Here is a 72089-nt window from a genome sequence, read left to right as displayed (position 1 = left end):
TTGATCGAAAATTTCATTTGGCCGAACGGATAATATGATCGGAAATATTGTTTGGTCGATCAAATAATATGACCAAGAAAGACATTTGGTTCAAAAAATCATTTTGTCGATATGGTTCATCTATATATATAAAACTCAATGTTTGTATGTTTGTATGTATGTATGTTCCAGCATAACTTCTGAACGCATTGACCGATTTTAACCATATTTGGAACACACATTCTTAATCTTAAGGAGACGACGATAGGGGGGCTATGCATGCTGTTTGGAAAAGGGGGAGGGTGTGGAGGGAGGGGTATTGCTTAGTCATCCATCAACTCAGTGTACCTTCTGAACCCCTTGGCCGGTCTCAACCAAATTTTGGACACACATTCTTTACCTTAAGGAGACGACGATAGGGGGATTATGGATGCTGTTCGGAAAAGGGGGAGGGTGTGGGGGGAGGGGTATTGCTTAGTCATTGATCAACTCAGTGTACCTTTTGAGCCCATTGGCCGATCTCAACCAAATTTGGAACACACATTCTTTATATTAAGGAGACGACGATAGGGGGGTTATGCATGCTGTTTGGAAAAGGGGGAGGGTATGGAGGGAGGGGTATTGCTTAGTCATCCATCAACTCAGTATACTTTCTGAACCCCTTGGCCGATCTCAACCAAATTTGGGACACACATTCTTTATCTTAAGGAGACAACGATAGGGGGTTATGGATGCTGTTTGGGAAAGGGGGAGGGTTTGGGGGGAGGGGTATTGCTTAGTCATCGATCAACTCAGTGCACCTTCTGAACCCCTTGGCCGATCTCAACCAAATTTGGAACACACATTCTTTATATTAAGGAGAGGACAATAGGGGGTTATGCATGCTGTTTGGAAAAGGGGGAAGGTATGGGGGGAGGGGTGTTTCTTAGTCATCCATCAACTCAGTATACTTTCTGAACCCCTTGGTCGATCTCAACCAAATTTGGGACACACTTTCTTTATCTTAAGGAGACGACGATAGGGGGGTTACGGATGCTGTTTGGGAAAGGCATCGATCAACTCAGTGTACCTTCTGAACCCCTTGGCCGATCTCAACCAAATTTGGAACACACATTCTTTATATTAAGGAGACGACGATAGGGGGTTATGGATGCTGTTCGGAAAAGGGGGAGGGTGTGGGGGAGGGGTATTGCTTAGCCATCGATCAACTCAGTGTACCTTCTGAATCCCTTGGCCGATATCAACCAAATTTGGAACACACATTCTTTATCTTAAGGAGACGACGATAGGGGTGTTATTTATGCTGTTCGGAAAAGGGGGAGGGTGTAGAGGGAGGGGTATTGCTTAGTCGTCGATCAACTCAGTGTACCTTCTGAATCCCTTGGTCGATCTCAACCAAATTTGGAACAAACATTCTTTATCTTAAGGAGACGACGATAGGGAGGTTAAGCATGCTCTTTGGAAATAAGAGATGGTATGTGGGGAGGGGTATTGTTCAGCAATCGATCAACTCAATGTAAGTCTTGAGCTCCATGACCGATTTGAACCAAATTTGTATCAAATATTGTCTGTCGTAAGGAAACGATTTTAGTGGATATTGGTAGGTCCTTTTAAAATGGGGAGGTTATGAGAGAGGGGTATTGTTTAGTTAGCGATCAATTCAGCATAACTTCTGAACCCATTTACCGATGTCCACCAAATTTGGAACCCATATTATCTGTCTAGGACTGTCATAGCTGAACGAGAGAGGGTATATTTATTAAACGAACAATTTAATATACCTTTTTATCGCATGGGTGAATTCAAACCAAATATTTAGACATGTATTGTTAGCCCAAAGGAAACTATTTTAGAGAGGCTGGGAGGAGTTTTTGAAATGCGGGAGGATGTTGGGGTTGGGTATTGTTTAGAAAACGAACTAATTTAAAATCCCTCTTATTTAGTTCATCCGAGTTTTTTTTTGACATTGTACAATGATCCGAAAACAATTCCTCAAAAATAGCAAATCCTCGACAATAACATTTCCCTGAAAATGACATATCCCTGAATGAAGCAGGCCATTAACATAACACTATTTGGCCTAAGGTCATTCAACATGAAGTGAATTTGGGATAATGCTGAACAGCATCAGAAAAATCTTTCATAGAAAGCATGCATTTGCTGGGTATAAAGCAATGATATGTGTTACCCTTCATCGGAATCATAGTTTGCCCAGTGAAAAGCAATGAATAATGTGTTTCCTTCTGGATGGTGGATGTGATTGCTCCTTTAAAAGTAGGCATTTTCCCGGAATAAGGCGATCGTGGGTGTGATCCCTTCTTTAAAAATATGCGTTTGCCCGGAATAAGACATCGGTGGATGTTTTCCCTTCTTTAGAAATAGACGTTTTCCCGGAATAAGGCTATTCAAACCCACAATCCCTGGTTTTATTATTTTTGGTTTTGTTATTTTCCGATTGTGAAAAAAAACTGCGAACCAAACTGGCAACTCCGAGCAAGGCCGGGTACATAAAGCTAGTACCAAATAAAAACAACCTTATTACAAAATAAATTATAAAAAAATCACAAAGAGTAAATCCTAATACAAAGATTCAAACGTCTTCTTGAAGTGAAGCGAGAGTGATAAATAATTAGAAGTGTGAAGTGATTAGAGAGAAGAGAGTCACTGCTTTCTTCTCATTTCTCACTTCTCACGTATCATTACTTAACACTTTTCACAGAGAGAATGAGAAGTGAAAATCGAGGAACGTGTTTTATTTGGGCTAGACCTAATCTCCTGAATTATATTTTTCTCCAAACAACATGTTCCGCTTAATCTGAAATGGCTTATTTTGTCAAATGGCCTGTGTACTTGAATGTTCGTTTAAATGTTTTAAAGTTTTCGGCCTCTTCAGCAAAATGATATATTCGGCCTGACTTCACTCTTTGTCAAATAGCTATCGGCCTAGCTCACTCCTGGCAGATGGCCTTCAGCTGATGGAATTTCGGTCAAGTGAAATCCGACATTCAACAATGTGGTTGGCTACATTAAAAGTCATTCCCATCCATGGCAAATTTTGCCCCGAGGTTTCAATCCGAGATAGATGCTTTCTAACCCCGGTAATTATTACAAGCAGCCCAACATTAATATAGGGAAACACGATTCTTTTGTGGAATAGTGGTGTTCCGATCAACACCACTGGGCTGACCACAACATCCCTGCAGAAGTGTGTGACGTTGGTTCGAGAGACTGCGAATTTGATAACTCCAAACAATGAAGAGGCAAGATATATTTGCAGACCCAAAGCAAAACAAAGCATAGATAGGCATTCAAGGAACGTGGAAGTGTGTCGCAAAATTAAAATACGTCGAAAAGTTAAATTATATCCGATATTTAATACTACTTTATTAAGAATTTATTATATTCGTTACTATACAAGTAAGTTGCATTGAATTTGATAAAGATTTCTACTTAAAACTAACTAAATTGTGAAAAATAGGTACGACTCGAAATTCAGGTTAGGCTATATGCAAAGTACACAGCATTGGTCTGAGGATTGCTATAGTGAATTCATAGTAAGTTACTCTCAAAATATCCTTATTCCTACGCCTATATACAATAAGTGGAAACTATTTATAATTTCAATAACTTATTACCTATGAACAATTAATTTCGAATTATGTAAAATAGGTATTTGCATATTGCCAGTATCGACCTAGCGAGACCCGTCCGCAAGAGGATAACGGATAGGAAACTAAATTGTGAGTAGCAAACCTTCAATTGACATTTGAACTATTGGTAATAAATACTCATTTTAGCTTTGATCAGCTGTAAACGTAGACGGTGATTCCGAAGACAATTTCCTAAAATTATTCCGAACATTAAATCAAAGAATTTAACCTCAAAGGATGGACTCGACTGTGGGTGACTGCATGAAGTGCCGTAAGTCAAACAAAATATGCGACATGGTGCAGTGTGACACTTGCCAGTCATGGGCGCATTTCTCGTGTGTCGGAGTTACGGCAGCAATCAAAGATTCGGATTGGAGCTGTAACAAGTGCAGCGACGAACTGCAAGTCCAAAAGCTAACAAAGAGGCGTTCAAGCAAGAAGGGGAGCTCGAAGTCCAAGAGTGAAAGAGGATCGATCCAACCCTCCATCCCTGAGGGAACAGAAGGTCTGAACGAAGAACTGCGTAAGTTAGAAGCCGAACAACGTGCTATGGAAAAAGCCTTAGAGGAGGAGATGATCATTCGAGAAAAGCGTCAGACCGCATCGTGCTTTCGTGCTGTGCGGTTCTTTCTCTCTTTGCGGAAGGAAGTTTTTAATACTACCCGAAGCTATTTTAATTTCAACAGTGCTTCTCAGCGCTATTTGTACCCACTGATCCTGTTACGATCTTTGCAAGGACCCGTGCCTTCGTTTTACGTTGGACCCGTTTGCGGAAGTAAAATTCCGACAAGCGGTGGTAATCCTGCAGGGACACCGTTCTGGGAAAAAACCTCTTAGAAGGTCACGTCTCCACGCTCAGCAATGAGTATTAACAAAAACAAGAGGAAGGGGGAGTCTTTGAATTCTCCACTTCCTTCTAAGAAACAAGGTTTCAAGACCGTCCTGCCAAAGCGCGGAAAAAATAGAAGGAAGCTGGAGAATTCAGATATTCCTTCAAACTCTAATGTCGGAAATAATGTTTCTCCTATCGAACTGAGCAATCAGTTCTTCCGATTTTGATTTTTTAACTGAACAATTGCATCACATGATTGATGCAATGTTCAAAGCAAATACCATTCCTGAAGCTGTTCAGGTTGGTATAAAGTACACACAAACAATTGTTATCGGACTCCGTTTCAATGGATCCAAATAATTGTGTGAAAGTTCTAAATTGGAATGCCCGCTCTCTAAAGGGTAAGGAAGATGAATTATTCAACTTCCTTTCAGTTCATAATGTGCATATTGCCATTATAACTGAAACGTATTTAAAACCAGGACTCTCCATTAAAAGAGATCCAAACTATTTTATCTACAGAAATGATCGTCTTGACAGCGCCTGTGGTGGGGTCGCCATTGTCATTAATAGACGTATCAAACATAAATTATTTTCTTCATTTGAAACCAAAGTTTTTGAAACCTTGGGAGTTTCTGTTGAAACAAATTTTGGACAATTTTCCTTCATTGCAGCCTACTTGCCTTTTCAATGCAATGGGCAGCAAAAGAATTTGTTGAAAGCTGATCTTCAAATTCTGACTCGCAACAAATCAAAATTCTTCGTAATTGGTGACTTCAATGCCAAACACCGTTCATGGAATAATGCTCAAAGCAATTCCAACGGCAACATTTTATTTGAAGATTGTTCTGCGGGATATTATACTATTCAATATCCCAATGGACCAACTTGTTTTTCTTCCAGTCGAAATCCTTCGACAATTGATTTGGTTTTAACGGATTCAAGTCAGCTGTGTGGCCAATTGGTAACTCATGCTGACTTTGACTCTGATCATCTTCCTGTGACATTTGAAATCTCACAAGAAGCCATTTATAATCCAATCAGCTCTACTTTTAATTATCATAGAGCTGATTGGGATTTATATAAAACGTATGTCGATAGGAATTTTGATGTTGATATTCCTCTCGATACCAAAAGTGATATTGATAATGCTCTCGTATCTTTGACAAATTTAATTGTCGAAGCCAGAGGCATTGCAATTCCTAAATGTGAAACTAAATTCAACTCCATTATTATTGACGACGATCTTCAGCTACTGATCCGTCTTAAAAATGTGAGAAGAAGGCAATACCAAAGAACTCGCGATCCCGCGTTGAAAGTTATTTGGCGGGATTTGCAAAATGAAATTAAAAAACGTTTCGCTATTCTGAGAAATACCAACTTTGAGAATAATGTCTCGAAGTTGGATCCCAGTTCGAAACCCTTTTGGAAATTAACAAAAATTCTTAAAAAACCTCAAAAGCCAATTCCAGCGCTTAAAGAGGGAAATAAAATTTTATTAACAAATGGCGAAAAGGCTCAAAAACTTGCTCAGCAGTTTGAGAGTGCCCATAATTTTAGTCTAGGTCTCACTAGTCCAATTGAGGATCAGGTTACACGGAGCTTCGAAGACATTCTCAATCAAGAGAATATTTTTGACCCTTCGTTGGGAACTAATTGGGATGAAGTAAGATATATTATTAGAAACTTAAAAAATAAGAAAGCCCTGGGTGATGATGGTATTTTCTACATACTTATCAAAAACTTCCTGAGAGCTCTTTATCCTTTTTGGTTAATTTATTTAACAAATGTTTTCAATTGGCATACTTCCCAGATTAATGGAAAAACGCCAAAGTTGTTCCTATTTTGAAGCCTGACAAAAATCCAGCTGAGGCTTCTAGTTTGAAAAGATTATTTTAAATAGAATGATGGTTCATATTAATGACAATTCTATTTTTGCTGATGAACAATTTGGTTTTCGCCATGGGCATTCAACCACCCATCAGTTATTAAGAGTAACGAATTTAATTCGGCTCAACAAATCTGAAGGATATTCGACTGGAGTTGCTCTTCTTGATATAGAGAAAGCATTTGACAGTGTTTGGCATGAAGGTTTGATTGTAAAATTGATGAATTTTAATTTTCCTCTGTACATCATTAAACTGATCCAAAATTATTTATCAGATCGCTCACTGCAGGTAAACTATCAGAATACTAAATCTGATAGATTACCTGTAAGGGCTAGTGTCCCCAAGGCAGCATACTGGGGCCCATATTGTATAACATTTTTACTTCTGACTTACCTGATTTACCACCAGGGTGTCAAAATCTTTGTTTGCAGATGACACAGGTCTCTCAGCCAAAGGGCGAAGCCTTCGTGTCATTTGTAGTAGATTGCAAAAAGTTTGGATATTTTCTCCACTTACTTGCAAAAATGGAAAATTTCCTGAATGCTTCCAAAACTCAGCTTATAATTTTCCCACATAAGCCGAGAGCTTCTTATTTGAAACCTTCTAGCAGACATATTGTCACTATGAATGGGGTTCCAATTAATTGGTCTAGCGAAGCTAAATATTTAGGACTTCTGCTAGATCAAAAATCAACTTTTAAAAATCACATTGAAGGCCTTCAAGCCAAATGTAACAAATATATTAAGTGTCTATATCCACTTATAAACAGAAAATCAAAACTTTGTCTTAAGAACAAACTTTTGATTTACAAACAAATTTTTAGACCTGCCATGTTGTATGCTGTGCCAATATGGACTAGTTGCTGCAATACCGGAAAGAAGGCACTCCAGAGGATTCAAAATAAAATTTTGAAAATGATTCTGAAGTTGCTTCCGTGGTATAGTACCAATGAACTTCATAGAATTTCTAATATTGAGACATTGCAACAAATGTCCAACAAAATAATTTCCAATTTTAGACAAAAATCGTTGCAATCTTCTATTGCAACGATTAACTCCTTGTACCCTTAGTATAAAATAGGTTAAGTTTAGTTTAAGTAGAAAACATTGTAATTCCTACATGGTTCAATTCAACCAGAGGAAAACTGCTAGAGGCAATTGAAATGTATTAATAATAACTAAAAAAGTAACATAGCAAATAAGGATGATAGTGTTAAGAAAACACGGAACACCTAGTCTAAGATATGAATGCATGTATTAGATAATTAGCAAATAAAATTAGTTAAAAAAAAAAAAAAAAAAAAAAAAAAATCGAGAAAAGCGTCTCGATATGGAGCGTGTCCTTCAAGAAAAACGTTGTCGAAAGGAGAAAGAATTTCATGAAAAGCAGATGCAGCAAGATAGAGATCTAAAGGAGCGCCAATTGAGGGAGGAACGGGAGATGTTGGAAAGGCAGTTGAAAGAAGAAGCTAGATTTGCTAGCGAACGTAAGAAGCTGCACGAGCATTTTCAAGATGCGAAGAAAGCAATTGCGAAGAGTATTTCCGAAGAAACAGAAGGTGCTGTTGGAGGGGAGAAGCTGAAGAACGACAACGAATTATCGTTCGATAAGAAGGTCCAGTTCTGGCTGAAGCAGCAGGATCAAGGTAGAAATGGAGCGAAATCCAAACTATCCTGCTCAATAGCGGATAGTGAAGACTACGGTGAAATCGAAGAGGATGATGCACCTGAGGAAAAAGGTAATTCAGAATACCCCGCAGGAGAAGATTTCGGATGTACTTCCGAAGACCGCGAACTACTCGGAAGAATCGTGCGGAATGGGAGGATGAATGGGCCGGGGGAAATTATACCACCACCGCAAGATCGGCCACAACGGCATACAGTGAAATTATCCCAGGAACAATTGGCAGCTCGCCAAGCCGTATCGAAAAACCTACCTGTCTTCAAGGGTGAGGCAGAGAAGTGGCCAATGTTCATAAGTTGCTTTGAATATACCACTAAGGCCTGCGGTTTCTCTAACTTAGATAATCTGAAACGACTCCAAGATTGTCTTCAAGGAGATGCTCTCGAAGCTGTCCGGAGCCGGTTAGTCCTTCCGGAGTCGGTACCGGATGTCATCAACGACCTTCGTCGTATATTTGGCAGACCAGAGAAACTGCTGAAGACCCTTCTCACGAAAGTGCGGAATGCACAAGCGCCAAGGGCCGATCGCTTGGAAACCTTCATGCAATTTGGAATAACAGTGAAGCAGTTGTGCGATCACTTGGAGGCGGCTAAGCTAGCGGATCACCTTAATAACCCAATGCTTGTCCAGGAATTGGTGGAGAAACTACCGTCAAATTACAAAATGGACTGGGTCCGTTTCAAAAGGAGCAGGATAGGATCTCCTTTGAGAATATTCACCGATTTTATGAACGACATCGTAGCAGATGCATCCGAAGTATCAGAGTTCTCGACACTCTTTTTGAGTGACACCCGAGAAGCATCGCACTGCGGGAAAGGGAAACCAAAACGAAAGGAGTATATAAACATTCACCATTCTTCTTCTGGCCTACCGGCAGTTCCACCCCCCTCGAAGGAAACCAAGCCCTGTCTCGTCTGTAAAAGGTCGGATCACAAACTACGCTTCTGCGACGATTTTAAAAAGTTCAGTTTTGCGAACAGATTAAAGGTCGTGGAGCAACACAAGCTCTGTGCCCTGTGTTTGAACAACCACGGGAAGAGTCGTTGTACCTTCAGGATTCGCTGCAATATCAATGGATGTCAAGGTGGTCATCACCCTCTATTGCATCATGCTGAGGGATCCATGCAGCTTATGGACATTGCGTGCAACGCGCACGGCGCACTGAGCCGCGGAGTGATCTTCCGGATGGTGCCCGTAACTCTATATTTCGGAGACCATGCACTGGATATTCTGGAATTCATGGATGAAGGTTTGTCATCCACTCTGGTTGAAGATGCCGTAGCTAGAGAGTTGGATGCCCGAGGGCTCGCGGAACGGTTGGTAGTTACATGGCCATGCAATGTGAAGGGATTCGAAACTACGTCCAAAAGAGTCAACCTTATGATTTCAGCGCGTGAATCGGATGAAAAGTTGCCGTTGAAAGACGTTCGCACTGTTGCTGAACTAAAACTCCCAAAACAGAGTCTCCAGTATACAAAATTAGCTGACCGATACCCACATCTCGACAATATTCCCGTAGCGAGCTACGAGATTGAAGAGCCTAGAATCATCCTTGGACTGGATAACCTAAATGTGTTTGCTCCACTCGAATCACGAGTTGGATCACCTGGCGAGCCGATCGGTGTTAAATCCAAGCTAGGGTGGACGGTTTACGGCCCGCAACCGAGCGGAACCGTAGTATCAGAAGTAAGAGTCAACCTTCACTCGTTGGAACCAATGACCAACCAGGAGCTACACGACGCCATGCGTTCTCAGTTTTTGTTGGACGATCCCTCGGTAGCCTCTGTGGCAGAATCAAACGAAGATGCGCGGGCTCGGAACATAATGCAGACAACAACAAAGCGAATTGGAGACCGGTACGAAACCGGATTACTGTGGCGACGAGATGAGCAGAGATTCCCAGATAGCTACCCAATGGCTGTCTCACGATTGAAAGCGTTAGAGAGAAAGCTGGAGCGAGATCCGGAACTTGGTTCGAAGGTTCATCAGTTAATAGCTGAGTACCTGATAAAAGGCTATGCGCATAAAGCTACCGTCGACGAACTGGCAGATATGGCGAAGGGAAATGTCTGGTATATTCCTCTGAACGTTGTTATCAACCCTCGAAAACCAGGGAAGATTCGTCTCGTGTGGGACGCGAGAGCATCTGTCAATGGGATATCACTAAACTCGGAGCTCTTAACCGGCCCTGATCAGCTAGTGCCTTTGCAGACCGTAATCAGCAAGTTTCGGGAAAGACGCGTGGCGTTTGGCGGGGACATCCAGGAGATGTACCACCAGTTCCGTATAAGAAGGGCAGACAGACAGTTCCAAATCTTCCTCTTCCGACGAGATCCGGCCAGCTCTCCTGAAACCTATGTGATGGACGTCGGAACATTTGGGGCGACGTGTTCTCCATGCTCTGCCCAATTTATAAAAAACTTGAATGCGGCGCAATTCGAGCAACAATTTCCGGAAGCATCAGCAGCAATAATCAACAAACACTATGTTGATGATTATTATGATAGTGTAGATACCGTTGACGAAGCCATCAAGATAGCTACCGATGTGAAATTGATCCATTCTCGTGGAGGATTTCACATCAGAAATTGGGTGTCGAATACTCCAAATTTCCTGGAAGCGATGGGAGAACAGCCGATAAACTCTACTGTGCGCTTTCATCAAGACAAGGAAACGTTGACTGAACGCGTCCTTGGAATAGTCTGGAACCCAGTGGATGATGTTCTTTCTTTCTCCACGGCTACACGTCCTGAATATCATTTAATGCTTCATGGGGATTCTGTTCCTTCCAAAAGGATCGTTTTGAGCTCAGTAATGTCAATGTTTGACCCCCTTGGGCTATTATCACCATTCACGGTGTATGGACGAATATTGATACAAGACTTGTGGAGAACTGGCTGCAGCTGGGACGAGCCCATCGATGGTCAGTCGTTCAAAAAATGTACTCTATGGACGAAAGTACTTCCGAGTATCGAGGCCATTCGCATACCCCGGAGCTACTTCGGGCAAGCAAGTTCGGCGGACATTCAAGACCTTCAACTCCACATCATTACTGATGCCAGTAAAGGTGCATACGGATGCTCGGCATATTTTCGGGCAGTTGTTAACGGAAGGATACAGTGTGTGTTGGTATCGAGCCGTGTCAAAGTAGCACCGTTGAAACCAATGTCTGTGCCACGGTTGGAACTGCAGGCAGCAGTATTAGGAGCAAGGTTAGTGGTAGCAGTACGAATTAATCACACGTTCAACATAGCGCAACAGGTTTTCTGGACCGACTCTACAACCGTATTGTCCTGGATTACCTCCGACGTACGAAGATACAAGGAGTTCGTTGGATTACGGATCGGCGAGATCCTGACGCTTTCCAAGCTTTGCGAATGGCGTTGGGTTCCTACCAGGCTGAACGTGGCGGACCAACTAACAAAGTGGACCCGCGATCCAAATTTAAATTCAGACAGCGAGTGGTTCATAGGGCCTAAATTTCTCTATCGAGAGGAGGAAGACTGGCCAAAACAGAAAAGGTATGAATCCACGCAGGAAGAAGCAAAAGTACATCTACTTGCTCATGATATTCAGCTACTCGCACCGATCATCGATGTTCATCGATTTTCGAAATGGACCGTTTTGGTACGAACTATGGCTACTGTATTTAGATTTGTATCCAACTGTCGTAGAAAGATAAACGGATTGTCGATCGAAGTGCTAAAAGCTACAGATAGGCAAGCGAAAGCAATCAAGAAAAACTATTCGATAGAACATTACCCTTTAAAGCAATTGGAATACGAGAAGGCGGAACGGATTCTGATAAAAGTAGCACAAGCTGAATCGTTTGGTAACGAGGTGAAGGTATTGATGAGGAACGCAAATGTGTCCGTAGCGGATAGGCAGCAGATCGAGAAGTCAAGCTTCCTTTACAAACTGACGCCCCTTATTGATGGCGACGGAATTCTACGGATGGAAAGTCGCGTGGAACGTGCAGAGTTCCTATCGTTTGACCTTCGTTTTCCCATAGTTTTGCCAAAAGAGCACGAGGTTACAATGAAGATTGTTCAACACTACCACGAACGATTTGGTCATGTAGGGAGACAGTGAAGAATGAATTACGGCAACGATTATTCGTACAAGCGGTGGGTGCAGTGATCACCAGGGTCATGAAAGATTGTAAGTGGTGCAGGATTAACAAAACTCGTCCACGGATACCTAGAATGGCAGCATTGCCGGTACAGAGATTGACTCCATTTCTGAGGCCCTTCAATTTTGTAGGCGTGGATTATCTGGGCCCATTCGTAGTCACGGTAGGCCGTCGCAGTGAGAAGAGATGGATAGTTCTATTCACGTGTTTAGTCGTCAGATCAGTTCATCTCGAAGTAGCGCATTCACTTACTACCCAATCCTGTTTAATGACAATCCGCCGTTTTATATGCCGACGTGGTACACCAACAGAAATCTTCTCGGACAACGGGACCAATCTGCGGGGTGCGAGTAAAGAAATGATTGACAAGGTTCGCTGTATTGGGATGGAATGCGCCGATGAATTCACGTCAGCTCGAACAAAATGGACTTTCAATCCTCCGGCCTCTCCCGACATGGGGGGAGTTTGGGAGAGACTTGTGAGGTCAGTGAAGGAGGTACTGGCAGCAATTGACGATGGAAAACGCTTGACCGAAGAAATTCTCCTAACATCGATTGCCGAAGCTGAAGACATTATAAATTCTCGCCCACTCGTGTATGTCAGCCAGAAACCTGACAACGCTAAAGCACTCAGCCCAAACCATTTTCTACGTGGCAGCTCGCCAAATGAACCACTGGTTGTAGCACCGCCGGTACCTTCTGCAGAAGCTCTGAGAAATTCGTTCAAACGCTCACAGGAGTTGGCCGAAAATATGTGGAACAGGTGGATCAAGGAATACATTCCAGCGATCAGTTAACGGAAGAAGTGGTTCAGATAGATAAACAATTTGAAGGCTGGTGATATGGTTTACATTGTCGACGGTGAGAAGCGGAAGTGCTGGGTACGTGGTGTTGTAGAGGAACCTAGCGTTTCTGAAGATGGGAGAGTACGACAAGCATTCGTTCGAACCAACAGTGAAGTACTCAAGCGGGCCGTTGCGAAGCTCGCTCCGTTGGAGATTAGTGATGGGGCCGTGTTTCCTGTTAGCTCCTCCGGACCAAGTTCACGGGCCGGGGTATGTTCCGATCAACACCACTGGGCTGACCACAACATCCCTGCAGAAGTGTGTGACGTTGGTTCGAGAGACTGCGAATTTGATAACTCCAAACAATGAAGAGGCAAGATATATTTGCAGACCCAAAGCAAAACAAAGCATAGATAGGCATTCAAGGAACGTGGAAGTGTGTCGCAAAATTAAAATACGTCGAAAAGTTAAATTATATCCGATATTTAATACTACTTTATTAAGAATTTATTATATTCGTTACTATACAAGTAAGTTGCATTGAATTTGATAAAGATTTCTACTTAAAACTAACTAAATTGTGAAAAATAGGTACGACTCGAAATTCAGGTTAGGCTATATGCAAAGTACACAGCATTGGTCTGAGGATTGCTATAGTGAATTCATAGTAAGTTACTCTCAAAATATCCTTATTCCTACGCCTATATACAATAAGTGGAAACTATTTATAATTTCAATAACTTATTACCTATGAACAATTAATTTCGAATTATGTAAAATAGGTATTTGCATATTGCCAGTATCGACCTAGCGAGACCCGTCCGCAAGAGGATAACGGATAGGAAACTAAATTGTGAGTAGCAAACCTTCAATTGACATTTGAACTATTGATAATAAATACTCATTTTAGCTTTGATCAGCTGTAAACGTAGACGGTGATTCCGAAGACAATTTCCTAAAATTATTCCGAACAAGTGGAATTCAATGAAAAGTACTAAACTCGTCTTAGACAGTCAAATTTTAGGCTACCGAACCATTTTAGTACAATTACAATTACATCAAAAACAAGATATGACATTTGTTTTGCTGTCGTTTTTCATAGCAACGAGTTTTTTTTCGATCTAGTACCTACCCAATTGAATATTTACTTCTTCTTTTTGATCTTTTCTTTCCTCGATGGACCCTGATATGTGGAGTGTCGCCTGTAAAATATATTTTTTTAAATTTTTCGTTCATTTGGAACAATACAATTCTTGATTCTCGGGAACCGAAAGACTCGCGGTGTGGTCGAGGTTACTTACTTGATACTTGATAGGCTACAGCTTTTCGATGAACCTACGCCGAATGGAGTATCCTTCTCCACTGGACTCGACCTTGGGCCTATCGCTTCCAGTCGCCCTGAACATTGAGCGCCCTCAGGTCCTCTTCAACTGCAAAAAGCCATCTTGTACGCTGCCTTCCACGAAGCCTGCGGCCTCTTCCGTGTTCTCTACTTAATATTGGTCGAGGTTAGGGAATACAATAATACAGTAGGAAAGGAAGGGAATTTAGGGTGCTTAAGTAATTATGATGCTGATGTTCACATAGTTGATATTCTTGGCGATGTTTCACCTCTGTAAAGTGACAAAAAAAATTCTTGGGAGACAACAATAAGAGGAAGATATACGGAAGGGATTAACGACATACGTTGAAATGTACCTACAACAAGAGAAAGACATTCGTAATGGGGTACGACAGACAAGAAGATGAGCAGACTATGATTACAGTCTTAGATCAGCAACTTTCAAAAATTGGTGAACCAGGGACATGTACTCGAGATCAAGGCGCGACAACACTTCCCTAATAGGCGTTGGTTGTTTTCCTCGGACCCGGGATGTTCAGTGCTGTAAAATATTGTAAGAAATAAAATTAGTATTCTATAGGCATGTTTGTATTTGTATGTATGTATGGATTTGTGTATGTTTATGTGTGTGTACGTAAGTACAAGTTTAAAGTGTATATTTTTTTCAATACCATTCAAATCTTCGGTTTCCATGATTTTACAGAAATATTAATAACCTACACAATTATCAAACGATTTCAACCATTAAGGCAAATTTTCTTCAGTTTTAAAAAGTCATTGGCTTCTACATTGGAAACGACCATCAACTCATTGAGTTAAAAAATTATGTGAACTAGTGTAATCTATATAGGTAGTAGTTACAATCTCTGGTTAACACCAAGGAAAAAGATGTACACTTCCGATTATGATGTAATAGATAACTATAAAACTAAACAGATTAAATTTGTTTTTGTTTTGCCAAAGCATTTACATAGGCCCGTCGACATTGTGTGCTTCCGACTATACTATTACGATGTGCAAACAATGTTACGAAACACGGCCTAATTTCGCAGCTGCCAGTTCTGTCTTGAAATACGCATTGTCGTCACCATGTGATCGAATCAATTCGTCCTTATACGAGATTCTAGTCGTATAGCCAGCACACTTGATGTCTCCGTTGGCTTGGCACTCGCTCGTATAGAATTGGAAGGAGTGCGTCCGCAGCAGCAACCTGCCCATTGAACAACGGATGACGTAACGTGTGTATGGTGATAATTACCATCTATATTTATTCTTACATTTTCCGTGGCATTCCTGCCATGAACCTGTTCCAATCAACTCTCGCTTTTTGCGGTAATTTATGCAGTAAGTAGGAGCATTATCAACTGTTGTCGTTTATTTTCGAAACAAAGGCATTTAAAAGAATATTGGATTATGCGATCGTCAGATTATCCTACAGTCCTACAATATCGCTAATTAACATTGGTAGCATATGGAAGTAAATATATAATAGGTTGTTTGACATCTTGCACGCACTTTACAAATTAATGTAAACCTCGAAAATCTGCATCGACAATCGATGACGATTATTCTGGTTAGCAAAACTATAGTTTAATAGAAAATTGTTTGATTTTGGATGTACAATAACAATTATGACTACGAGTCAGCTTTTCATAAACATTGGTCCTTGACGTTGATTGAATGGAAATAAATCACAATGACAATTTTTCAATAATACGTGTTTTGCATTTTATCGTGACCCGCCATCGTATACGATTTTCGTTGCAATCTAATCATTCATTACATAAGCGATAAAATATATTAAAAACAAAAAACACTCTTTTGCAAAACTCAGTTCCCACTAAGTACTAATAACGAATCTATTTCTAACTAAACTCATATACTTCCTCTAAATTTAGGCGATTTCACGTGCTCTTGCCACGTGCCCTGATTTGGATTTATCAGCTAATCAGCCAAGTCTATTGAGCAGTCAATGTGAAGTAGATCACAACTGGGAACGAAGAGTTAAATAGGTCATCATCATTATCAGCCATTTGTTTTGCTCCTTTTAGTCCGATTTCTTCGTAGATATTGTGCAACTGATATTAATTCAATCATAACCAACAGAGCCGGATGAAAAGGATGCTTTTAAGCATCTATTATAAAAATAGATTCGTATGCTTTTATTCGACTTGAACAGTAATGATAAGCTTGTTTTCCTTGATTTATCTCCATATATGAATTACCCAGCAGTGTAAAGATAGTCCCGGCCCTGCCGTTCACTATAAAGCGTCTCTCAGAGCATCCATCAGATATCTAATTCTGTTAGCGTTGCATGCGCTTCACCTAAATAACACTCAATCAGCACCGAAAACGAGGCGAGGAAATTTCAAAACCGCGTTGATATTGAGCTAAATTTCAAATCACCTCACATTCTATGCAAGCTGAGCCGAGATTTTTTTTTCTGCTTCTCGTGATCACCGCCAACCGGGAACAGAAGACCGTTGGCTGTTGCATCGTGCCAGACTAAGTGGTACGATGAATTAACGTTAGTCGGAACGGCTCACGCTTACATAATAACTGTTTCAGTCGTATAAAAACATCGATGCTTCGCCAGAGCGAGCGTAACCTGCAAACTATGAGGAAAACCAAATTTCTAGGCTAAAGCGGCAGTACCGCTCGGCGATCAGAAAAGTGTGACTCTCCTATAAATGCCTGCCTGCCGGTGGTGTACCCACCCGCCTGTCTGCGCGCTGCTGATGCTGTGCGGTGTTCTGATCATATGGAGTGGCGCAATTGTGGAAAAGCAAGTATGTGACGGTATTATTTAAAGATTTGGGAGATTAACATATTGTAATAAATGTATTTCAAATTATTTTTTTCTAGATTTCTAAGGGAAGTTCTTTTTTATTTCTAAAGAAAATTATTTTGTTTCAATGAAAATCTTCTTTCTATATAATAAAAATGAAATGGTCTGTGTTCGTATCCGCATAACTCGAAAACGGCAGCATGGATTTTCTTCATTCCTTCAGCAGATATGTTTGTTACAGTTTCCGACGGGTGATATTTTCTTAGTCGAAAATCATAAGTAAAGTTGGGTAAATCGTGAAAAACTAAAATAAAGATCCGTATGGGAAATTTGCATGGGCAGTTCGCAACGCGCATTTTCGCCTACTATGCAAGACAACGTCTGCCGGGTCAACTAGTCTTCTATATTTCTCAGGGAAGTTCTGTTTAATTTCCAAAAGAAGTTCATCTAAATTTGATACAGAATTGCTAAGGAAAGCTCTTCTGCATTTCCTAAAAAGTCTTTTGAAATTCGGACGGAAAATCTTCCCAATTTCGGACGGAGATTCTTCTGAATCTTTTGAATTCTTCTTTTGAATCTCCGCGGAAAATGGAATTTTTTAAGAGTTTCCAATGAAAATTTCTTCTTAATTTTCAATGAAAATTATTTTAATATTTTTGATGGAAAATCTTCTGTCGGAAATATGTCTCAATTTACAACAGAAATTCTTTGAAAATTCTACTCCGGGGTGACCCGGATGGAACTGCCTGATGATTTCCCTTTCGAAGTGGTGAGGAACTACCTCAAGTCGTGTAGCATCACGCAGCTACCGATGATGCTAAACGAGTCCCGCCGATTATAGTATGGCAACTAATTTGGGTTTGTGATCCACATCAAATCACGTGGACAGCCTTCCTCGATCCATTTGGCCACCGGTTGCAGAACGATGTTCTCTATTGACGATTGCAGAACGATATTCTGCATCGTCGCATGTTGTAGATATGTTAATGACCTTCCAGTGTTTGTCTGAAACTCACCATGAATGAAGGAAGGAAATCGTTAATGTCCTTTATGATACTCGCCATGATTGTACAACAATTCTGTTTCCAGAGAAGAGCCAGAACCTAGGGCTACAAATCTGTATAAAAAAAAGATAAAAAAAACAATTCTCCGAAACCAATATCCCAACTGCAATGCCTCGAATAATAATTCCCGGGACATAACATTTCCCCAAATGTATTCCTCTTATACTAAGTTTAAACAAGGCAAGTGGATTGAACAAGTCGCCTGAATTGAACGTGTAAACATCTTCATTCAATTCACTTGAACGGAAAAAAAGTTTAACATGCTCAACTTTTGGCAAGTCAATTGAATTCAACTGAGTTTCACTTGCCCTGTCAAAACGTAGCATTAGTTGGCCTTGCGAGCAAAGGTATAGGATTACCAATCCGGTGGTGATTCGCGGTCCTTTGGGAACTATGGTCGTATGCTGACAGGGAAGGGGGGGTTTGCTCCTCTCCGGAGGTGCAAATCTTATTGAGCGTCTGTTCTCCATGTCAGGATCGGCTCACAACAGCGTCTGTTCTCCATGTTAGGGGCGGCTGATCATCGTCCGAGTGCCAGCGAGGGACTCTAAGTGAAACTGTGCACCATAGTCCACCGGAAATAAGGAGGAATGGCCCTCGGAAATTTAGGGGGTTTGGTGTCAGGCCCTGCAAGCCAGCCAGAAAAAACTCACGCAACGAACAATCAATAAGAGAGTACGGACCGGAACCATCGGCGAAGACCACTGCGACAAAAAGGGACTAGCGATTGGAAACTCGGTTCGTGGAACTGCAAATCTATCAACTTCATCGGGAGCACACGCATACTCGCCGATGTGCTCAAGGATTCGGCATCGTAGTGCTGCAGGAGGTTTGTTGGAAGGGATCAATGGTGCGAACGTTTAGAGGTAATCTACCAGAGCTGCGGCAACACACGAGCTGGGAACAGCTTTCATAGTGATGGGCGATATGCAGAGGCGCGTGATCGGGTGGTGGGCGATCAATGAAAGAATGTGCAGGTTGAGGATCAAAGGCCGGTTCTTCAACTTCAGCATAATCAACGTCCATAGCCCACACTCCGGAAGCACTGATGATGATAAGGACTCATTCTACGCGCAGCTGGAACGTGAGTACGACAGCTGCCCAAGCCACGACGTCAAAATCATCATAGGAGATTTGAACGCTCAGGTTGGCCAAGAGGAGGAGTTTAGACCGACTATTGGAAAGTTCAGCGCTCATCGGCTGACGAACGAAAACGGGCTACGACTAATTGATTTCGCCGCCTCCAAGAATATGGCCATTCGCAGCACCTACTTCCAACACAGCCTCCCGTATCGGTACACCTGGAGATCACCACTGCAGACAGAATCACAAATCGTTCTGATTGATGGACGGCACTTCTCCGACATTATCGACGTCAGGACATATCGTTGCGCTAACATCGACTCTGACCACTATCTGGTGATGGTTAAACTGCGCCCAAAACTATCCGCCATCAACAATGTTCGGTACCGACGACCGCCGCGGTACGACCTACAGCGACTGAAGCAACCTGATGTCGCCACTGCATACGCGCAGCATCTCGAGGCAGCGTTGCCGGAAGAGGGTGAGCTCGATGGGGCCCCTCTTGAGGACTGCTGGAATACAGTCAAAGCAGCCATTAACGACGCAGCGGAGAACAACGTCGGGTATATGGGTCGAAGTCGACGGAACGATTGGTTCGACGAAAAGTGCAGACAGATTCTGGAGGAGAAGGAAGCAGCGCGGGCGGTCGCGCTGCAGCAAGGTACCCGGCAGAACGTGGAACGTTATAGACGGAAGCGGAGACAGCAGACCCGCCTTTTTCAGGAGAAGAAACGCCGCCTGGAAGAAGCAGAGTGCGAGGAGATGGAACAGCTGTGCCGTTTTCAAAATACAAGCAAGTTCTATCAGAAGCTCAACGCATCCCGCAAAGGCTTCCTGCCGCGAGCCGAAATGACCCGGGATAAGGATGGGAGCATCTTGTCGGACGAACGTGTGGTGATCGAAAGGTGGAAGCAGCACTACGAGGAACATCTAAATGGCGCTGAGAGTACAGGCAGTGAAAGTCAAGGCAGCGGAGGAGATGACTACGTCAGTTCAGCGGACGATGGAAGCCAACCAGCCCTTACCTTGAGGGAAATTAAGGATGCCATTCAACAGTTAAAGACCAATAAAGCAGCTGGTAAGGATGGTATCGGAGCTGAGCTCATCAAGATGGCCCCGGAAAAGCACAAATTGATAGTCAGAATCTTGGAAACCGAACAGCTACCGGAGGAGTGGAAGGAAGGGGTTATATGCCCCATCTACAAGAAAGGCGGCAAGCTGGAGTGTGAGAACTTTCGAGCGATCACCATCCTTAATGCCGCCTACAAAGTGATATCCCAGATCATTTTCCGTCGTCTGTCACCATTAGTGAACGAGTTCGTGGAAAGTTATCAAGCCGGCTTCGTTGACGGCCGCTCGACAACGGACCAGATCTTTACTGTACGGCAAATCCTTCAAAAATGCCGTGAATACCAGGTCCCAACGCACCATCTGTTCGTTGATTTCAAAGCGGCATACGACAGTACAGACCGCGTAGAGCTGTGTAAAATTATGGACGAGAACAGCTTCCCTGGGAAGCTTACCAGACTGATCAAAGCAACGGTGTGAAGATTTCTGGCGAACACTCCAGTTCGTTCAAATCGCACCGGGGACTAAGACAAGGTGATGGACTTTCGTGTCTGTTATTCAACATTGCGCTAGAAGGTGTCATGCGGAGAGCCGGGTGTAACAGCCGGGGTACGATTTTCAACAGATCCAGTCAATTTATTCGCGGATGACATGGACATTGTCGGCCGAACATTTGCAAAGGTGGCAGAACTGTACACCCGCCTGAAACGTGAAGCAACAAAAGTTGGACTGGTGGTGAATGCGTCAAAGACAAAGTACATGCTTGTGGGCGGAACCGAGCGCGACAGGGCCCGCCTGGGGAAGCAGTGTTACGATAGACGGGGATACCTTCGAGGTGGTCGAGGAATTCGTCTACCTCGGATCCTTGCTAACGGCTGATAACAACGTCAGTCGAGAAATACGAAGGCGCATCATCTGTGGAAGTCGGGCCTACTACGGGCTCCAGAAGAAACTGCGGTCAAAAAGATTCGCCACCGCACCAAATGTGTCATGTACAAGACGCTTATAAGATCGGTTGTCCTCTACGGACATGAAACATGGACAATGCTCGAGGAGGACTTGCAAGCACTCGGAGTATTCGAGAGACGGGTGCTTAGGACCATCTTTGGCGGTGTGCAAGAAGACGGTGTGTGGCGGCGAAGAATGAACCATGAGCTCGCCCAACTCTACGGCGAACCCAGTATCCAGAAGGTAGCTAAAGCCGGAAGGGTACGATGGGCAGGACATGTTGCAAGAATGCCGGACAGCAACAGCAACCCTGCAAAGATGGTGTTCGCTTCCGATCAGGCAGGTACGAGACGGCGTGGAGCGCAGCGAGCGAGAGGGGCAGACCAGGTGCAAAACGACTTGGCGAGCGTGGGGCGTATCGGAGGATGGAGAGATGCGGCCTCGCACCGTGTATTGTGGCGTCAAATTGTTGATTCAGTGTTATCTGTTTAGATGTAAACTAAATAAATGAAATGAAACTTTAAAGGTAGTGTTCCAATTGGAATGTAGTCAAAAATGTCGAGTTCGATCATTTAGTAGTTTGTCAATAACTCATTCCAAAAGTTGAATTTCAAAATGTGTTGTACGGTGAACTTCTAGTGCAAAGGTTTTCCTCAGAGTGTAAAATAATCGAAAATTTTTGGTGAAGTCCATTTTTCTTCATTTGTCAGTTCATTTCCGACACATTCACAGTCAATATTCAGTTGAATATTAGTCATTGAATATTTATGCACATTTTACAAATTGATAAATTATCTGAAATCTGAATACGTTTCAATTTTTCATCCGAGTGGCACTTTCAACGGTAAACATCAACATAAACAATGCTAATTATGTTTTTTTCTGCACATAGTAAACCCACTCAGTGACAGTCGAATGAATGAGTTCGTGGAGTAGTCGTCTGGCTATGTCATTCTATGTTTTGAATATTCATGCGATGTTTGTCAAAATTCGGACCGAACTTGCTTCATGAAGATGAATACTTTAAGCTCTGGTTCTGATAAAGGCTTGTTGCGAGGTGCGTTTATCAGTAACAAACTCGGTTGATGACAAAGGGTATATTAGAATCTTTGCCATTTTTAAAATATGATCCTGTTGATGTTAAAAGAGTTGTTAAATAAAAATTAATTAAAATTTCTGAAAATGTGGAAAACGAAAATAAAAATTTCTCACTATTACAATTGCTTTGGTAAGGGAAGAAGAGTCCATAAAATTCCATCTAGGATCAAAGAAAAGAGCAGCTTTGGCAGCTTTATTGGACAAAAATTTGTGCAATTTTTGCAGGAAGATTTTGATAAGTCGAAACATGACTCCAACGATTAGGCTCTGCTTCTGTAACTCTTTCGTTAAAATGTTTGCTGGTTCAAATGCTTCAAGAAACTGTTTCATTAAGATCCATTCTTCCTCGGTAATGTTGATATTCTCATAGAATGTTTCATGTTTCATTACATTCTCGAGCCAGTGGCGTGGCCACGGGGGTGGTTTTGGACATAAAACAACATTTTTAGAAGAATTTTTTTTTTCAAATAATCTTTTTTCCAAAGACCCCCCCCCCCAGACCAATTTTCTGGCTACGCCACTGTCTCGAACATACTACATGTTGGAGCTCCAACATGTAGCTACATTGATTTTCGGTCAGGGTTTGCAGAAATGGCTCTCAATAGATAACGAACAACGATAAAAGAGAGGCAAAACTGTTCCGAATCATAACAAGCCATGATAACAAACTTATCAAACTTGTATACAAGTGCGAAAAAACAGAATCGGATAGAAAAATGGTGATTTTTGCTTTGTTTTTGTTTCTTTCGTGTTGGTTACTGCACAGCTGTGTAAAACAAGTTGGAATGCATCATCAGAGCCAGTGCTCCCCGCATTTGGAGCTTTCTAAAAGAAATTTATTATTAATATTATTATTGATACATTCATCGGACAATTTTGCCTACATGAACACTTATTTGCTAAAAAAATAGTAGAATTAAATTAAACATTCGACAGTCGGTCTCGAAAAACTCTAGCACTAACATTGAAATCAAATAAATAATAATATGAATTGAACAAAGAACACATAGCTCTTATTGGTTCGTTCTGTGCATAATCTGTCCTGTGTTGTTGAAGCCTCAAAAATCTTCGGTGTCGTAGTGGACGAGGGACAATATTCATGCCAATTTGAGCGAGGATCCATGGGGCATTTAGCTCACCTAGAAGTGTTTTGGCAACAAATGTGGCTCTCATATCGTTCCGTCTCTTCTGAAGTGTATCCATACCTAGCAAACGGCAACGGCTCTCATAAGATGGCAGATCATTGGGTCTTTGCCAAGGAAGAAATCTAAGCGCGTATTTTATGAACTTAGATTGGATTCTCTCAATTCTTTCGATCCAAACGCTGTGAACAGGACTCCACACAACAACTGCTGTTTCCAATATAGACCGAACTAAGCTAAAGTATAGTGACCTCAGACAGTATGGATCACGGAACTCGGAAGAAATCCGGAAGATGAACCCTAAATTCCGATTGGCTTTATTGATGACGTGGCTGTAATGTTCCCGAAAATTTAATTCAGAATCTAGCATAACGCCGAGATCCTTCACAACGTGACTCCTTTCTACTGATTCGTTTCCGATGTGATAGTCCCAGATAATGGGAGATTTTTTCCTGGCAAACGATATTATGGTGCACTTTTTCACACTGATGATCAAGAAATTACGTCTACACCAGTCCACAAATTTGTCGACGAACATTTGCAGCAATTGGCAGTCATCTGGTGACTTAACGAGCCAATATATTTTGAAATCGTCGGCATAGACAATTTTACAATTTTGGGGCATGACAAAACATACGTCGTTGAAGAACAAGGAGAAAAGCAGAGGCCCTAGATTGCTTCCTTGTGGCACGCCGGAGTTGTTGCTGAAAGGTTTAGACTCAGTAGTTCCCAGTTTCACGCTCAGCTGTCGGCCGATAAGGTATGACTCCATCCACCTTACTAAGTTTGTCGCTACTCCTAAGCGTTCTAATTTAGCCAGAAGAATACGATGATTTACTCTATCGAAAGCTGATTTAAGATCCGTGTAGATTGAATCTACCTGAATTCCGAGCTCCATAGATTTCAAGCACAGTGAAGTGAATTGCACTAGGTTTGTTGCTATTGATCTGCCAGGAAAGAATCCATGTTGGTCTGGCGAGATATACATCTTTGCCGATCGAAATAACTCACTGCTCACCAAAATTTCGAGGACTTTGGATCCTGCGCTCAGTGATGTCACTCCACGGTAGTTCGATATGTTACGCTTGTTCCCTTTTTTAAATGCTGGAAATATGATGGATTTTTTCCAACATATTGGAAATACTGCCTGAGCCGTGGATTTATTGTAAATTGCTCTCAAAGGCCCACAGAGAGCGGCATGACACTTAGTCAACACAATGGGGGGAATCCCATCAGGCCCTGGGGCAAACGAAGGTTTCAGTTTCCTAATAGCTCTCAAGACATCTTCATCATCAAACTCACGAATGACTGTATGCAGTGCATTTAACGGAACATCCGTTATAGCGCCATCAATTTCATCTTGACTACTCTCACTATCATCGAAAGTACTAGCAAACTGTTTGGCAAACAAATTGCAAATGCCCTCTTCATTAGTGGATGTTTCGTTCTCTAAAAACATGCTTGACGGTAAGCCAGTTTCCTTCCGTTACTCGTTGACAGAAGACCAGAAGCGCTTAGGATCTTTTCTAAGGTCACCCTGTTTTCGAACCACTTATCGACCATAAAGCACCCGATTATAGTTTTTATATTTCGAACTCGCAATGTTAAGCATTCTTTTAGTGAATGGGTTCCGATTGCTGGAGAAAATCCTCAAGGTACTTGCACGTTGCCGTTTTTAAAATTGAAGGCGATGATTGGACCAAGGTGGTTTGCGGCGACCGCGTGGGGCAGGCACAAACTCTGGAAATAGTAGCGTTAACGTAGTAGTGAAGAACCGGACTGCTTCATTTACGTCGTGCGTTAAGTACAGGGGAGACCAGTCAACAGAGAGAAGAGCCTGGTTCAGTTATTCGAAGTTAGTTCTAGAGAAATCCAGCATTCCATCATCTACGGCCTCATGGGGTATATCCTCCCGAATCAGTTCTCTATCATGACAGCTTGCGAAAAAAGTCTCTAGCGGTATGCTACATATCGTATATGTATAGGTACAGAGATGATAAGTGAGAGACTTGTTCTTTCTCTTTAGGATTCAATCCTTGTTTTCGGTAAAGGAATATTCGCTACCATGAAGAACGAACGATATTGAGCAGTTTTAAAAGTTTAAGCTTCGAGAATCGAGAGAATTCAAGATATTTTTGCTAATTTATCTTGTTTGATAGCACCATTTACTGCAAGCTGAATAGTGTGAGCACCACAGTGTACAAAGTCAATACATTCCGCATTGGTGCTTGAGAATGAGAAGATGTCTTTCAACTGTATCATAATCAACGATGTTATCGTCGAAATCTGCTTCTGCATTTTAAAAAGTCGTCCTCACCTGGTACAGCATCAAATAGGTATCATATTTACTTCTTCATCGAAAACGTTCAGTGCAAGTGCTTGCTCAGCACCAAGTCGTTTGACGCATCCGATCATATTCGAACCGTTATCTACAGTAACAGCGTAGATGTTAAGCACACTGATTTGGTATTGCTCCAAAACTTGAAGGATTCGTTCTTTCAAATGAGCGGTAGTCTGCCTTACATTAATTTCAAGCATTGAGAGCGTTTGGACTTGCACAATACCATTATGTAAGTATTGTGCGTTAATACCGAAAAAAAATTCTCATGACGTGATGCACTGTCACATTTGAGGCATATCATCCGGTTTTTGGTTCTTTCAGATATTATGTTTCTTATTTCAGAGGCAAGCTTTACTACTTCAGTGGATACCGAATCCGAGTTTATTGTCATTCCGAGTTATTTGGCCAAGGGACCAATTGCAAGCTTCTGAATTGAAGAAATTTAATATGTAATATCAATTACTTGACCGTTAGAGATGAGCCATCCTAGGGCTGAAAATCTCTTTAATAAAGATATAAAAAAAAATGCTTAACCCGCATTTCGACAATACCAGATCGAAACTCATTTGGATCCCAACTGACTACTACTTTTTCACCACTTTTGCAACAGAGTTGTCATCTTGAGCTTCTGGTTTGCGCTCCATCGAAATCCCAAGCACCTTATCAATGAATATACAATTAAAAATATGGTTATCATAAACTTCATCAGCTTTTTCGATGTTTTCGCTCATATAAACAAAACTACCCAACAATTTCATCGTTTAGGTGCAAAATTTACAAACCCAGCTACACTCAGAAAAAGTGCATATTATTGCTAAGTTCTTCTTCTTCTTCACTGGCATTACATCCCCCACTGGGACATTGCCGCCTCGCAGCTTAGTGTTCAATTAGCACTTCCACAGTTATTAACTGCGAGGTTTCTAAGCCAAGGTACCATTTCTGCATTCGTATATCATGAGGCTAACACGATGATACTTTTATGCCCAAGGAAGTCGATACAATTTTCAATCCGAAAATTGTCTAGACCGGCACCGGGAATCGAACCCAGCCACCCTCAGCATGGTCTTGCTTTGTAGCCGCGCGTCTTACCGCACGGCTAAGGAGGGCCCTATTATTGCTAAGTGGTTTGCACATATATTTTGACCAGTTAACTTAACAACTGCAGATGTATTACCTTTACCATAACTTTTGCACTTAAAATGTATAATGTTGCTTCTTATACAAGCAGTCATTATAACTTCGCACATATTTCATAAATAAGAAATAATCTGCTAATAATCCATAAATAATGAGCATACATCAATCCTTTTCCTCTACTCAATACTTGTTTATTTAAGCAATTATATTCACTTATAGAAGAACAATAACAATCTATCTTACTTTGCTGCAAAAATTAACATCTGACTTGCTGATTTCTTCCCAGAAGTAGCGCTGCTCCATCGAACAGATTTTAACCGCTTTCATGGGATGGGTTTGATCCTGACTGTCCTGATCCTGAAGCTGTTGGTCTCGGTTTGGAAATTGGTAACTAACTGGACGCTGTGGAAGCATCATCCTCTCCGAATTCTTTTGTTGTATCCGGGACACACCAGCGGAGATCGGCTATGGTATTATTGTTTGAGAGTTCTGCCATCCAAGAACCAGTTCCAATCCTGGATTAACTTTCACTCGGAATCAAGTCCTTTTCAAGTCAGTTTTCAAATCACTTCGAGTTAATTTGCTTCTTCTCCGGAAAGTCCATTGTCAGTTCTCGTCGAACTGTAGTTTTGAAATAGAACATTTTGAAAACAGATACAAACAAATAAGGAAAAATATATCAAATCTTTCTGGATACTGGAAACGCTAAAATGTACGTCTCGCATTTGACTGCTTTCCGGAGGTTCAAAGTAAATAGCACAGATGTACACCAGAAAGCTTTTATCGGATTCTCGAGCCTCATGTTTTTGGAATCTTGGATGTAATGCGTAGAGTGGTCCAACTGAGGACATTCAACGGCAATAGCTTTCCTCTGCGATGTTGTGCATTTCCTCCACTCTCTGCATAATTGAGCCAGAGAAATCCTTATTACGAACACATTCGATAATTCTGATGGAGAATTGGAAATTTATATAATTTATCTCCAATAGAAAAAAAAAAGCAAACTTACTTTAACATTTTCACACGAGGAAATATGTTGAGGTTATGGCCGTGCTCTTTTGGTTGTGTCCATGTTCAAGTTGTCGAACTTGGATTTCATAAGTGAGCATTATTTATCTAAATAGTGCGCACTTAAAAAATATTGGTCGCAGTTATACAACTCAATATCGATCACTTAATTTACATATTTCGCACATAACTAATATTTTACTCGATTCGATTGAGCTATAAGTGCAAGGGCACTTATAATGTATCAGTTGTTTAATTTGAGTGTACATTTCACAATGGTCTCTTATTCAAAGCAATAAGGTTTTCATGACTTTCAAACGCATTTAAAAAATGTTTTTAAAATAGACCTGGGGCAAAACGCCCAAATGGTGGTCTAAAATGACTCAATTGCATGTAAAATGATGGTGAACGCATGGTTGTTTGTTTTTTCTTAATGGATTGAACTACAATCTTACGGATGTGGTGGAAGAATAGGAAATTTTTTAATTTGAGTGAATATGAAGGGATTTTTTTCCAATGTTTTGGGAAGTGGAATGGGAAGTTTTTTCCAATGGAGCTCAATAAGGGATAACTAATTATGAATTGTAATGGTAATATTCGTTTATAAATGTACTAGGGAAGGGGGGCAATATGCCCTAGCTAAGCAAACACTGCTCTATTGTCTTATTTGTAACGCTATTCATGGGTATTTTACATTATGCATCAGTTAAACAAGATAGCTAGTTGATGCCATTCAAAAATTGTCAAAAATCTCAATCATATTGATAATATTCACATTTCGAAAAAGTGGTGATATTCTGTTGCCGGAAAACTCATGAGGCAAAACGCCTTTTAGCTGGCAGCTCCTAGGGAACAAAGTACCACGCGTCGGCGAATCAGCATTCTAGTATGGATAGTCCGTGGAGACGCAAGTACTTTGTAGGTTATTGCCACTAGGGCGTTTTGCCTCGTCAAAATGTTAGATGTTTCTTCAAAATGTGGAAATTTTCGGTTTTTCCGACCTTCCCATGCACTTTTTTGAAACTTTCTTCGCCTATCCTACATAATTTTAGATCTAGTTTTGTTACGGACATCTTAATGACGGTAAATATGAGGGAAAGCACAAAAGGCGTTTTGCATCGGGGGGGCGTTTTGGGGCCTCTTCCCCTACAACAGATTATATGAGTGATTTTATGAATGAGGCCATTTTGCCCCAGTTCTCCACTACTATGTGGAAAGTTCACTAAAAATTCCAATTTATCATTTTTTTGTGAAAGACGTTCTGCGTCACAGTTGGGGTGGGTAGGTATAAAGGAAATATTACAAACAAGTCACAGAGAGGTGGGTGGGTGTTCACATTTGTCTTTTTTTGCGTTTTGAAATTTGTGAATGAGCCCTTATGAAGTTAAATTGAATACATAGTACTAAATTCGTCTTGTTCAATTTTACGTATGTGCATCTCCATGCAGACTAATGCATTTTCGCATTTTTTAATACGGTTCATATTCACCACTTACTTGGTTTTGGTACACTGGTGCATATGTACCGCACTCAAAGTACAGTTTCTGAGTAGGGTAATCTTATCTGTCACGGGGAAACCTTGAGAACCGGTACACTGGCATGCAATGCAAGGCGCGCAGTAGTGTCGCATTACACCTTCTAAATCACTGCAACTCTTATAGCACAACTATATTTGCTCACTTGCCACATCAAGGCTTGCGTCGAAGGAAGTCGGAAGATTAGCTCTACTACGAGTAGTAGGTGGCGGAGGGCTAGCACAGTGTGAGTTCTCTTTACGCGGATACTTTGGTCAAATGTCATTCATTTGTTTTTAACAAAGTAAACAATTGCCTATACGATTGTTGTTTATAACAGCGTTGATTATTTCATGATTACAAGTTTGATATTTTGCAAGTCCTATACGAAAAAAGTCAGAGCTGTACCAATAGAAGTAAAATCAAGGCAAGCATCTGAAAATGTCTCAAGTATAATACACATAATAGGATTATCAATCTATTTCATTGATTACTTGACTGTTACGAATTCCTGTTTCTGTATTTGTCATGTGCCCTGGAATGCTTTTCTTTTGACCTTGAGGAATTTTGAAACGTTAATCCTGAACTGTTGCTTTCATCAATAGTGAATGCGGCGACCGATTGCAAAATACGTGTGTATGCATCTAACTGTAAACACACTTGATCTTTCATTCATCTAATTAATTCAAAGTCAAGTCGAGGCGAAGTTGTCGCTGCCGAGATTTTTCACTCTCCGCTCGACTATATTACATTTCGTTGCTCTTGGCCAATATCCGGTAGTAGCCGTTTGTTGGTTGTCATTCCCGTAACTTCGGCCTTTCACGAAATAATTTACGTTGTTGACATAGGTGCACGCTACCTATAGAAGTGGGCTATTATTCGCCTTATTTCTTCTGTTTCTCGCCGCAGAACTATTTCGATCCCTTGTGTTTACATCACCGATTCACGGACGAGCAGGGCTGAAAGCAGAGCAAAGTGGGTTGTGAAAATGGTTCGATTTAGAATTTTCACGAGTCATGCGATTATTTTTAGCGGATGAAAGTATCACTTACTCGGCCGTTTGGTTTTTGTGTGGGGTGTGTGCATTGAGTAATATTTGAGGTTGTGCGGCTTGTGACAGCGGTTATTTTGAAATGAGGTGTCGAAAGAAAGAGCACAGTAATCCCCATCGACATGAGGTCCGTTGTCATTTGCGTTTTTGAATTGTTTACATTCGGCATGTTGAGGATGCTTGTCTAGGATTAAATTTAGAGAATAATTTGAACAATTTAGTTCAACAGGTATCTTAGATATTGTGCAGTAACTACGCAGCACTTTGAAGTGGGATGGAGCTAGGATGACCATATTAAAATTTTCCAAATGAGGACAATTCCTTCAAATCGTGCCAAAAAGGAGGAAATTTGGTTGAAAAGGAGAACATGTGAAAGAAATTACCAAGTCTAAAATTTCCTGTAGTTCATATTAAATTGACTAATTTTTCAAGATGTCAAGTCAAATACTACATACAAATTTATTAAAATAAAAAAGGAAAAACAAACTCACCATCCTTATAGTGATATTCTATTAAACAAGCTTCAACCTATCTGAATAATGGTACACAAATGTTTGATATATCAATATGCTGGCATTTTAGGCAGCATTGCAGAGAATTTTAGCAAGAAAAACTGAAATATGATTATTTTCGAATGACTTAACTATCGCATACAACGGATTGTATGTTACTTAACATATCAAGTAACCCGGCGGAGATTATTTTTTGAATACCGACAAGTTTATGGCATGCGAATGCACCTAGACGGCTAACACCATGACCACGAGGCTTTCAACAGTTGTTTGTGGAAATCAATGGCTGAATACAACTACGGAGATTTTCATTGCAATTTTGAAGCTTTGCGGGGTGTTATTTCCAGATGATACTAGAATGATGAATCCAAGAAAGATTACAATTAATTTTACATTTAATGTAAATTTGGAACTTTATGTTTGATTAGAGAATATTTTTGAGTATGGAATATACTTTTGCACCCTTCTTTGCAATGGGGTCATAAGTGTCCCATGTTTCCTCGAACAATTTGTTTTAACAAAAATTCCACATGCTGTAATTATACACTATGAGCTTCCAAATATAGTCCACGTTGAATGGAGAATAGGGATTTAACTTTGATTCACTATTGAAATCCATTCTAGCACCATTTTTTTGGAGAACTATTAAGCTCTTTTAGTGGAATGTTGTGGGATGAGTTTAGCACTATTCACTTTTATGTGCAGGTGACCATTATTAGACTTTTTTAGACTATTTTGGAGGAAACGTACCATGTGCTACGATCGAAATATGATTCAATGTATGCTTTTTTCGCAGCAAACCTTGAGAAGGATTTGAATAATTTTAATGGGCTATGACATTATGTACTCACAATTTCATGAAATTATCAAACTATTATTTCAAAACATTCTTTTGACATTTTCTAATACACTCATCTAATGTATGTTATTTACATTGATTTTAATCGAAAACTAGATGGAAATCACTATTCCATTTACTTCCACTAGAATCATTTTGTACCAACAGATACGTATTTCGTTTTCTACTTGAAAACTTCTTCAGTGTGTTATTATCGACGTGTTTTCATTGTTTTGTTTACTCTATAACATTTTCTCTAAGACGCTCAACAATAATTAATCATAGATGTAAATGTTCCAAATTGAAAAGGAATTAAATTCAAATCTCTATTTACAACCGTACGTTTTATTTGCCAATGGATCTCTGTTGAATATTTTCTTCAGCGATAAGAAGAAAAAGCTTGTAGGTGCGGAGCCGATTATGACGACATCGATCACGTAGTTTGGGCCTGCTCGGAAAATGACGGCTCCAGAGAGCAATTATTGGATACCCTAGTGGCCCGAGGTGAACAACCCTTCAGGGAAGTTCGAGGTGTTTTGGGAGATCGTGATGTGATCTATATGCAGGCAATTTATAGTTTTCTTTGTGCTTCTGATATCAAAATCTAATAGTTTTTTTTTTTGTTTAGTCTCTGCTTTCTGTTTCGTAGAGCACCATAGCTCTTGCCATCCGGAAGATGCTCCCAGTCGAACCATTCCTCGAGCACGACGACACGCCACATCTTCCCTGGCTTCGACCCCTCTCTTACTAACTGAAAAATTAAATGATATTGATTGTATATATCAGAAAGAACCATGGCTCCGTAAAGTGTTATACACGCCTGAGCCTACCAAATAAACGAACTTGGAAAAAAAAGGAGAAAAAGCTCTCAAGAAATTAATGTCTAGTATTGTTAATTGTTTCCTCAAGATTTACAAAAAGGAGGACATTTCAGCGCAGGAGGGCACCCCATTTTTATCTAAAAAGGAGGACATGCCCTCCTTTAGGATACCATATGGTGGTCACCCTAGATGGAGCGAATTTGACAAAGTTCCTAAACTGATAAACATGGATCCCTTATAGTTAAATTCAAGAGTTAAAGAGTATAATTATCACTGAAAAATTATAAAAGCAAGCAAAGGAAAAGTGGGTTTCATTTGTTACAGATAGGGTTGATCTGCTATATTTCTAAGCTCTCATCCCACTTTATCATACCAAAAGTGGAGACATAAGTGATCCAGACAGGTGGGCGGCACGACGCCATGTTTTCGCAGCTAGCATCTCAAAGAAAAAGCTATTGTAGTATTTGTTTTGCTTACAAACATCTGATTTGATTTCCATTGGGACCCAGAAATGTCAGTGGAGACCATTCGTGGAATGTTGGCTGCAAAGCAAGCCCATTCTGCGGGATATGCACACTTATTTTTTGAACTTTTACCGAGATTCGCACAGCCGTGCCCCAGCAAACATGTTTTTTGCCGAGATTTCTGTCAAAATTGCTGAAAATCAGCAAATAATTTGCCGAAAATCAGCTAACAAACGTCATTTTTGCCGGAATATCAGTTTTTCATTTTGCTGGAGCACGGCTGTGCGGATTTTTGCCGAGCTGCAGAAATAAAAACTAAGTGTGTGGATGACACCCACCTGGATCCAGACGAATAGAATATTAAAACCCAGATTAATCCACCAAGCGGTGAAGATGCCTTTTTCAATTCAATCGTTTAGTTTCGCATTAGTGAGATACACATCTTAAATAATTGCCTACATTACGGCTCTTGCAAACACTGTATAGCAAATCATCCAACCAAGCTTATATGGGCCATCTTCTTCATAACTTTTGAAAGCAAAGACCGATCGTGATTATACTTAATAGTGATCAACTAGGGTTTGTCCCAAGTCGAATGCAACTTGTTGCGAGAAAATCGGTTAAGAATTACTATATAAAAAGTGGCTAATGTTTTTCGGATTTTGTGTGCACACACACACACACGGACTGACAGTCATTTGTTCAATTCGACGAGCTGAGTTGATTGGTATATAACATCATGGGTCTCCTAGGCTTCTATAAAAAGTTCGAATTTGGAATGAAAGATAGCCTTTCGGTACAACTTTGTTGTACGAGAAAGGCAAAAATATGTATGACCAGGGTTCTGCTAAATCACACCAAGCGCCAAAGAAAAAACTTTCAAAGCAATTTCACAAAAGTTACTCGGCCAATGTGCCCTTTGCTAGTCAGGGATGGAAAAAATAAAATTTTCAAATAATCGAGGATGAACACCACTCTCAAGCTATAAAAAATATGTATGTATGTAGTTATTCACCATTCTGGCTTGAATCTTGCTCTGCTTACGGGTACACCCAATATTAATTAGATTATTATTACCATTATTAAATTACCATTCTGCTTTCAATGCACTGCTGTATGAAGGGCCAAAAAACGGAGGCGGCGTACCCGTAAGTAGAGACATTTATGCGAAACCCGCGGGATAAAGAGAATCTCCTTCCATCAGTGTAATCCCACAGACTAATAACTAGATTCGCAATACTTTTAGAGCTTTCTGAGGGATAACTCACTTCCATTCAATTGTTTCTTCTTGCTAAGGTAGGTATAAGAAAGCCACATAAATAAGCAGAAACAAAAATTGAAGATGTCATTGAAAAGGTGGGAGTTGGGAGTAAGAATGTAAGACATTTAGCTGGAGAGTCAAATAAGCTCTTCTAACACATTTCAATATCTGAAACTTAAAGCAAGTGAAACCACTCTCACGCGATAACATATCCAAATAATCAATTGATAAAACTCGTTGGTGAGTGAAAATCGTTCGATAATTGTATCTTGATTTAAAGCATTTACCGTTACTTTTTGAAATTTTCTTGAGTTCTTTGGAAATTCCTTGGAAAATTATTGTTATATCCTCGGAAAATGCTTGAAATATCCTCGGGAAATACTTCAAGAATTCCCCGATAAATTCTTTAGAATTTCCGCGTTAAGTTCTTTGGAATTTTCTGGGAATTTCTTCAGAATTGCTTTGGGAAATTCTTCGAAATTTCCTCGGTAAATTCTTCAGAATATCCTGAATAATAGATTGTGGATGCATTTCGAATGTGAATTTTGTAGTTAGATTTTCGGAGTGGCTTTCAGTCTTTCAGTGAAAGGCTTTGAGTGAATAATAGCGTTGACCATTTTTCTTTCATCGCCGACGTTACGATTCGGGGATGGGATCTTCTTCAGGGCCGGTTGTTTTATTAATATATTGTTGTTTATCTATCTGCTATTGATTCTACTCGATGACAGTCAATTTGTTAATTATCGCTTTATTCGGACAGAGTTTTGTCAATTGTTAGTATTTTTGCCTTTCTCGTATACTCAGTATACGGAAAAGGCTATATGATCGCTCCAAAAACAAACTTTTTATAGAAGGCCCAGAGACCCATAGTGTTATATACCAATCGACTCAGTTCGACGAATTGAGGTGATGTCTGTGTGTGTGTGTGTGTGTGTATGTGTGTGTGTGTGTGTGCGCACAAAACGACGCAAAAAATGTCACTCATTTTTTAGGCACTTATCCTCAACCGATTTGCTCGCAACAAATTGCATTCGACGCAGAATCCTTTCCCATTGTTTCCTATTGAAAATTGGCCAGGTCGGACTATGGGATCGGAAGTTATGGCCAAAATACAAATTTATACGTAAAAATCGCGTAAAAAATGTCACTCATTTTTCAGGCACTTATCCTCAACCGATTTGCTCGCAACAAATTGCATTCGACGCAGGATACTGTCCCGTTGTTTCCTATTGGAAAATGGCCAGGTCGGACTATGGGACCGGAAGTTATGGCCAAAATACAAATGTATACGTAAAAATCGCGTGAAAAATGTCACTCATTTTTCAGGCACTTATCCTCAACCGATTTGCTCGCAACAAATTGCATTCAACGCAGGATCCTGTCCCATTGTTTCCTATTGGAAATTGGCCAGGTCGGACTATGGGATCGGAAGTTATGGCCAAAATACAAATTTATACGTAAAATCGTGTAAAAATGTCACACATTTTTCAGGCACTTATCCTCAACCGATTTGCTCGCAACAAATTGCATTCGACGCAGCATCCTGTCCCATTGTTTCATATTGAAAAATGGCCAGGATGGACTATGGGATCGGAAGTTATGGCCAAAATACAAATGTATATGTAAAATCGCGTAAAAATGTCACTCATTTTCAGGCACTTATCCTCAACCGATTCGCTCGCAACAAATTGCATTCTGACGCAGGATCCTGTCCCATTGTTTCCTATTGAAAATTGACCTGGTCGGCCTATGGGAGCGGGAGTTATGGCAAAACTCCCTTTTTGCCTTTCTCGTATACTCAGTATACGGTAAAGGCTATATGATCGCTCCAAAAACAAACTTTTTATAGAAGGCCTGGAGACCCATAGTGTTATATACCAATCGACTCAGTTTGACGAATTGAGGTGATGTCTGTGTGTGTGTGTGTATGTGTGTGTGTGCGCACAAAACGACGCAAAAAATGTCACTCATTTTTCAGGCACTTATCCTCAACCTTGCAACAAATTGCATTCGACGCAGAATCCTTTCCCATTGTTTCCTATTGGAAATTGGCCAGGTCGGACTATGGGATCGGAAGTTATGGCCAAAATACAAATTTATACGTAAAAATCGCGTAAAAAATGTCACTCATTTTTCAGGCACTTATCCTTAACCGATTTGCTCGCAACAAATTGCATTCGACGCAGAATCCTGTCCCATTGTTTCCTATTGGAAATTGGCCAGGTCGGACTATGGGATCGGAAGTTATGGCCAAAATACAAATTTATACGTAAAAATCGCGTAAAAAATGTCACTCATTTTTCAGGCACTTATCCTCAACCGATTTGCTCGCAACAAATTGCATTCGACGCAGAATCCTTTCCCATTGTTTCCTGTTGGAAATTGGCCAGGTCGGACTATGGGATCGGAAGTTATGGCCAAAATACAAATTTATACGTAAAAATCGCGTAAAAATGTCACTCATTTTTCAGGCACTTATCCTCAACCGATTTGCTCGCAACAAATTGCATTCTACGCAGGATCCTGTCCCATTGTTTCCTATTGGAAATTGGCCAGGTCGGACTATGGGATCGGAAGTTATGGCCAAAATACAAATTTATACGTAAAAATCGCGTAAAAAATGTCACTCATTTTTCAGGCACTTTTCCTCAACCGATTTGCTCGCAACAAATTGCATTCGACGCAGGATCCTGTCCCATTGTTTCTTATTGGAAAATGGCCAGGTCGGACTATGGGATCGGGAGTTATGGCCAAAATACAAATGTATACGTAAAAATCGCGTAAAAAATGTCACTCATTTTTCAGGCACTTATCCTCAACCGATTTGCTCGCAACAAATTGCATTCGACGCAGGATCCTGTTCCATTGTTTCATATTGGAAATTGGCCAGGATGGACAATGGGATCGGAAGTTATGGCCAAAATACAAATTTATATGTAAAAATCGCGTAAAAAATGTCACTCATTTTTCAGGCACTTATCCTCAACCGATTCGCTCGCAACAAATTGCATTCGACGCAGGATCCTGTCCCATTGTTTCCTATTGAAAATTGACCTGGTCGGACTATGGGATCGGAAGTTATGGCCAAACTACCTTTTTGCCTTTCTCGTATACTCAGTATACGGTAAAGGCTATATGATCGCTCCAAAAACAAACTTTTTATAGAAGGCCCGGAGACCCATAGTGTTATATACCAATCGACTCAGTTCGACGAATTGAGGTGATGTCTGTGTGTGTGTGTGTGTGTATGTGTGTGTGTGCGCACAAAACGACGCAAAAAATGTCACTCATTTTTCAGGCACTTATCCTCAACCTCGCAACAAATTGCATTCGACGCAGAATCCTTTCCCATTGTTTCCTATTGGAAATTGACCAGGTCGGACTATGGGATCGGAAATTATGGCCAAAATACAAATTTATACGTAAAACTCGCGTAAAAAATGTCACTCATTTCACTCGTTTTTCAGGCACTTATCCTCAACCTCGCAACAAATTGCAATCGACGCAGAATCCTTTCCCATTGTTTCCTATTGGAAATTGACCAGGTCGGACTATGGGATCGGAAATTATGGCCAAAATACAAATTTATACGTAAAAATCGCGTAAAAAATGTCACTCATTTTTCAGGCACTTATCCTCAACCAATTTGCTCGCAACAAATTGCATTCGACGCAGGATCCTGTCCCATTGTTTCCTATTGGAAAATGGCCAGGTCGGACTATGGGATCGGAAGTTACGGCCAAAATACAAATTTATACGTAAAAATCGCGTAAAAAATGTCACTCATTTTTCAGGCACTTATCCTCAACCGATTCGCTCGCAACAAATTGCATTCGACGCAGGATCCTGTCCCATTGTTTCCTATTGAAAATTGACCTGGTCGGACTATGGGATCGGAAGTTATGGCCAAACTACCTTTTTTTAATAGAAAAATCACAAAAAATGTCACCTATTTTTCGGACACCTAACCTTGATCGATTTACACGCAACAAGTTGCATTCGACGCAGATTCCAATGCAAACGTTTACGAAAAAAATCGCTTAAAGAATGTCACTCATTTTAGGCATTTATCTTCAGATTATTTGCTCGCAACAAGTTGCATTCGACGCATAATCCTGTCCCAAAGATCGAAATATGGGATCGGAAGTTATGGCCGAAACACCATTTTTGCCTTTTGCCTAAAAAGTATACAAAAGGCTATATGTTCGCTCCAAAACCAAACTTTTAAAGAATGCCTTGAGTTCCATAGTGTTATATAGGGTATTTGTTCCTATATCAATAACAATAAGGCAATGTGCATATGAAATGCATTGATTTCCCACCCAATAATCAAGAAACATGAGAATATGTATGCTCGGCTCACGTAATTTTTAATTGAAAACAATTTGGTAACTTCAAAAATGAATTTTTTATCACATTATAGAAGTATTTAGCTAAAACACATCATCACCGCCATGTACCTATTTCAATAACATTCAAAAACAGTTAATTCTATGCCTGTACCTATATCAATGATACTGTTTCCAACATAAAATACGCACACGTGCGCACACTATTACTTGTGTGTATACGTAACGAAATGATTGCAGTGATGCCGAATTATTCAATGTTTTGTATTCGAGTTGAAATATAATCACAAAATTGCAGTTTTTGTTATAGTTTTCTAACTTATCAGTTTAATTTTATGTCTGTCATAGCTTATCTTTTCAATATACCTTATTTTACAAACATAAGAGGTAAATTTCACAAAAAAAGTTTATTCAAGCATTTTTGAAATCAAAATCTAGGTCGGCAACCCTTGCAGATAATGCAAGCCATGTAAACAGTTTGGAATACGGACAATGGTAATTTAGACGTTGTTCAAAAGAAACCTATATCAAACTATAGGAAATCGCGTTGGTTTTTAAAATATAATTATATTTATAGTGAAAATGTGATGTGCTTTATGTGTTGTGAAGTGAATTGTGAACGAATAGAATTGTTTAAGCTTGAAATTGAGTGGAAAACAACGTCGTGAAAACAGATGAATCTGCTAGTAACAATCGAGCAGTGCATCAAACCAACAGCTCAGAGGTAGGAAAATGAAAATAAATGTGTTTTATCATTTTGTTTGAAATAATTCAAGTCTTGTGAATTAAAACATTACTTAAACAAAATCTTGAATAATATTCCAAACATTCAATGTAAGATGTAAGAAATTGTGAATAAATTGATTTTTTATTTGGTTCATCGACGGTTGGGATTAATATACTGTTATTAATATGGGAACAGATACCCTACAATCGAATCAGCTCGACGAACTGAGATGATGTCTCTGTGTGTGTATGCGCCCAACAAAAGTGCGAAAAGTTTAGCTCACTTTTTCGGTACTTATCCTCCGAAACGATTTACTTGCAACAAGTTCCATTCCACGCGGGATCCTGTGTATTGTTTTCTATTGAAAATTTGGAAGATCGGACTATGGGCACAGAAATTATGGCCAAAATACTTTGTGTTATAAAAAAGCGCGTAGAAAAGCCTAGCTCACTTTTAATGCACTTACCCTCGATCGATTTACTCACAACAAATTGCATTGGACGCGGAATCCTGTTCTATTATTTTCTATTGAAAATTGGCCAGATTGGACTATTACCTTAGAAATTGGCCACCATTTTTGCCTTTCTAGTGAAACAAAGTTGTTCCGAAAGGCTATAATTTCTCTCCGAAAACGAACTGTCGGATGCTTCCACACTGATACACTTCCCTCCCTCTGCATACGGGAATTTGGCAGAAGGACGGTCATGATATTTATATCATAACAAATATTGCCCTCCGCTCGCTTGATGGGAATGACATTTTGGTTTTCTTTTTGTGTAGTTCTTCAGTTTAACAAACATCCAAAAGTAATATCCTTAAAATATATGACTGGGTAAAATAAAACAGAGGTATGTACGTCAAAAGATTGGAAAAGGATAAAAATGTCGAAATTCTTATTAGCATATTGTAAATCAAGTTGAAAACTGAACCGATGTCTCGCGACAATCGCATTTTCTGGCATTTCCGGATGTTGCAACTGCATCGCGAGTGGTGCGCATCTATGCCATAGTCGTGCACCACTCGCGATGCAGTTGCGACATCCGAAATAATCCGATTTTCATAGAACGGACAAAGATTTTTTTTCTTTTTTACTCCTAGCTACTAGCTCATCTATTTTCAAGCACACACATTTTACGAAGGTCGAGAAAGGCACTATCACCGCTAGGTGGATTAATCTGGGTTTTTTTCCTCTAAAACTATCTTACTTGGACAAAATATAGTTCACTTCGAACACTTATCAATACTGATTTTGTCACACACTATAGGGGGTGTTATACAGCCGGAGGATGGGTGATTACTGTGTGTTGTATATATTGGGTGGTTGGATATATTTGTGTTGATTGAGTAGTGTGACCATTATGTGAAGATTGATCACTACGCTGGCGGTTTTAAAACGGTATCTTTTCTGTGAGGCTATTGTTTTTATGAAATATTGTATGTTAATGCTTCGGAACATCCATAAATTACGTGATATTCGTGACGTTTCAAAGATATGTTACACATCATGCATAGTTATGCATGTTACTACAAAAAGTGACAATTGGGGGTGGATGACAACGTTTTTACGTGACGTATTTTATGGATTCCATTCCACCTATAGATTTTATGTAAATGAAAAGTAGCTCATTCTGCATTACGTAGTATAACATCTAGTTACATACAATTTCTGAAAAAATAGGTCAGTACAGTAAAGGTTAAATCTTCACAAATCTGAAAAATCAGGAAACCACCTGAAATATTCGATTATAGAAAAAGACAATTTCGCCATCTTCATTCAAAGGATATTCATACTGAATACTTACGTAATATAATGGACAATGGACAATAACTAGTACTTATTTGTTGCTATGAAATCGAGTAATCTTACTTGACGTTGTAGATTGGTAAGAAAGAAACCTCATTTGAAACGATTTGATATTTTTAAAAATATAATGCTTAAGCTGTCCCGGATTTACCCAATAAAAATCTGGTTTGTAATTTAATCAGGATTTGCAGAAATCGTTTTCAATAGATAACAAACAACGATAAAATAAAGACAACAACTGTTCTGAATCATAACAAGTCATGAAAACAAATTTTTGCAATTCCTGATCATAATATCTACCTGGGTTACAGTTCGGCTTTGAGTGTTAATACGGCCTACTTTCCCATACCAACAAAATGGGTGCTTTAATGAACATTATGCAACTCAAATGTGTTAGATAATATCCATTATAGCACTCATTTGGGTGCTATAATGAAAATCCAACATCGGAACAATAGTTACATGACTACATTTTGCTGATTTAGCTTGGGATAGTGTTCAGATAGTGTATTCTCTGCGTCGCGTAATAAATGAAATAGTTTGATGGACATAACATCAGATTTTTCCAAAGACGAGTTCATCTATCGCATCAAGGCTTGTAGAGCTATGCGATGCAACATGATAACATATAATCTGATTGGTCTCTGTAGCAACATTATTTATACTATTTTGGTACAGATTTATCATAACAAAGCTCATTTTTCGTTATTGCAAAAAATAGCGTGTGCAACTCGTTGCAAAACTCGATTTTTTCAGCACTCGTAGTATTTATCCAACTCGGCAAGCCTCGTTGGATAAACATCCAACTCGTGCTGAAAAAATCATCTTTTTGCAACTAGTTGCACAAACTACTATTATCAAACTTGTATACAAATGTGAAAAATCAGAATCGGATAAGCAGCCACCACAGAGAAGTGATGATTACCGTTTTGTTCTCGTTCATTTAGTGTTGGAGACCGCACAGCTATGTAGAACAAGTTGAAATGTATTCAAAAATCAGTTCTTCCCCGCGTTTGAAGCGATTTAAACGAAATTTATCATGGAGTACAGAAACTTCCGAATCAGTTCTTTATCATGACAGCTTGTGAAAAAAGTCTCTCACGGTATGCTACTTAAACTATCGTTTCATGAAAACCAAAATCATATAAATTCACGTACATAATATTGATTTAGTAAATCAGCTTGTTATGAATCGGATGCTGCCATGATTGCTCAGGTTTCGCAGTCGGATATGCGCTAAAAGTTGAGGCTTGAGAGAATGTTCAATTGGAGTTGGTTAGCTAATTTAATAAATGTAATATACTGCATCATATATTGACTAAAAAAAACTATTCGATACATTATGCATATCTAACCTACCGACTTAACCTACTGCCCGATTCCCCGACAAAAAGCAAACTGCATATCTATTCCACTTTCCATAAAATAATAGTCAACACAACAACAACATTAGGTTGATAGTGAAATCCCCGCACATACGAACATACCAGTTGATCGAGCACTCGAACAGGCCGGTTAGGTGCAAACATGTTATCATCATTTCCTACGATTATTATGGTTCAGGTGTTATGCGCTCCTAACACATATTATATGCTACGATAGCTGAGTCGCATTCGCTTCTATAGATAATTGTCGGTATCTCTTGCATTTCCATTTCCATTTCCACTGCTGTAATATGATGAAGACCCCACACTTTAGTGCGAGATGCGTCCTCAATGGAGCAACAGACAGCATCAATACCTCAACATGGATGAAGTAATATTGTGGTACATAATAATGTTACCATCACTCGTGGAAGCTCGTGGACCACTTCTTGGTGGAAACGGTGGTATGGGTAACCATAACCACGAAAGAAAAGAAAAAGAGAAATTTCACCCATCTTTTAAAGTCTTGCAGATAGATCAGCGCTCGTCTGAGCTATGCTGAGAAATTCAGCAGAAAACTCCGTTCTCTGATGTGAGCCGTGGCAATGCCGGAGGTTTGTTTTGGGCGGTTTTATTACTTTTTCTGCCGGTGTGGTGGCTCGCCCAGCAAGCACAATTGGAAGGTGAAGCTTTTTGATTGCCAATGTCAATGTGAGCGATGCACGTGCTTTAACGGTGGTTTGATTGTCGGATGTTCGGTTGATAAAAAATTTGCATACAAAATATTATAGGTTGAAAGTGTGTCGAAAATATAAAAGTACTAGAATACAAATCACGCTCTGTGCATATTGTTATTTAGTGAATATAACCGCTTGATAATTATTCATTGCTTTCACTTTAGCTCATTAACCCGGTACGTAAACACTATTTACAAAAACGCAATTCATCTCCATTGTCGATATTATTACAGAGTTGTAAGCTATGTCTATTACCGACTATATTTGGACTCTTTTATAGAGACGTAAACACTAAGACATTCTCATTCTATTTCCTGTAGTTTAGGATTATGTAGTTTGTTAATTGTTTTTTGGTTTCTACAATACTTCATTGGCAATTTATTTCAAATATATTTTGTTATGCGTACAACGTTATTTACCGTTAACCGTGACCACCAAACGCGCGCAGCATTGAAACCACCAACCTGCCTCCAGCAGAAAAAAAACAGCACGCAGCCGTCGACGACCGTTGGCGCGGTGACTGCGCGGTGTGTTTTTCCTACCTTATTTACTTACTGATCTCCCGAAAATGATGTGGTTAAATAAGCCTAGCTGGCGCGAGTGAATTTAGGACAATTGGAGAAATTGTTGATTTGAAGGGGATTTTTGGGGTTTTTTGTATTGTCTCGCTCTGCGCTGGTAGCGATTTCAGGTGGGAACGATCAGCTAAACGACCGGTAATGAATCTGACGACAGAGGATGACGGTGGTGATGTAATTCTCAATTTATGGTATAACTGTGAAGTCTACTTTTGATTTTTTTTCTTTTGAATTCGTGCTAGTCATACTGTTTTTGTGGAACTGAGGCTAGGATGAAAACTTCTACACTTTTTGAAGTAACAAAATCTATTCCAGTCCAGACACAGTAATTTGGTATCAATTCTTTTGATAAGTGAGTGATCTCCAGACACAATGAAGGTTTATATTTATGTTGAGAGTTTTTGGTGGTATCAACACCCAAGCCGTGACTCTTAGAATTTCTAACAATTCTAACAATTATCCGAATTTTATTTTGTTGCCCCTCAAAATATTATTTTTTGGCAAAAAAAATCCGAGGGGGGGGGGAGACAAACCAGTTTTTAAATATTTGTATCGGCCTGACATAAAATTCTTTAATCAAATTTGTATAAATCAGCGTTCATGCGATTTTTAAAGCAATGGGAATAATCCCATAACGCAGAATCTTCCATACGGAAACTTTGTTTTTTTTTTCAATTTTTTAACAATTCTGTAAAAGAACCAATCAAAACCTGGGCACATGCGAAATTGTTGGATTCTTTTACAAAAATGTAGGGGCAGGTGGGGAGACTTGATTACCCCCTGTTTTATCGAGAACAAAAGTAGTTTTGTTCTAGCGTATTTTTTAGTATAGATTCTATAAACAAATGACCTTTATGTGGTGAGTTATTTTTTGGATTGACAATCTTTTTTATTCTGCAGGATATTTTGTATGTTTTGACCTTCCTAAAGATTTTTTTATTGGTCACGCAAAATTTGAACAACTTTTCATAATAATGACCTTTATGTTTTCGTTTTTTTAATTACAGCACAAAGCCATAAATATGTTTAATGATCTGTACTGATGAAAATGTAAACATAACATACCATCAAAGTTTTAGGATATTTTGATTTGAAGTTATTGCCTCAATATGGGGACACTTGAGCCCCTATTAGCCACCCATACAAAAATTTGAGGGAAAATTTAAAAAATATATAAATCTATTCTCAGGCTTCTATTTTTTGTAGATTTGACAGATTTGATGAAGGGTTGGCAGGAAAATTATTTATTGCGTAGATATCATAGAAAATGGATCAAGTCTCCCCAAATATTAAAATTGCATGTGCTGTCGAATTCAATAAAAAAAATCGTTCATGCATACGCACAGTAAATCGAAAATTCCGTGTATTTTGAAGGAAAAATATTTGAATAATCTGAGAGCACCTTTCTAATTTTATCAAAGCAAGTTCTTGGAAAGGGATCAATTTCCCCCAAATATTTTAAAAGTTGATTTTTGACAGCACTCCAAAAATCGATTGTGTATCATTAACAACAATAATTTAAAGGACATCAGTAAAGTTAAATACTATATTTCTTAGAGAGTCTGTGTGGGAATCGCGTATGTTTATTTATTTTTGGCTATTTTTACATCGGAAATCAGAAAAGGGGATTGTAAGAAAAGCTTGCAAAATTGTAAGATGTCATAAAATATTTGTACGGTATCTGGCGGCGTCGCATGAATCACGAGTTGTACCAGGTGTATAAAGGGCTGGGTATTATGAGGCTTATTCAACACGGCAGACTACGGTGGGCTGGTCACGTTGTTCGTATGCCGGCAGAACGTCAAGCGAAGATAATATTTAGTAGAGAAACCGGAAGAGGCTGCAGGCTTCGTGGAAGGCCGCGTACCCGATGGCTTTTTGCAGTTGAAGAGGACCTGAGGGCGCTCAATGTTCAGGGCGACTGGAAGCGATTGGCCCAGGATCGAGTCCAGTGGAGAAAGATACTCCATTCGGCGTAGGTTCATCGAAGAGCTGTAGCCCATCAAGTATCAAGTATCATAAAATATTTGTATAACAATCTATCATTTTCGTATATGCCCAGTTCTTATATAGGTTTTAGTAGGTTCTTGTACAGAATCGTTAGGAAATCTAAGAGTCACTGGTTGGGTGTTGATGACATACTCTAAATGAGGCCTGCCTAACCTTTTCAAGCCACGGGCCAAATTTCAGAATTAACATCTTCTGGCGGGCCAAACACTATTCGGCAATTTTTTAAATATATTTTCAAAACTTTCAAACATTGAGCTTTTTTTCATTTTTCCAGAACGGCAAAAAACACGATTGAATTGGATTCAAAAATACATTTTTCGAATAATCATCGTATATTGTTTTCGCAATCGGTGACCAAAATTCGCAAACAGGATTCGAAGTTTATTACTGCTTTTATTCCTAAAATGTGCTGAGATGAGAGATGTTTTCTTTTTGAAATTTAGATTTGAGCTCGTCGTTGTATTGGAAGTCGATAATCTTTATTTGAAACATTTCGGATACGTTATATAATTCCCATCATAAAACGGTGATGAGAAAATGGATAATACGTAACTGTGTCCTACAAAATCAACAAGATGAAGGAAATGTACCAGTTTTCAGCAACAAGCTGTACAAAAATGTTTCACACCAATTTCGTTTCAAAAGCTTTAATGTTGGATAATAAAAGTTCGACGTGTTGATCCGTGCCTTACAGTTTTATGTTCAAGTCATTGAGACGTCTGGTAAAATCCACCAGAAAAGCGGGCATAGAATTTTCTTTATCTTGTAAAAGTGGTGCGATTTCGTCAACGAACTTCGCAACAATACATCAAATTTTCGTATTCTGCTTCAATTCATTTAGAATTGGTGGTTGTGGATCCCTCGCGTTGATAAAGTTTTTTTTAACTTAATGCGCCAGTACTTCAGGAATATTAATCGTTGAAACCGTTTCGGCTGTCGGTGGCTCGGGTTGCGCACCCGGAAGCTTATTTAGAAACAGCGAAAGTTCTTGCCGCGTGTGATTTAAATATTTTGCAAGCTTGCCTTTAATTCGAAATTTGATTTAATGTTCATATTGAGGTTTTGAATTGTTGCTTGAAGAACGCGTGATGATGGCAACTTTATGTGATGCGATATTAGTGTTTTTTTAATCAGTATTTTTTAATCTATGTTGTTGGTGTCGTTCGACTATGCCGAAATTAAGTGCTTGGAGCTGTAGGCTGTAGTGGATAATCTGGTGAGATCATTTCATGTTGAATTTTTGTCCTGCCAGAAAGCCCAATTTAATCTAGCAGTTTCCAAGCATTCCTCTATACAATAGAAGATACACTCAACTAGTGGATGTTGGATTTACTTGCGATTCTGTATGGGGGCCTGCCGGAATCTGTATGGAGGCTTGGAATGTGCACAAGTGCTGGATTATCATACAATAATCTAAGTTTGTTTTATACAGGCATATTGCTAGAAAAGCTTTGCGAGTATATTGTGAAAGAAGAATTTGTGGAGTTCAGATCAAACAAGCAACTAGTTCGGACGTGTTTTGCTTTTCGGTCGCGTGTTTTTCTAGTTTCGGCTGGTGATTCGGCTAGTAGTCAGCCCTTTAGTGGAATTTGGCCAAAAAGTTACCTGTCATTTTCTAGCGTCCGTTGGGTGATATTTGGCCAGTGCGTCAGGGACCAGGTTTCCTTACAGGACCGTACAGTGAAAACAGGCCCTATTCGCCCGAGTGGACTTCTCGTAGCGTTCGGTGCTTCTGGACAGTGCATCCAGGGTGGGGTCCCTTATCATGTGGCCAAAGAATCAGCCCGTTCGGTCCGAGGTGACTGGAGATACGGATTTTTCGTTCCGGATGGTGACGTCATTTGGCTGACCGGTCCCAGTTTTCCCATTTTTTTTGTTTTTGTTTACCGACTGTAGTGTGCGGCCGTGCTGAAAAGTAGGGGTGCGATTTCTTCATCGGCGTGGTACCATCACCCCAGAGCGTTGGTGTTGTCTATTCGTTTTGCTTGGTTAGCTCGTTATCGTTCCGCGCGTATCAAAATAAGGAGTATTCGGTTCATGAACATTTAAAGAAGAAAAATATAAATAAAATAGATATTACTATAGACTCTTTCGACAGCCGGCTGGCAAGAGTTTTAATTGTAAACACATGAACAACATTTGCAATGGGTCGAGTTGTCAGCTTGAGGCAAACGTCCATGACTTACCTAACCCTACCCAACCACAAACTCCGTAGATCTTATGAGGGCGTCGCCAAGTCGGGGGCCTCTAGCTAAGTAAGTTCTGCATCAACATTTCCTTCCCTATCCCTAGTTACGGTAAAGATGGGCGTGACCGGGAGTAGTAATCCTCATGTTTTTGTCATTTTTATCTTAGATTGAAATCAAGGATTACTCCTCATCTTGATTTCTGATAGCAATCTGGATAAGGATTTCAAAAGAAACATGAGTATCACTAGTGTCCAATCTACGAAGTATACCGTAACAACGCTAACGCTAACGCTATCTTCAGGAATATTAATCGTTTTCGCCCAGATTCTCATGATGCAAAATGCAATGTGCGGAGAAATATAACCATACCACTGTGATTTCTTTTCCTTTCTTAGAAGTGTCACAATGCCAGTGTTCTTTACCGTCATTGCCAGTGCCGGTTCCATCAGTTGTAAGGCCTCTTAAGATTTAAGAGTAGTGTCTAAGCCCCGTCATACATGTTTAACAGCTCCTCTCAGGTCTTTCCCGGCAGTCGTTCCACTCATTGGGATCAAAACTGCCAATTCCTCCTTGATTTGAAGATGATCATCAACTCCCTTAATGAAGACAGCTAACTGCACCAAGTTTTCAACTTTTTTCACGTAACGTAGTTTTAAAATCTTCTGCAAGAACTTTAACTTACCGTGTTCCAAGGCAAACTAATGCTATTGAAGGAGACTTTTTCCTTAGGGCACCCGATGTGCATCTCAAGTTCTCCGTCCTAGAATAGTTTCATTCATTTTGCCAAAATCTCACTAACAGCAAAACTGGCCCGTACTGAATTTTCTGGCTTCGTGTTCGTCAGAGTGAAGAGAGTTTGCTGCTTCGATAATCCGATATAATATATAATATATTATATATTATATATTATCATATATTGATCCGAAGTTTATATCATTTAGCAGCAAATTTAGTCAAGATTATGATACCTTACTCACAATAAGTATTTGTGATAACAGGAAATAATATTTTATTCATTTCTTGAAAGTGGTGAAACTGATCAATGTTACCCCGCTGATCAATGTTCCCCCGGATTACGGTATTATTGTTTGGTATTTTACCTCTTATGCAAGGCAAGATCAAACCACTTTCTGTTATCAAAATCGTCGCTCCTGTTCGGGGTGTTCCATTTACGCTTCCATACCAACGGCGACAGAATCGCAGTCGCCAAGCGATAGAACCGATTCGCGATTGTCGCATCGCCTGTGTTTGGGGGAAGCTCAATCCAATGAACTGGCATAAAAAGTATAACCTTCTCTGATCGGTTTGCATGCGAAATTTGATACAAAACGCTTAATGCAATGAGTGTCACATAAAATATTTGGATGTTGTTTTAGTTGCATTTCTTCACCTGTCATAAGACGAGTTTAGTACTTTTCCATTTAACTCCACCACTTTGTAATCTTTACAGATACGTATTTCGACCTCAACTATAAGGCCATCTTCAGTGTCTCGTAGTCGAGTCAAGTACGAGACAATGAAGACGGCCTTACAACGAAGTGGAATTAAGGTCGAGACCGAGGAAGATTGAGGATGAACAATTGCAGTAAGCTTTATGAAGTGATACTCGTTTATGATAACAGATCGCGATCTTTACCGTATATGACAAGCTAGAATCAAATCATGTGTATTTGGTTTTCATCGCTACTTATAGCTGATGATAGATCTTTTGTAAATTACTGAACATCTAGGAGCATCATTATTCTACTATTTATTTACTCAGCATTAAATCCTACTGCCTCAAAGTTCCCTCTCCTTAACGATCACAATTAAATCGAACTGCTATCGCCTCGCTCTGAATATTGCGCAACAATGGGTGTCATTAGCACTGAACAGTCGCGATTAATTCACGGCTGACCCAGATCCAGTATAAACAAAATCAGTTACATTTCACCGTTGTTTCCATTCTGTCCAATGAAATTCTTACCGAGTTTAAACAACAACGTCTACGGAGCGACAGCCTTGGCCCGGGGCATTCAAAACCAATACCAAAAATTGTATTCACTTCGCGTTCGTGTATGAGACAAAGCATACACATGGCTTTATACTGCCTTCCTCGGACTGCCCTCGTTAACCGTATACTGAATGCAGCTGGCAGAGTTGACCAAGCCCATGTACCTATCTATATCTATCTGCCAACTATTTGTGACTGTAAGGGTTTGTACTTCGCTGCCTGCGATCTAGCAATGTGTTTTAAAAACTTTCACCGCGCTGCAATGAATGGCATGGCCGTCGTACCTACATTTCGCGGTCGCCAAACAAGTTTTTTTTTCCTTCAACTCTTTCACCGCGCAACAGCGAGCGCCGTTCGTGTGCCGCTGTTGTATACATTTCTCCCCGTAACTGGGTCAACATTTAGAAACTTGTTCCCTCATTTGGGATGTGTTGTGGTGTGCTGTGTTGGTTCGAACGTTTTTTTATTACTTCACATTTTCTTTCTTCTTTCACTCGGACGTCATCGTTCCATCCATCCAATCCGCGGTCACAGTGGTGGGTTTTCGGGTCCAAATGGAAACATTTGCATGGAACGGAGTACACTAAAATAATTCGGAGCATAATTTTCGATTTCGACCTTGGCGACCTGATACAATTAAAAAAAAAATTATGTCTTTCCTCCATCGATTTTTTATTACCATTTAAGTAATAATAAAATTTCCGAAAAAATCAACATTTCCTAATACATTATTGAACAGATCCTATAAGTTTTTATTTGATGTTTCATTCATTTCATTTATTAAGCTTACATCTAAACAGATAACACTTAATCAACAATTTGACGTCACAATACACGGTTCGAGGCCGCATCTCTCCATCCTTGAATGCGCCCAAGCCCCACGCTCGCCAAGTCGTTCTGTATTGGTTAGCCCTAGCCCGCTCGCTGCGCTCCACGTCGTCTCATACTTGCCGGATCGGAGGCGAACACCATCTTTGCAGGGTTTCTGTCTGGCATTCTTGAAACATGCCCTGCCCATCGTACCCTTCCGGCTTTAGCTACTTTCTGGATACTGAGTTTATTTTATTTATTTATTTATTTCGTCAACCGACGTAGACTTGTACATATACAATATACATGTTTTTATTTATTTTCTTAATGATATAAATACGGTATTATAGTGTATAAAAATAAAAATAGTTTGGTTAAGTAGTGTTTAATTTTGCGATTTAAGGTGATTATAGAATGAAGCCCGTGGTGAATTTCAAATTCACCACACGTTTATCTACATACATTTCAAAAAGCCCAAATCTGGCGTAATAGTTTTCGTACAGTGCCGAAACTCAAATGATGATTGTTTAGCATGTTTTGTCATCTCGTGCTCGTGAAAAAAATATTGGAAAAGCACGTGGTTTACAAAATGGTCGATTTCTGGCTTCATTCTATAATCACCTTAATGTAAATTTAGATGTGTAGGTTTCGAATTGTGACAAAATATTTTTTTTATGTTCTGCCGAGACATTGTAAAGTCAATAGTTTCGCAGTGTTGATTATAGATGGCCATTATCTGATTGAGAGGTCCGAATTTTGTATAATTTGTACGGCAGGGATTAATTAAAAATGTATGTCGATGACGCAGTTGTCGAGATGGTATGTAGAAATTTAATTTCGATAAAATGTTTGTTGAATCAATACGCTGCGAAACTATATCGTTAATAAATGAAACCATTGCAGTTTCACGATGCTCTTTCAAAGATTGAATGCTTATAAGCTTGCAGTGTGCCTCATATGATGGAAGTGGGAATGTTGTCCAACCTAATTTACGAAGAGCAAATAATAGGAATTGTTTTTGTACTGATTCTAATCTTTCTTCGTGTGTTATTGAAAATGGATACAATGCTGAAATATTCCAGTATCGACCTTACATAAGCAATAAATAATGTTCATAAGCAATAAATAATGGGTCATGAAAGTTATAGCAGAAACGTTTTATAAAACCCATCATATTATTTGCTTTATGAATAATTGTGTTGTTTGGAGTCTAAGATAATTCCGAAATCCCTAACTCTATAGCATATTTCTACAACCTGGTTTCCTAATTTAATTAAGAGATTTTATGCTGTTCTTTTTCTGCTGAATGATATAAGGTTACATTTTTTTTACATTCAGTTGCAATATGCTTTTATTGCACCATTCGTAAATGTGCATATTCCGTTCTGGAATATGTTGAGGTCATTTTTATTCCCTATTTCCAAAAAGAGCTTCATGTCATCTGCATAGATTAACACTTTAGGTTTGTCAAGAATTGAGGAAATGTCGTTTATATATATTATGAATAATAGAGGCCCCAAATGAGAGCCCTGGGGGACACCGGAAGTGGCTTGAATGGGTTTTGATCTATTGTTGTTAAATTTTAAAATCAATTGGCGCTCAGTTAAGTAGGATTCAATCCATTTGAGTAGTTCCGGCTCAATTCCAGTTTTTTTTTACAATTTGAATAGAAGCATGGGTATATCTAGGCGATCAAATGCTTTACTGAGGTCAGTATAAAGAGCTTCTACATGGTTTCCTTTATCCATTGCATTCAGGGTATAGTCAACAAATTCAAGAAGATTAGTTGAACTTGAACGCCCTTTAAAGAAGCCATGCTGTGCGTCTGTTATTCGTTTTTTTACTTCGTTCGTTTACTATGGCCTCAAAAAATTTTGGAATGCAAGAGATAATGGTTATTCCACGATAATTACGTATGTCTTATTTTTTTGTCCAGATTTGAAAATGGGTATCAAAAATGAGTTTTTCCATATATTTGGGAATTTTATTGATTCTAGTGACATATTAAATAGCCAAAATAATGGAGTGGTTAGTTCCACTGCTAGGGTTTTCATAAATGTAGGAGGGATTCCATCAGGACCAGGACCTTTCGAAGCATCTAAACTACGTAGGGCCTGTAAAATGTCATGGACATGAAGTTGATTCACTCCAATATCATTTGAAAAGTCTGGGAAAAATGCAAAATAGTCGCGGTCACGATCATTTTCAGAAAATGTAGAATAGGTTTCCTGGAAAAATTCTGCAAAAAGATTACAGTTCTTTTCCCAGCTGACCCCGCGTTTTCGTCAAGATGCATAATTGATAGAAAGTTATTAGATTTCAGTTTAGTTTTTACGTAATTAAAGAAGTTCTTTGGACAGGACTTTATTTCGCTCTCAGTTTTTGAATTGTAATCTTCCAAAGCGTTACTGATCACATACGTCCAAGTAATATGCTAAATTTTCATTACTGTACTTTTGTAAATTTTGTGTGCCTTATGCTTGCGATTTCTTAAATTCTTGATTTGCCGATTATACCAAATTGGGTCTTTATTATTGTTATGACGTCGTTTTAGTGGAGTTTCTTGTGAGATTATGTCAGATAATAATCTGTAAAAAGTGTTAACAGATGCTTCGACATTTTCTTCATTTCTTAAAACTATTTGCCAGTTTACACTACTTAACCTACCTCGAATATTTTCATAGTTCGCTAAATTGTATTCAAAGACATTCTCATACTCACAACCGTTGGGTCTTTGTTGTTCATGTATGAATAACGAGTATTCGATTGCAGTGTGGAACGCATCATTTTTCCACAATGGATTGATAGATTCTGTTACACAGAAATCTTCATAGATATTTGTCAATAAGAGGTCCAAATAGCAATTTTGATTATTTTTATATGATAAATTTAGTTCTATCCTAAACTTGCAGACTTGTCAAAAATTAATTGCAAAGTTTCGTTATCCCCAACGACTGGCAGTAGGATACATTCGTTTTCTGAGTCTAGAATAAAGTCAGCATTACGTTGGTTAAAGTCCCCATAGATGTGAACTTTAACCTCCGGTGGATGTTCTGATAGTATTTGTTCAGCGCACTCAAAAAAGATTCATAGTTGTGCTTACAAGCATGATTAGGTGGGAAATATCTTCTTGTTCTTCTTCTTATTGGCATTACACAGAGACAGAGCCGCCTCGCAGCGAAGTTTCTAAGCCAGATTATCATTTTTGCATTCGTATATCATGAGGCTAACACGATGATACGTTTATGCCCAGGGAAGTTAAGACAATTTCCAATCCGAAAATTGCCTAGACCGGCAACGGGAATCGAACCCAGCCACCCTCAGCATGGTCTTGCTTAGTAGCCGCGCGTCTTACCGCACGGCTAAGGATGGCCCCACCAGGTGGGAAATATACCGATGCGAATATATGCATTTCTCCAGCTATATGGGTTTTTACCCAGACATGCTCAAATTCATTGAATTTTGTTGTTGTGATGATTTCTGAATTAAAGTTTGCTCAAATAGCTATTAGAACACCACCACCGGACTTTTTCTGAGATGTGAGAAAACTCCTGTCATCTCTAAATACATAAAGTTACTTCCAAAAATGTCTTCACTCCTAACGCTTTCATCCCAGCTTGTTGTTGCCAGAATAATCGAAAAGGATGAGCTTAAATATTTAAATATATCCTTCATTTTGGCTGGGCTTTTCATTCGATTGAAATTCTGACAATAAATTACAACTTCAGTCGAATTCGGTTTCTGCGAAGAAGTTTTTGGAAGTATGACGGTCGACGAAATATTTACCTCTTCTGATTTTTCATGTAGCGTGTTATCTTCACTTGTTAATGTTACTTCCGGAGAGTGCGTCATTGCCGATGAAAATTTGATGGGCTGTAGAATTTATATGCGGCCTCCCTAGTGCGTTGAAGTTGTTGAGTGCGTTCACTGGAAACGAACGAACGGTGTGATTGAAGGTCTGCCAAGGCGTCGTTGCGAGATATTCCTAGATCCTCGTGTACATCCAGGAAAATTTGACGCAATAGTTGTAAGTCTGTTGGTAGTCCTTCAGATGCTAGCATTACAGTGGCGCTGGTTTTGATGGTTCCACGAATGCATACTATAGGTGGCTGGTCGTGCAAGTATGACAGGAACATCCGCACATCCGTCCCGTAGTCGTGCTTTTAAAAAACGTCGATCACCAGACACAGATTGCTCTGTGAGTCTTACTATAGCTGGTCGCATTGGGTCCAGCAGAGGAGGGTGCTCGATATCCATGTGAAGACTGCTTTCACTACTGCATGAAAGTTGTGCTGGCTGTTGCTGTTGTTGTTGGCTTTGTTACTGTTGATAGCTTTCTGGTTGATGTTGTTCTTTTTGAATAGGTGGTTCTGCTCGATATGGGTTGATAGTTTCACCCTTTCTAAAATTAATTAGTTTTGGGACCGATAGACCAGAAATAGGATGGTCGGTGATAGAGGGTGGACCGGCAAATTTAACTTTAGAAATAGCAAGTAGTTCCTTGTCTTTACTCATGTGTCCTTGAGTATGATCTTTGACAGTTGCAGGTGGTTTGTAGCTAATACGAACGGATTGTTGTTTTCTTCGTTTCCTTCGTTGTCTAGCCTTATCAACGGCTTTTTCTTGGAGCTTTTGCCTATTCAGTTTATTGTCGTACGTCGACCGGTCTGGCCTCCAATACCATTTATTTCCCAGCGTCCGCCAACCAGCGGAGGAAAGGTCTTTTTTCGATTGAGCTTCGTTGCTCAATTTAGAGAATGTGGCTCGACGCTCAGCAAACATGTCCATGATTGCATTATTGGTCACGTCTTGCTGGGACTGTTAATTTTGTTGTTGTTGTAGATGTTCTGATGCCTTTTGCTGTTCATTGGAGTCTTGGAATAATTGTTGTTGCTGTTTTTGTTGTTGATGTTGTTGGTGTTGATGCAGTTCTTGTTGTTGTGGAGGCAGCTCAGTAGTCGAAAGGTCATAGCTCGTATGCCAAAGTGTTGTGTTAAAGGGGTGAATTCATTTCTGCACTGTTACTTAAGTTGGAAACAGCAGCAAAAACATGTTTCACTTCATCCAATAATTCATCCATTTTTTTTGATTCAGTGAGGACTAGGGAAGATGGCACTAGGTCGCTTCTGAGGTCATTTATTAGTTGTGGAATAAGGTCCATTGAAATTGTTGTTGTTTCCATCGTCTCCACTGCTGCTGCTGCTGTAGCTGATTCAACCACCTTTTCTACTATGAGGTCGTCCGGAGGATGTGTGTCCAAAAATGCTGATAGCTTGTTTTTAATTTCTGTAGCGTATGCTCTGTTGTTGTTGCTGACATTAATGACGCCCCGCTCAATGTTGGTAAGCATTGTTTCGACGTGAGCAATCGTCTCATCGTGTGTGTTGTTTAACGTCTCAAAATTTGTGAGCACCTTATGATTTGCCACTAATGTGTGTTCAATTTTCTCAGAGATGTTTTTCAGAGACATTGATAATTTATTTAGATTGAGTTCTTGCGCGAACTTTTCTTGGCAATCATTACAGAGAGGCAGCATACAAGTGCGTAGCGCTTCTTCGTGATTTCTTTGGACGCCTATGCATGCTGCATGAAAGGTGCGTTTGCAGGACCCGTAACAGCGCCATAAAAAGTGATTGTCACTTTGCGCACAATTCCTTGTTCCACACTTCATGGCACAATTAAATGCGAAACGCGCGCGGGTCAGGTCAAAATATTTAAAAGATAAACACGGCAGGGTAAAGTTTAACGCGAGGAGAACGCGTGGGTATGTAAAATAAAAAATATTTATCACGTCAAGTTTGAATGTTTAAAAATTGTTAAGACGCCGCGATACTAAACGAGTGGCTACACGAAGAGAAAAAAATAAAATTAAAGTTCGCGGTAGAACTGGGCTCGTGGTTCATTCTTCGCCGGCACACACCGCTAAAGATGATCCTAAGCATCAGTCTCTCGAATATTCCAAGTGCTTGCAAGTCCTCCTCGAGCATTGTCCATGTTTCGTGTCCGTAGAGGACTACTGGTCTTATAAACGTTTTGTACATGACACATTTGATGCGGTGGTGAATCTTTTTTGATCGCAGTTTCTTCTGGAGTCCATAGTAGGCCCGACTTCCACATATGATGCTCCTTCGTATTTCACGACTAACATTATTATCAACCGATAGCAAGGATCCAAGGTAGACAAATTCCTCGACCACCTCGAAGGTATCCCCGTCTATCGTAACACTGCTTCCCAGGCGGTTCTGTCGCACTTGGTTCCGCCGACAAGCATGTACTTTGTCTTCGATGCATTCACCTCCAGTCACCTCCATATTATTTATTATTATTATTTATTCAGACTAAGGCCGAAGTGGCCTGTGCGGTATATAAGAGTCTTCTCCATTCGGCTCGATTCATATTTCCATATTGTGGCATTTCAAACCCATCCTGTATCGTATCAAACTTGTGTCATATCAAGATGGAAACTATCCAGAAGTACAAAATTTCTCAGAATACTCGAGAGCATGTACACCATTTTAGAATTTCATGTTTCGTTGGTCATGTTACAGATTACATGATTCAGGATTCAGAATACATAAAGCAGTTTTTTCATCCCCGAGGGCACCAGGTTACTGGCATAATGAGAAACGTCTGCTCGTTTCGCGAGATAATGAAGTTTGAGACGTCGAATTATTGTTCAGCTCAGTTCACATTAAAAATTACCACATCCCCGGGAAAACCTGGGGTGGCATTGTGCATCTCGATTCGAACGTAATTCTATCGAGTCGAACATGTTTGGCATTACGGGTTTCGATTCGATCTCGAAAACGACTCATCGTTCGAGTATGCTCGAGGAGGTACAAGAATAACGAGATGTTTTGGCATTATGGATGCTCGATAGCACACTGAAAAACGACTCAAGTCGAATGAAAAACACTCGTCACCTTTTTAGCTTTCGAATGTTGTTCGAGAGTCATTTCTTGCTGAAAGTTTTTAATTATATTAAATGTTTTATTATTGTTTCTTGAGGAAAACAATTATCCCGAAATCCGCGTAAAAACGACTTCAACTAAAATCGGTTTTTCGAAGTTTTCACGTATTTCTTGACGATTTCGATAAACCGCGTGAAAAATCCATGAGGAAAATCTGCGTAAAAACGTGTTTATTCCACAAATAGCAGACCCGACGAACTACGTTTCGCCTAAAATTAATTTATGATCAGAGACAGTTAAGCAAAAAGTTGTGTTCCATTTGTGTGGGAGCCCCTCCTTCTAGAGCGGGGAGGGGTCTCGAACCATCTTAAGAACCTTCTCCGGGCCCAAAAACCCCACCATACAAATTCTCACGCCGATCGGTTCAGTAGTTTCTAAGGTTCAGACAGACAGAAATTCATTTTTATGTATATAGATCTACGTAAAAATAAATGAGTTAAATAAAAAAAACGCGCATGAGATGACTCAAGTGCATTTAACTAAAACACATAGAAACATCAAAGAAATTTATTATCGAATCCTTCTTTAGCTTTAAATTATTTAGCTCAAAATTGGATCTGTGGCATAAATTCGAATAAACATAAAACTTATAATTTGTGTCGTAACAATATCTCAATTTACAAAACATGTCGTATCGGCATAATGTTTTAATCGGTTGCAACTGCTCAATAAATAATATTGCTTTTTAAAGTCATCGAGCACAATTTGCTTGTTTATAAATTAACTGTCAATTCATGCCATGAAGGATGCCTTTCCAACAGGCAACATACTACACGCAGATGAAATTACTCTTATTCTCTCTGTTTACTCACATTCGCCATGCGCTGAAGGTTGTCTCTCCTGCAGGCGGCATACTAAACACGGAGACAGCTATCTCTTATTCTCTCTGTTTACATTCCGTTTGACAGAACATACTCGATTGAACTAGTACAACACCATTCGAAATCTTGTACTGCGACTGAATGAAGTCGAACGAAATACATAATGCCGCAATTTTTTCGAAACGAATCGAAAAAATTACGAATCGAGTGATTCGATTCGAGATGCGCAATGTCACCCCTGGTTTCGCGAAGTCATGAAGTTTGAGACGTCACAAGAAGTCGTCACATCAAAAAGTGCCCATTCCTCGAGGGAACCAGGATCCCGCAATGCCACGGAACCTGACTGACACCACTCGAGCACCTTGAAATACACTCTGGGCACGTTCCGTGAAATCATGAAGTTTGTGTCGTCGCAAAATGGGTTTCAGATCACATAAAAAATGGACCACTTCATTGGTGGACCAAGGCTCCAGGGATGCCACGTAACCTGACCAGCACCACTCAGGTACCTCAAATTATACCCTGTAGAGCTCGATTCGCGAAATCATGAAGTTTGAGACGTCGCAAGATGGATTTCAGATCACATCAAAAAGTGGCCACTTTCTCGAAGGAACCAGGTCCCCGGAATACCACGGAGCCTGACCAGCACCACTAAGGTACCTCAAATTAGACTCTATTGAGCTCGTTCCGCGAAATCATAAAGTTTGAGACGTTGCAAGATGGATTTCAGATCACTTAAAAGTGGCCACTTCCTCGGGGGAACTACGTTCCTGGCATGCCACTGAACCTGACCAGCGCCACCCAGGTACCTCAAATAAGACTCTACTGAGCTCGTTTCGTGAAACCATGAAGTTTGAAACATCACAGGATGGGTTTCGGATGAAATAAAAAAGTGGCCATTTCCCCGACAGAACCAGCTCTCCAGAATGCCACGGAACATGACCAGGACCACTTAGATACCTCAAATTAGACTCTATTGAGCTCGTTTCGCAAAACCATGAAGTTTGAGACGTTGCAAGATGGGTTTCGGATCAAATCATAAAGTGGTCACTTCTCCAGAAGAACCAGGTCCGCGGAATGCCACGGAACCTGACCAAAACCACCCATGTACCTCAAATTAGACTCTATTGAACTTGTTTCGCGAAATCATGAAGTTTGAGACGTCGCATGATGGGTTTCAGATCAAATTGAAAAGTGGCCACTTCCCCGAGGGAACCAGGTCCCCGGGATGCTACGGAACCTGACCAGAACAACTCAGGTACCTCAAATTAGACTCTATTGAGCTCGTTTCGCAAAATCATGAAGTTTGAGACGTTGCAAGATGGGTTTCGGATCAAATCAAAAAGTGGCCACTTCCCCGGGGGAACCAGGTCCCCGGAATGCCACGGAACCTGACCAGAACCACTTAGGTACCTCAAATTAGACTCTATAATAAAAATGACAGTTTTGCGTTGCTTTCGTATCGAGTGGTGTGCCCCCGAAAACGCGAGCACTTTGAAACTTGGATTCCGTAAGGAGTGACCCTAAATAGCTCTCCTGGTAGTTGGTCAACCCCAGGGACTTTGTTCTTCAGCCGGCCGATCTCCTCCTGGATTTCCTGGAGATCCGTAGCCGGTAAAATTATGTCCAGCGCGCGTTCTCCCAGGTCCATCGCCATACCGCCATATTCGTCTGCCACATCGCCATTCAGGTGTTCTTCGTAGTACTGCCGCCACCTTTGGATCACCTCACGCTCGTTCGTAAGAAGGTTCCCATTTGTGTCCTTACACTTATCAGGCTGTGGCACGTGGCCTCCGGTAGCTGCTTAGTTTCCCAGATTCTGACTATCAGTTTGTGCAGGCAAGTGGCCAGTTTTTCCGGGCCCATCCTGATTAGCTCAGCTCCGATACCATCCTTGCTAGTTGCTTTATTGGTCTTTAGCTGAATAATGGAAATAACTTTAGGATGAAACAATAAAACAAAATTACCACACTTGAAATTAAAAAAAAAAAAATCAAAAATAATAATTTATTTCTGCTTCCGGCCACTCTGCATCGTGATACTATGGTATAAAGAAAGCCTTGTAAAGTTCCTCATAGCACAACGGTGATGAGGATGAAGAGAGCGAGTAGAATTGAGATAGTAGTCACGCCGCCCGGTTTTAATGGGTTTAACCTGGAGATCGGGGAACGTCGTCGTCAGGAGAAATGTGCTGATGCTGCTGTTGCTGCCACCGCCGCGCGCTGCTGTAACACTTTCCATCATCGCTCCGAAGCTGCCAATGACGGCAAGAGATTTATGTTTTGCTGCAGTAGGACTTCGATTCGAATGTAGGTTTGTAGGATGGCGTGAAGGTCTAAAGTCAAAGACTGAGTGTCCAATTAAGTTCGGAGCGACGGAAAGTTTGATTAACGAGGTGGGTATTGCTGCGCTACTTACTTCCAATGGGAATCGATCTGGAGATTGTAACCTTTGAAGACTTTCTCGCATGGACGCATCGTGAAATATCTTTAAGATGCGTTTATTTATGTTAAAGATGATAGGTCAGATGCATACGGCGGAGTCCTAAGTGATCCAATTACTCGAAGAGATGTAGTTGTTTTTATTTATTTTATCAAATATTCAGAAAATAACTTCCAACAGAGATCTTGATAGCGAATGAAAAATCATATAGGTATCATATCGAATAATCGGGCAAAGTGGAGGTCCTATATCTACATTTTGCAGCAGTCCAATAGGTGCATCATGTCGGTATATAAAATCTTTCTATTTTTTCAGATTTGTTTATCCATTAAGTAAATTATTTCCATTCCATAGCATAAAAATAAACATAATTACTGATACAATAATGCATATGTAGGATAACTACGGGTGGTAGATGTTCTAATCCCGACACTGGCCACGAAACCCAATGATAAATTAGTAATTCTGCGAAAGCTCCGCTTTCCTGTTTACTCTAAGATTTTCGATTCAGCTATTTCAAACTAAACGTAAAGCTAAAATCAATGGATTTCTTTGTTAAAGGGGCGTGCTGAAGCGCAATACAATTCTAAAAATTATCGGCGTGCCACGTGCCGTCCGAGTGACATTCTGTGTGCACGAGTCTTAATAGTTCGTGAAACCACGATGTCAATAATCTGCGCGAAAATAAAAATCATTCTGCTTACTCGTAATTAATTCCCAGTTTATTTATATTTCGGTCTTGCTCCATTCTCAATCGGGTGCTTTTGCGTGATACGCTGGCGTGTGTTTTGGTGAACTGTTTAAAAGCCGCTCTATCAGCGTGCCCCACTACGTAACGAACGCTTTTGGGGTCAACAAAACCCAATTCTTGTGGCGTAATTTGTTTACCCGCAGAACGGGAATCGGCGAATAAATGAGGTGACGGTTTGTTGGGAATGTATTTTGTATTTATATGCACACATAAATAAATGGAATAGGGTGGCTTAAAAAAAGGTGTTAGTCAAAATATATACAATGATCGATATGTTAGTATTACGCCACTAGTTGAAGCTGTAGATCCAGCGCATAGTCAAATACAAAATTCCAGGGCAACCGAATTTCTCTTCTGATGCTGCAAGTAAGTAAAAGGTAATCAAAAAGCTCATGATATTCTGTAGACATTATTTTTCCTTATTTTCGTATAAACGTGATAAATTGCTTTGAAATGAATAATGATAAAATTGTGCTACTTTTCTCATAATCTGCTTATTACGCGGCATTCGAGAGACTGCCTATTTCTCAGATCCTAATTCTATAATGATATACAATTTGATGATTTGATTTCAAACAGACGCGAACCCGTGTTTTGGAATTTGATGTATGCCACCAAATTTTACTCAATATTCCCAATTCCTAAGACACCCTAATGCGGAAAGGCCATTTTCGGATTTAATAACGAATCCTGTTCGAGCGCTGATGAAACATGGCAATTTCAAAGTGGTGCCCCTTTGTGTGCTCATCCACTTGTTGATATTCTAAAATTAAATTATTTCACAACACCCCAACAAAGAATGATTTCATAACCGTGTTTGGTTGCCGCTTTCAGGCCTGATGGCGGTCGATGTATTCTGTATCACGTGGTGCACTGACCGCCGAAATGCGCTATCATCTTGAATTATATTTTTTAATTGAGGGAAGTAGAAGCTGCAAAATGTTAGATGGTATGCTATTGACAGAGGGTTTTCCACCTATTTGGGCTGAACATTCACCACATATATGTGAAAAGGAAACAAACGTGAAAAATCATTTCCCTGAAATCAATTCCGAGTATCACTTACTTACATCGCAATATACGCAATTACGATTTAGCATTTCACAAGAAAATGCGCAATTTGCGGAAAATGAGAACAGATCGTGAGGACGAGTAAGATGAACTACCATGATGTACACATGTGGGTATGGAATAAGAATTTGTTGAAAAGTAGAATGATGAGAGCAAACGGAATATTTGTGTAATTTATATAACATTATAATACATTTAATGAAAATGTTCGAATTCTATTCGTTGTCTAATTGCCAATGAATTGTAAATAATAATAAATAAGATGATGAGGTGAGCTCTGTAATGTAACAATAGTCATCGAATTGATTTGCGTAATTCTAGTTTTACGAGATGTTCACGAGTCCTTTTGAAACGCGTAGACGGTAACGACAAGGTGATGTTCTTCTTGCCTACTGGTTAAAGTCGCTTCGAGGGGATAATTCGAAAGATAGGGATTGACATGGTCTACAGTTAGCTTTCAGGACTCTGCGATGGCGAATACATCAAAGCATGATTGATAACAGTCGGATTTCAGAACACCAGCGGTCAGATTGTCGGATCAAAATTAGCTAAACAGTTTCTCAAATGGCAGTCACGACCACTCCAACATTTTTCATGGCAGAGCTATTGTGTTATTTGCGAAAACAATGCAAAAGAGAATGGTCCTTCGTGGGGACCTATTTACCCAGGAATTAGTATCAGTGACGTCTCAACCCAAACCTCATTTCCGTCTTTCTCTTTGATCACCTCATATTTCAATTTTTCTTAACATTCACTTATTTTCAATTTTATTTTTATTTTATTTGTTTTTATTGGCTTTCCATTGTTGTTCATCAATCTTACTTTGATGCTTTCAAATCAATTAGATATTGCCCTTTCATAATTAACACCAAGTGCAATTTCACTGCCACACAGGAATCTTTCTCAGAAATGAGAAACAAGCTAATTTATCTTTCACTAATTTCATTATGATAGGGTGAAATATGGGAGATAACACTTTTGCCTTCAAACTTTTTCAGTGATTCATTATGTTATATGTTGATATTTGATATCACTGCTAACTAACTTTTCAAATCCTAGGGGGGGGGGCTATTTTTTCATCATCATTTTTTTCATCATTTTTTCATTACGCCAAAGGGAGCAATTGACATCCGGGAGCGCAATGGGACTGGGTCGACGACACCATACGTAGAGTGTGTAATTTATGAACAAGCTTTGGATTGGAACACAGCAAAATCGAGCAACAGCAATAGTAGACTCAGCGGTTAATGGCGGCGTAGCATCCATAAAAATTACATAAATCTACTAAAACATATCCTGGCAGTCCTGGCAATAGGTTAAAGCGAGAACAGACAATCGCCCAGGATGGGGACCTTTCAAGTTGGCTATCTGCACCACAGATAGGACTCCTAAGAAGAGTACGTAGTGACAAATTGCAGATACGCTTGACAGATTTCGAACAGAATGTATGACAATGTTAAGATGATGAGATGGGAACTGGGAAAATTTGCCTTCACAAGGCGGTTGTGTACACGTTCGAGGATTCGGCATCGAGAAGCAAGTTACCGATCAATAGCCGGGACGACAGCGAGATCGTACGTAGGCAGTGTGGACCATTCTGGTCAGCGCGTGACAGCCAGCGGAAGCGGCCTATCAGAGGTCAGAGGATCGAGATCCAGGGCAGATGAGCGAGAAGTCTGGCCAAAGGTGGCGAAGTCGGGATTGAAGTCGCTTAAGGTAAAGTGATACAACGAGATCCTGTGAGTGATGACAATGTTAGTTTAAGTCAAGATTTAAGATTCAATTACCCAGCAAGAATGCGATTAATACAATACACATGTTTGGCAACCCGAGTGGACGAAAATAGCTCAATAATATTAAATGTTTATAAGATAGCAAAATGAGATATGTACATGATTGATATAGGTGATAAAAGATCAGACGACAATATCAATATTTTGCACTAAAATATCATGAGGATATCAAGTTATGCTATTTGTAATAAGTGATCAGTATCATGTGCCATTAGTTTCTTCTTATTCATAACATATCTTGATATTTAAATGATATTTCAGTGGAAATTTTTGATATTGATGCCTGTTATTTTATCTCTTATATCAATCAAGTCCACATCATGTTTTGTTATTCTGTTCATGACTTCTGCCCGGGAATAAGTAATCATTCACCTGCTTGTTACTTTATTGAACTTTGAGAAGTGCGAGCAAAGAAACTAAAAAATGTAGCCCAATCGGGTTGTACGCAAACGTAAGGTTACGTAGCTATATGTAACGGATATTACGTAAAATTTTAGTCTGTCTTCTTTAGTACATTGATTATTAACCCAACGGAACTAATTCCAGAACAATTTGGAGATTCTAGAACATCTGCATCAAATTACTTTGAACTCCACATAATACGCAAGGACTCTAGGGACTTGTATTGACATGCTACAGTGCTACACACTTAATAGACATTTGTTTGCTCGGTAAATTCATTTGACGAACATGACCGTTAAAGCTCATTTTAGTTGACATGTCGTGAACAAATGACATTTCTACTGAATTGCTACTGAAATTCGGCAATCGACTATGCCACGGTTTTCGGAAATTCAAAAATGAACTGAATTTCGGCAAACTCATCTGTTAAAAAAATAACATTTTATTCGTGCTGTTTTGCTCTATCGCTCACACGTGGAAAAAGCTTAGCTTAGCTTAGACTGACTGTACATATCAATGGTTGCTACTCCGTGATTGATCGGAGCTGGTGCGAATTGCACTTCGATCCAAGTGAATAGTGGTTGGGATTTATCATCTATTCTCGAAGTGCACGTTCCAGCAGCTCTCGAATTTTGATCAATAACGGCGCCGGCCAAGTCCTTACAGTCAGTTGGGAAAGGAAGGGAAGGTTAGTGTGTGGTTATTGTTGCTACTAGAGACCGAGAATACCTCTGCATCTCCACAATTACCACGGGAAGGAATTTGTGTTAGTTGGGTGGGGTAATCAGAAACATAGATCGGGATTCACCATGGAAAGCGATGTGATCTACGCAACTTCTATTATACCAATTAGTTGGGACATTTTATATACAACAGTATTGACATTTTCTCATCAGATCTTATAGAATACGTGTTGAATTGTTTATCCATGGAGAGAATAAACAATCAATCACTCAAAGTGAGCGATTGTTCATTTGAATGTGGACTAAAACGTCAACGTCATCATTATTGTTTGAATGAGAAGATATGCCATGTTTACTGCGAAGTGCCGACAATGTAATAATGAAACTATTTTTTGATATTTGAAACTAAGCAAAAAAAATATCAACGAAACTATCGCAAGCAACTCCATCGGATTATTAATTCTGTTACAACTGTTTCTGTGAGCACTCGAAATTATCCAGCTTTTTACGCTAGCCATAAAACAAACAAGGGGTGATTCATACATGACATATGCTGTGAACAGATCTCTGTAACCGAATCATAGTAGCCTTAAATCGAGGTTTGTTTAACAATCCGTCAAAAATTTGCGCATAAGTATGTTTACAATTTTTTAATTCACGGTAAAACTATTTAAACCTATTTAAAATTTGTAAACTATATTTCAGCAAGAAAGCTTCTTTGGACATTGGACACAAATTAACAAAAACATGATCATCGATACCATTAGCTGAGAAATACCGTCATCAATAGCGGCCCAACTGTACCGGCTAGAATGTAGATAGTACTGGTGCGGCCACCAATCCCGCATGAAACCGTTTCTCAGATTCGCTGAACACGCGAGTTCGTCCCTTATTGTTTGTTGAAAACTTTCCATTTCCACGATGTAAAAAGTGAATCAATCTCTGGCAACTATTCGCTATCACATTTCTATAAGAGTTCGGCCATATATGAAAAGCTAAATTTTTAAGTTCTAAACGATACTGGTCTTGTGCATATTGAAAAGATGGCATAATGATGCAACGGACAAGAGTGTATTTCTTATGGACGTCACCGGTCGATTAATCACTTCTTGGACAATTCGGAAATCACTGTTGGAACGATGTAGGATCTTCATTTAAATCACGTTAAAATATATTAGAAATTTCCCGTCTCCGACCTCATATTATACATTAATGACTAGAGCCTATCCGGAGAAACTGTTTTTACTGCAATGGCATCGTATCCAACAACGCTTTTTTCGCGCTCGGAGGCTACCGCCCATGAAAACCTATATGGTATTCCAAATCGGAATTGCTCTAAAACGACAAAACGACTTGCTAAGGTCCTAGAAAGATTACTGATAGGGAATGATACAACCGAAAAGACTTTTCGTTCGACTCATTGCGTCCTATTACGTTTTTTCCACCTCCTCCGGTTGCCATTAAATGCATTGTGATGCCAATTCCAATGCTAATAAATTTAATAGAGATTCTCATCAATGGAACTATCAGCAACTCTTGAATTTCCTAAAAAGATAGAAAATATGTAAAATCAAAATCAAAAGAGATTATTTATGAAAACATTGTTTGTTCCGTTCCGACATTAGTTATTTGCTGGTTTCCATGTAATCAATGTTTTCTTCACATAACAAGGCATACTTTGTTAGAATTATAAAAATTATAGTGGACGCATGAAACGTCAAATAGGGGTGATTCAACTTTTATGGCATGGCCTGCGTAAAAAGCTGGATAAGGTGCTGGACACAAGCCAGCAAATAACCGTTTCAAATTTATCGGGAAAAAATCAGCTTAAAGCCTTACATTGTAACGAGCCAATAGTAGCTCGAATAAATCCATCCAATCAAGATTCAAAATTATATCGTCATCAACAGCGAATCAGTAACATCACCGGCAAAATTAAATTGTAGCCAATCAGATTTGTTTGCTAGGTACAAATCATTCTGGTCCCCGCGCAAAAGTATAAAAGTAGGGACCCAACACGTGCAAAAGCATCAGTATCGCTATATTCATTGGACAGTAAAATCAAAACCAAAAGCAGAGAGAGATTCCCAATCCTATCCCAACCACTACCAGCGAACCGAGGAGCAAAGCCCCAACGAGGAAGCCCTGTCGTGCCAGACAATCGTACCCACGACTGCGTGACGCACGAGGTACCCGGTTGCCGGTACTCACGCTCAAGAGTACGCGGCCGCATTACGTTATTCCAATCGATTCTCGACTGCCGGTCCGGCTGGACCGTATCTGTCCCGGCCTTTGTTCAAAGGTGCGCGGGTTGTCATCACAGTGGCTTTGGCAGCTCCAGTGGTTCTGCGGTAAACCAATCGCAATTATCATTGCGCGGATTAATCAAAAGGCATTTCTGAATGCAATTAGAATAATTTTCAGAAAGAGTTAATTTTCCCTCCTGTCTTTTGATAGGTCTCCTCTGCATGTGAATATGTCCAACAAATCTCATTGTTACAACACAGTAATTAGTTGTAATTAGTGTTTGTGATTATCAGTATAACCGACCTAAGCACTGAATTGATAATAGTTTTTATCATTGAGTGATCGCCTCCTTTTTGCAACAGCACCAACAACGGTGGTCGGTTTGTCGGAGCTTCGTGCTGCCTCCAACCAACAGGCGTTCCCAACCAGTGACCCAGCAGCTACGTGGGAATTGGTGTGGCTTTGGCCGAAGAGTAATAAGTGTGCACACTTCAGTAATGATGCTATTTTTTTGTAATTGCGCGTGAGTAAGTTAAGAAGAACATTAGGGTAAGTCAAAATTCCCGATACGGCCGTTTTTTGAAGACTTAGTAAAACTGTATCAAAATGGATTTGATTGGTAATTTTTTTAGTAAATAGTTTTAAAATGAGTGAGATTGTGTTATTTGTTTTTGAATTTTGATTGATTTCCTATTAATTGCTGTGCGATTCCACGACTAGCCGCAGAGCTAAAACCGGGCAACCATTAGAGAAAGTGAGGTTTTGCATCAGGTTTCGGCCTGATTGGCGCTAAAGCAAAACTTTTGGCAACGGAATCAATCTAGATTCGTGTCGTTGGATATTTTGTTGTCCCTAATTTGTGGTCCACCAAGTGAAAACGTTACAAAATGGCGCCCAACGTGGGGCCCGATGCTTGGTGGTTTTGTTAGACTTTTTGAATTAAAATAGTTTTCTTTTGTTTAGAAATTTAGTCATAGTAATTAATTTGGTGCAATGGAGGAAAATAATAGGTCAATTGACGGCATGATTAATGACATGAATTTTTCTGATTTTGAAGCTGGTGCTCGGCAGAATCGGCAGGCGCATTACGTACCCATGACGAAGTGGGGAATAAGATACGATAATGAAAACGGTAATTTGAGTGTTTCGGATTTTATCGAATCGGTTGCACGGAAAGCAATACTCTATCGCGTTTCAGATTACGAATTGTACGAGAATTTCGGAGAATTACTTGGCGGAAATCCATTAATTTGGTATCGCGCTTTCAAAGATCGGTATGTGACGTGGCATGCGTTGAAGCATTATTTTGTCAAGCAATTCACTAAACCTGATAATGATCACTTGATCGAAAGACAATTGCAGTCCCGGTTGCAACTTCCAGGGGAAAGTTTCGGTATTTACTACGCTTGTATGGAACTGCTGTTCAAAAAGCTCAGTAAAAGGACACCAGAAGCAATTAAACTAGAATATTTAATTAGAAATCTCAACGATTTTTATCTGAATCGTATTCAAGAAGAGCAAATTAAAACAGTTGAGGATTTAACAAGATTTTGCGAGGGTCTCGAGCGAAGCCAAGAGATTTTGAGACGTAGGAAGTTGAGTCAGTACCCGCTGGCGGAACCGTCGTTGCAGGGACGCGTTCACGGAATAAGAAGGGAAGTAAACGAAGTTAGATCTGATTCGAATTCCAATCCATTTTTCGATATTACCCATGACACCGTTGTGCCATCGGAGACCGGTAATAATCAGCCACATTTTCAAAAATTCCCCTCGGTGTCTTCCCATCACCCGTTTTATCCAACGCAGAAATCATACCCAATGTCAGCTAATACGCATCGTTGCGAGGCTGTGTTGCATTGTTCAGGTTCAGCCGATTTAGGCATCAATTGCGGTGCTACTCCATCTCATCCAGAGGTTGGCTATTGTTCACAATTTTCGCATCCTACAAACAGTTGTGTCTACCAAGGCCATGGTCGAAACGAAAGTCACGGTCAAAATAGTCATTATCTGCAATCGTTCCATCCACTACCACGCGGTACTGGTTGTAGTGACGATCCGAGATCGTTCCATCCTCTATACGATACTAGTTGTGGCTTCGGTTCGACGCTACCACATCCAGAACCTAACTCAATCCCGGTGAGCGTAGGTAAAAGCGATGGGTCTCAATTCTCACCAATGATTAACGAGTGTGCGGCAATCAGAGAATTTTCAGGCAGGTGCTTTAATTGCAAGAATATCGGTCATCATTGGCGAAATTGCCAGCAGCCGAAAAAGTTGTTCTGCCATCGGTGTGGATTAGAAGGGAAGACTATGCATTCGTGTTCGAACTGTTCGAAACCGCGAGCCCGGATCAAGATCGTAGAGGGAGTACTTGATTCCGGATCGTGCTTCAATCTCTCTGATCTTCGCATGTGTGAAATTGTTTATAAACCAAACGATAATCGTCCGTTTGCAAAAGTGGAAGTTTTGGAAAATTAATGGTAGGATTATTAGATTCCGGTGCTTCAATATCCATTCTCGGTAAAGGATGTTACGATACTGCAAAACAACTAGAATTAAAGCTTTTCGAAATCAACTCTTCAATTTCAACTGCGGACGGCTCTGCTCATGAAATTAAGCACTGTGCTTACGTTCCATACACCTTCGAAGGTAAAACTAAGGTAGTGTTGACGGTGTTGTCTGAGGCTGTATCGAATCAGTTGGTTCTCGGGATAGATTTCTGGTCTTCTTTTGGTATTAGTCCTAAAATTATTAGCGAGTTACAACTTTCGGAATCGTCCGGTGCGAATGAAATCGGAACAAAAATTTATTCTTGTAATCCCGATCAGCAGAAAATACTCGAGGAAGTTATTAATGAATTTCAGCCTTACGTGGAAGGTAAACTTACGAGGACGACAGTCGCTGAACATTATATCGACACGGGAAATAATGAGCCAATTAAGCAGAAATTTCACCCTGTTTCCCCTTACGTACTGAAGGACATCGATAAGGAGCTTAATCGAATGTTAGAACTGAAAGTAATTCAGCCGTCTTCTAGTCCGTGGTCCAATCCGGTAGTAACTGTTAAGAAACCCGACGGTAGTGTTAGACTATGTCTGGACTCGCGAAAACTTAATTCCGTTACCAAGAAGGACGCGTATCCTCTCCCCCATATCGCGGGAATTCTCAGTAGATTCGAAGGTACCCGGTACATTTCTAAAATTGATTTGAAGGATGCTTTTTGGCAAATACCCCTTGAGAAAAGCTCGCGCGAGAAAACGGCATTTACTGTTCCCGGTCGAGGTTTGTTCGAATTTGTAGTTATGCCATTTGGCCTTCATAACGCTCCCCAGACTCAGTGTCGGTTAATGGACATTATTCTCGGAGTAGATTTACAACCGTACGCGTTTGTGTACCTTGATGACGTTATCATCATTACAAAACCTTCGAACACCACATCAAGATTCTTCGCGAGATAGCCAAGCGGTTAAAAGCTGCTAATTTATCCATTAATTTAAAGAAATCGCAGTTCTGTGCGCCGTCGGTTAAATATTTAGGATACGTAATTGATTGCGACGGGATTAGAACGGACCCCGACAAGATCAACGCGATTGTCGAATATCCACCTCCGACAACGGTAAAAGAGGTTCGACGTCTAGTCGGATTGGTAAATTGGTATCGTCGGTTTATAAAAGATTTCTCGTCGATAATTGCACCGATCACGGAGTTGCTCAAACAACCCAAAAAGAAATTTGCTTGGACGAGGCAAGCAAACGACGCGTTCCTGACGTTGAAAAGTGCGCTTTGTTCGGCTCCACTCTTATCATGTCCAGATTACGATCTCCCTTTTTCGTTCAATGTGATGCATCAGATGTAGGTATAGGTGCTGTTCTTTGGCAGAAACACGACGATGGTGAAAAGTGGTGGCTTACATGAGCC

The 72089-nt window shown here is 40.0% G+C and overlaps 1 protein-coding gene and 1 long non-coding RNA gene across 4 annotated transcripts; one reads left to right on the top strand and one right to left on the bottom strand.

The window, feature by feature from the left end:
• Window positions 1-7679: 7679 nt before the first annotated feature.
• LOC134209706 (uncharacterized) lies at window positions 7680-12125 on the top strand. The gene has a single exon (XM_062685716.1). It carries the CDS (start codon window positions 7680-7682, stop codon window positions 12123-12125), a length of 4446 nt encoding a protein of 1481 aa, XP_062541700.1.
• A 1324-nt stretch (window positions 12126-13449) lies between these two features.
• On the bottom strand, window positions 13450-50251 carry LOC134216267 (uncharacterized). Of its 3 annotated transcripts, none has more exons than XR_009980580.1 (4): window positions 50154-50251; window positions 14714-14832; window positions 14251-14647; window positions 13450-14151 (listed from the first exon to the last, which is right to left on the bottom strand). It is a non-coding gene; the product is annotated as an uncharacterized LOC134216267 (long non-coding RNA). The 3 variants fall into 3 exon arrangements; XR_009980581.1 differs by lacking the exon at window positions 50154-50251 and adding an exon at window positions 29465-29594; XR_009980579.1 differs by lacking the exon at window positions 50154-50251 and adding an exon at window positions 16698-17074.
• Window positions 50252-72089: the final 21838 nt, after the last annotated feature.

Source organism: Armigeres subalbatus, chromosome 2, assembly GCF_024139115.2.
Source record: "Armigeres subalbatus isolate Guangzhou_Male chromosome 2, GZ_Asu_2, whole genome shotgun sequence".
In the NCBI taxonomy this organism is placed as follows: Eukaryota; Metazoa; Arthropoda; class Insecta; order Diptera; family Culicidae; genus Armigeres; species Armigeres subalbatus.
This window is presented reverse-complemented; position numbering and strand designations above follow the sequence as displayed.

Bases quoted from the DNA above. Each gene is read 5' to 3' on its own strand.
- LOC134209706 (XM_062685716.1), top strand. From the start codon at position 7,680: ATGGAGCGTGTCCTTCAAGAAAAACGTTGTCGAAAGGAGAAAGAATTT.